The sequence below is a fragment of the Myotis yumanensis genome, unplaced genomic scaffold, assembly GCF_028538775.1.
Source record: "Myotis yumanensis isolate MYYU_CA2020_CCGP unplaced genomic scaffold, mMyoYum1.0.hap1 SCAF_7, whole genome shotgun sequence".
Lineage (NCBI taxonomy): Eukaryota > Metazoa > Chordata > Mammalia > Chiroptera > Vespertilionidae > Myotis > Myotis yumanensis.
The window spans coordinates 51,271,104-51,332,051 of record NW_027223758.1 but is presented as its reverse complement, the minus strand read 5'-3'; the positions used below and the strand labels follow the sequence as shown (position 1 = coordinate 51,332,051).

Below are 60,948 nucleotides of genomic sequence, written 5' to 3'. Positions count from 1 at the left end.
CCCTTCTCTCCCTCTGCCAGTGAATCTCCGATGGCCCGGGTCAGGAGTTGGAGTGGTGGGGTAGCCCCATTGAGCTCAGCCTGCTGAGAACAAGAAGTAGATGGCTGTCGGGCACCTGTTTTCCAAGTTGGACTCTATATCCAGTTGACTTGTGCCCTCAGTTTACAGCCCTGAAGCTAGTGGGAAGGGGCTGAACCAAGGCCTCCAGGAGTCCCTCGACTGCTCTCTGATGTAAGCTGCCCGAGCCTGAGCCAGAGGGAAGTGGGACAAAGGGTGGTGTTCAGAGCTTTGCACTGGCAGGCATTTCAGGGCTCATGCTCTGCCCTTGTTGGTTGGAGGACTGACTCCTTCAGCTCCTGTGTATAAAACAGAAGAGAGGACATATCTCACTTCACCGAGTGGGACAGCAGCAGCCACACCTGCTCACACTGCACTGGCTGCTCATCGTGAGGGGGAGGGCAGGGATAGTCCCTGACCAGGCTTCTAGAGAAAATGGATTTTGTTTTTACCTTTTCTAAAATTGAAAATACCTTTTAAAAGCTTATAAAAAGTTAAGTTTCTTGTTTAAAACATGATGGTGCTTAGTAAGTCACTTTAGGTTTACTGATGACATCTCACCAGCCCTACCTTTCCCTGTGCAGAGGTCTACTCTGACCCTCACCCTCCATTCCTATATAATAAAAGGGTAATATGCAAATAGACCGAATGGCAGAACTGAACTAATCAAAGCATAATATGCTAATGATATGCTAAGGCTGCTCAACCGCTTGCTATGATGTGCACTGACTACTAGGGGACAGGTGCAGAACATGGCAGGCCTCAGTAGCAGGCAGCAGAGCGCAGAACATGGTGGGCGTGGGCCGCTGCGGGATGGTTGAACAGGTGGGTAGAGGGGACACCAGACCAAGGTGGGGCGCTGGTGGCTGTCATTGGGGCCAGCCTCTAGTGGTTACTGAGAATTCTTTGCTCCCGCATGCCACGGTCCAACCCGGTGCTTACACCTGCTGCCGGCACCAGCCCCGATTGCCCCTCAGGGCTTTTCCACTTCCCCCTGCTCCTGAGGGGTGACCAGGGCAGCAGCCCCCACTTGTACCCACTGCTGGCGCCAGCCCCAATTGCTCCATACTGTCAGCAGGTGCAAGCAGGGCTGGTGCCATTGGCGTGTGGGAGTGGTGGCGATGGGAGCAGGGCTGCCAGCAGACAGAGGACCAGGGGCCAGTGGGAGGGGACGGGCTGGGGCACAGAGCACGGGTCAGGCGGCTAGGGACCCTACTCATGCACGAATTTCGTGCACTGGGCCTCTAATATTGTATTAATTATCCTACTAATTAGTCTATATTTGAGGATAAGGAGGGATTCTTTCTCCATTTTGGCTAGCACAGACTGTTACAGAACTGTAGGCTGCAGTATATAAATATTTGTTGAACACAGGCAGGCTATGTAAATAACTGTTTTAATTGCACTTACCAGGGATCTTGTAATTTAAAGGATAACATAATGTGGATACTAAAGAAACAGATATATTTAATAAAAGCTATCCTAAAGAAACAATTGTCTTAAAAGAATTCCTCTATAGAGCAATTAATTACCCATTTAGGAAATTCCATGAATCTGACATTCATTACAGTGGGTGTCAGTGGCCCCCTAGTGGCCCTAAGGGATTAAAGCATTAGTTTTAGGTTAGAAACACTAAAACTCTCTGAAGATGGCTCCTCTGCCTGAGAGCCTGAGAACCACCCTCCGCTGAGCAGAGCGAAGGGTTTGGAGACGGGACAGAAAAATGGCAAAAGACACTTGTTTCAGGCAGCGAAAACCAAGACCCCCAAACCTTCGGTGCTGCGAAAACAGAATCTAGAACTTGCTCTTTTGACTTATTACTCTGCACGTTTCAGAGAATTATAAACAGGTTTGGGGGCCATTTCTGAACTATGAACTCATTTTATTGCTTTAAGCAGCTTGTGAGTCTGGATCTGGGAGTGTGGTTTACGCCCCCAGATTCGAGTAAAGACAAGGTGCTCTTCTCTCTCAGCGCCCTGGTGAGGGTACCCGAAACGGTAATTGAGATAAACAGAAACGTTAAGAAATATTTTTAAAAAAATAAAAGTTAATACTATGATAAACAAAATACTAACATTTTAGGTAAAGATAGGATCACTAGTACTGATTTTTCTTTTCACCTCAGTCTCCAGTGCGGCTTGGCAAAGCAGTTTTCTCTTTTCCCCAAATGAGTTTTGTTAGGAAAGCAGTGTGTTAGAGCCCACCCAGCCTAGGTAGCTGAAATCCCTGGGTTTCAAGCCAGATACTGTGACTTTACCAGGTGCCAACACTTGGCAAAGTTCACCACGTACCTCATGTGACTCCTTATAGTGGAGACTCATCCCTGGCTGGGTCTGACCCAGGAAGGCGGAGATTGAAAGTGTGAGAGGGACTTGCCCACCCATTGTTGTTGGCTTTGAAGGTGGAGGAAGGGACCAAGAACCCAGGAATGGCAGTGGCCCCTAGAAGCTGAGAACGGCCCCACATGACAAACAGCAAGAAAACAGGGCCCTTGGTCCTACAACTGCAAAGAACTGAATTTGCCTACAATCCAATTGACGAAGAAAACAGATACTGCCTGAGAGCCTGGAGAAAGGATCAGAGCCCTGCTGAATCTGGATTTTAACCAAATGAGACCCATGTTGGACCAATGACCCACGGAATTGAGCAATAATACATTTGGGATGTTTTAAGCCATTAAGTGTGTGGCCATTTGTTATGGCAGCCATAGAAAATGAATAGTTTCCAGATGGCAGAAGCTGGGGAGGTGCTTGGAACCATACTGGTGGCTTGCCAACATTTACAGGTGCTAGTAGTTAATACGATAATGACAATAAATTGGTGAGAGAGGGCATATGCATGGGCACCAATGTTGTCTGCTACAAAATGCACACACAAATGCACACATGTAAAATGAGAGAGGCCTGACCACAGCAGATATATTCTTCATTTTGGAGACCAACTAAGTATGATTTCAAAATTCATCAGTGGATTACAATGAATGAATTTTCTATCCAAACCCCAGGACATGTCATGAGGGCTGTTTCAGTAGCAGATGGAAAATGGGTTGTTTTATGGACAGTCCTACATTTTGCTGACTGGATCAACTTTCAAATAGTCACCCATGAAGAACATATGTAGTGATGCTAAATAATTTCATGTTGATTTCATTTTTTCTGTCTTGAGCAGGGGAGTTAGATCTATTGTCTTGCCAATGATTTCTTTCTTTCTTTTTTTTTTAAAATATGGAACGCTTCATGAATTTGCGTGTCACCCTTGCGCAGGGGCCATGCTAATCTCTGTATCATTCCAATTTTAGTATATGTGCTGCTGAAGCGAGTACGCCAATGATTTCTTTATTAAGGAGGGATAGAGCCCACAACCAGACTTAATTCTGACAAAAGGGATCCCTGATTGCGGATGAAGTAACAAAAGCCTTGGAGGAAAATGACCGAATCACTTTCTATTATGACATAAGGAGATACTGCATATAGTCAATTTTAGAAAAGATTTCAAAGATGGGAGTAAGCCTGTGGACAGATGCCAGAATCAGAATCGGAGATGGCAGTTGATTAAAACAGCTCTTTTAAGATCAGAAATTTTAACATGATGTATTAAATTATATAGAGGGAAAGAAAACGGAGCTATCTAAAAAAATTGCATTATTACATTTTCTCATGGTTATACAGAACCTGAGTACAGATATTTTCTTTTGAAAAAATAGTTTTCATTATAAAAGTAACTTAATGATAAACTCGTATCTTAAAGGGGCATGGTATACCACAAAATGGGAGATACATAAAGATGAATACAGAAAAAAATGTCCTAAACCATAAAAATAGGGTTAGAAGGTAGGCTAAATGTCAGGCAGCTGAGGCCAGGTTTCTGGGAAGCTATGGTTTGAGCAGGTCCTATGAAAAGGTGGAGGACAGCAAGCAGACCTCTGTCTGTTAAATGTTGCCATGTCAGTCAGGGATAAGGGTACTGAAATGGGACATTCTATTGGAAAGGAGAGGAAAAAATGGTTGAGACAAAGCCCAAGTTAGGAGTTCACCCAGCCACTTCAAATGTGTTACATCAGGGAGAGAAGGTGTCTGCTGTGATACTTACTTTGTAAAGGTTTGAGATTTTTCATAATTAAAATTAGAAAGTATTTAAAACAAGCAGTTAAACTGAAGTATGAGCTAACCTAAGCAGGAAGATGGTCTAAATACTGGCGATTGATTGCCTGGGGGCCCATCTATCCCAAATATCCTACAAGTTCAAGTACTTATCAGACATTTCTGCAGATAGTTCCGAGGTTGAAGGAAAAAGCATTTTATGGGGATGTCCCAAAACTGAAGCTTCCATAGATAAGTACACTTTTAGACGTGTCCCGGCACATAGAGAACTTTATACAGATATGTGATTATGCTCTTGTAAGTTAAGGTCACTGTTTTCCAAATGCCCTGTAACTGCTTCAGATAAAACAGGTGTCGATATCCAAAAAGGCTTCCACACAGACTTAAGTGACTCTCACTTCCCTGCTCCTTCCAGCAGCGATGTCTCAGTGCAGGTTCCAAAGGGCTGGGGCACTTCATAGGGACTTTCTACAGTCCAGGCATTTGCACCTACCACCTTTCAGTCATCCTCACAAGCCAGCCAGTGAGGCTGAAGGAGGCTAAGGTACCTGCACAGGCCCACACACCTGGTGAGAACCTGGGCAAGTCCACTCGACTTTAGAGCAGTCACTTTTCCACTGTGTGCAATGGCCCCGATTCACGCAGGGGACATAGGAGATATACTAGATATACGCATACAATGTGCACAACCTTTCTATGACCACTTTGAAGAGAATGTACTTATCATTTGGTTCCTACAGCTTTCAAAAATTTTCAGATGTTTATCTCATCAGATACCAAAGTATATGGAAAGTAGCTGGTTATGACATGTTAATTTTATTCCACAGATTTTATATAGCTATATAACATAAAAAAGCACAAAATAATGAACTCTATTTTCTTATTTACACGATGCTCAGGATCACCTAAAATATGCACTATTTCAAGATTTTTTACTCTACAGGAAAATCTGATTCGGTTAGTCTAAATGCAACAACTACCCAGTTCTATTCACTTTGATGAACTGTACTCTTTCCCAACCTATTCAAAACTGACTCTGGGAGAGCCATGCAGATCAGAGCTGAAAGTCAGCACCATGCAACACCCATGAGGAAATGGCCTGGGTGCTGAGCCTTTCAATCTCAGGATCGGTTATCTTCAATGATAATAGTTCTTCTAGGATAAGTTTCAAGGTCTACAAATATATATCGGAATTCATATTCACCACTTTCTGGATTCTGAAAAAAAAAAAAAAGATTTCGAGGTGGCATTTTTTCTTCCAGTGCATTCTACAACTGAGCACTTAGACCATGTCTCCCCACCCCCTCCTCACCTCCTTCACCTCCGCATGCACTGTCCCCTGCTTCCCAGGCTCGGAACCTTGGATGTAGAACTTCACACGCACGTGTTTCAGCCCATCCTTTACATATTCAATAAAACTGTCAAGAAAAGGAAAGAACAAAGACCTAAATCCCTTTCATTTAAAAACAATCCCCGAGCCTTCCAAATGCAAGCCAGGTGCAGTACCTGACGTGCTGCCTTCGACCACGTCTTGTCATCTCCCCATATCCTTTAACAGGCTCACCAAAGACACTTATTACCTGCAGTATAAAGACAACGTTTTATTTAGTGGTTTCTTAGGGAAATATTTCCTGAAAAACCAAGTGGTTTATTTTAGGAAAAAAATAAATTAATAAGCCTAGGACCTTTTCAAAATGACAACTCCAATAATGAAAAAAAGAAAAGTTATTATGCAAAAATCACCCCATAACTAACTTAAATATTTCCTGTGCAGAGGCTGATCCAGGTAACTTTATGGTGCTGCTTGCAGTTTTAGAACTGCATTGGTGAAGTGAAGCTATTCCCACTCTTCACAAAAAGAAGCACAACCAGTGCTCATATATTTAAATGCCTGAACATTTGTAGTGAAATTCATCTAATGGGGTCTAATACTAAAAGCTATGAGACAAAATGTTTTTTTAAGTCATTAAGCCCAGTGGGAAAAAAACCTCATGTATTTAAATATTTAATAAACATTAAACATTTAATAATGACCTATTTAAAACAAACCAGATCTATAGGTGTGAATCAATTATTCCTAATGGCAATGAAATGGAAGTATAATTTTTATTGAATTTAAAATACACTTTGGAACCTTAAAAAATGGTATCAAACTAAAACAAATGTTGCCTCAAGTCTATAAAATTTGTCTTATTTTGTGTTGGGCATCTTCAGCATTACATTTTTCATGCAAAAGTAAAAAGAAATAAAGTGTAAGATGAGAAATAAATTTAAGAACTGTGCAGCTGAGATGAATGGCATAACTGTTCAAACAACTTAATACTAGTAAACCCATCAGTACCAAACATGAAAGTTTTCTAGTTCTCAACCAGGCACAGTGCCTGGCAAAGAACAGGACCTTTATAAATGCTGACAACATTGAGTGTTGAAATTTAATTATTTGTAGAGCTCTTGTAGGCAGCAAATTAAATTATGACTTTTATACTATCCTACTGTTTATTCTCTGTATTTTGTTTTGTTCAAAAGGCTGAAGATCTATGAAAGACTGAGTTTGTGAATAGCATCTCTTTAGAGATGCATCCTAACATTTAATTATGCTACTCCTATTTATTTTCATCTCTCTGTCAGTTTCCCCTTCTGCAAATGGGATAATAGCAGAACTCTACACAATGGTTTATGTGAGGTTTCATAAGGACAATGCACTGAAATGCTAAGCACAGTCCTTGGCTCATAATATGCTCTCAATAAGAATTACTATTGTGATCATGGAGTCATGAATCAAGTTTTTTTAAAAAGACGGGAGACATCATATAATAATAGTCTTATAAAAAGGAATGATGTGAGAGAGACTTAAGAACTGTATAGCTGTTTTAGACTCTGGTATATTCTAAGCATTTGATAACTAGTGAAATGACTTTGTTTTATATAATTAGGATGAAAACACTGTCCATGGATGTTTGGGTGCATGTATAGAATACTAGTAAAGAGCTAAAAGCATAAACAACTCAAACATTATTATGTAAATTTCACTAGTCTTAGAACCAGAATGCGAGTTCTGCCTACTCTCTCTCCCTATTATCAGAGTTTGTGTAACTCTACCTTGAGGACTCACCTCGGGATGTGCTCTGCACTTTTCTAAGGCTTTCCCATATATCTTATTAGGACTGGATGAAGAAAAAAGTTCTTTGAAAATCACATAAAACAGGCCACCTGAAAGTCACAGAAAAATAAGATCAAGCAAAGCCAGGGCGATACAATTAGTAAGTGAAACAGATATTTGGGGTTTTATACTTGCTGTGTTTTCAACCTGTAATGCTGATTCCAATAATCACCACTATTAAATAGGTAAAATCTCTTCCAGCTTCTTTAACTGTCAAGAGAAAAAAGCACTGAGTCACATGTGTGCCAGACACAAGCAGGAACCTTCAGTATTTCTAGGTGAGGTGTGGACTCAGGATCTAACCAATGGGTCTGTGCTCTGAAGCAGCTGTTCTCAAATATCCCTGTGAATCAGAACCAATCAAAAAACATGTAAACCAAATCACATCTGAGAGGGGGATGGTAGAGATAGTGCTATTCTTAGAGACTAAAATGTACAAGGGTACTGGTCCCCATCATATTCCCATGTCATTCACCAGTCTTCCTCTTGTAGAATCCACAGATACTAGAGGATGACCGTGGTCCAGTTATCCACAGTTGACAACTTACGGGAGTACATCAGTACTACCTCATGGTGTAGCCAGTGGTGTGGAGAATGCATTATTTTCCACCTCTATTGACAAGGAGCAACAAACAGTAACAGTGGATATGTATAGTCTTGCCCAGGATTTGTTAAGTTTCCCACCATGTGATAATATAGTTTATGTAACCTGGACATTCTGGGCCTGGGATGTGTAATACAGCAGCAACATGCCACACAGGGCTATTTAATTTAAAAATTAACCTAACTTTAACTTAAAATTAAATAAAAATTGAGTTCCTCACACTAGCAACATCTCAAGTGCTCAACAGCCACAGGTGGCTAGTGGCCACCATACTGGGACAGCCCACATTTCCATCACTGAACAAGTTTTAATTGAATAACCGTGCTCCAGACTGAGCATAGACAAAATGGAAGCTCATGAAATCCTTGTGAATGGTTGTCCTAAAGAGCATTGGCCTGGCTATTAGAAAACCGAGATTAGGGAAATCTGCGGTTAATATTCAGTTGTGTGAAACTGGGGAAGTGTGCCTCTTACATTACAATACTAATGTTGGAAAGACTGAATGTCAGAGTCAAATGGATGAAATAACATCTGGACAATCTACTTGTCTACTTTAAAGTACTAAACAATGGTTAAGTTTTAAATAGCACTCTCCACACCAAACTAATAAAAGTTGAGAAAATTTTTCTAGACATAATTCAACAAAGTTATATCAAAATCAACTTTCAAATTTGAGTTCAAATCTATGGAGATCATTATAGGCGTATACTCTCTGATGCTAAACTATGCTTAGCGGTTCTACCTTTTAATTTGTGTGAGTTGTCTTTCCAGCTTTTGCATTGAACTTCTACAAAAGGGTATGGGCAACTGTTGTCATGTTTGTTGCAAGTCTAGTCCTCACTGGAGATTTCCCTTTACCTTTCTGTGCTGTTGTGATGGCGGTTTCCCCTCTCTGACTGTGCACAGATACTTGCTTGCTGCTGTCCTCCTTTGCTCTCTGGGGGCCCTGTCCCTGCGTCCAGATGGCCCTCGGGGTGACTCCAAGGATACAACCAGGTCGCGCCGTTTTCTGCTCGTGCAGCCCCCATCTCAAACCGGGCTCAGTCTTCAAGCAAGCTTTGTTAAGTACCAAGTGTGGCAAATACAAGCGCTTCCCCGAGGACCTGTGCAGCTTCTCCGTATACTGTACAGCTCGTAGAAAAAAACAAATCATGTTCACAGAAACCCGCTCCGTTTAGGGAAGATGACAACTTCCACTAGCAAAGCTTCACTGGCCCCTCCACGCCCAGCCCGATGCGTGCTCAAGTGCACACATTCACGCCGGTAAGGCTGCACTGCGTGCTCGACAAAAACGTTAGCTCCAGCAGCGTTAAGACGAAAGGTCTCCCGGAAGAAGTTGCTGTCCACTTTCCCTTCTCTTTGGTCCTCTTTTTACTTGGATAAATGTGCTTGGCTTACCTTCCAGGTTGACATTCACACTCTGCCCGCCATGCCTTTGCAAAGTATCCTGGGGAACCACTAGGAATCCTGGGAATAGTAGTTTGAGAACTTCACTCCTCACTGAGTTGTTGCAGCGGGGAAGACACACAAGGACTACATCTCCCACAGTGCAAGGTGGCCAGAAGCAGCGGTCCTCTCGCCGTCTCCCAGACGACCTTGCGCGGATGGCCTACGCCTGCGCTGCACTCAATTGGTTTCGGCAGTTAGAGCAAAGTAGTTCTAGAACGCACGAAAGTCAAATTAGCGTTTGCAAACTGTGTGTTCCTCGACTCTCTATAGAGGACTGCGTAAACTAAAAAGTTCTCGGGTCTGACGGTGGCTTTGCCCTCCCTTATGGGCAAATTATGTAGCCTCTGAATTTCAGTTTCTCCCCCCGCCTCCCCCCCCCCCGCCCCGCCCCAAATGAGACAGACGTAGCGCGAACTACCCTAGAGCAAACAAGTGGGGAGGAACGAGGCCGCCACAATTGCAACACAGGTGCTAAAAACTCCGAGCTCTCAGAAGTTTCTCGAATCCTCTGGGAGCGGGTGGAAAGACGCTTCTGCGCGCGCGCCTCGGGAGCGCGCCAGAGTCGGGTGGGCGTGGCTGAGCGTGAGCGGCGCTGTACCTTCACGACTTCGCGCCGCCCACGCTTTACCACCGGGTCGCCATGGCGACCGGACGCGCCCGGCTCCTGCAGCAGCACTGGCTGGGAGTCCAGGCGCTGCGCCTGCCTCTTGGCGGCCTCCGCGCCATCCCAGGGAGCAGCGGGTTCAGGTGATGGTCCCCTCCCTCCCTTCCTGCCGCCCCTCCCCAGGTCTGTTCATTGGTCCCTCTCTGGCGCGTCGCTGGCGGCTCCTGTTAGGGAAAGGTCTGGAAGAACGGCGGGAGGAAGTGTCTTCAACTTGGAAGCGTGGGGTCACCTCCAGTCGTGGTATAAGTAGGGGAGCCCCGGGAAACCTTCCTTCCCTTTCCGTTAAGTCAGTTAGTGGGCACTGCGAGCGTAGTAAGCCCCTCAACTCCTGGGCGGCGCCTCGCGCATGAGCTACACCTGCCCGGACAGGTGCACGTCACGGGTGCCCACCTGCAGGTCCTGAAACGGCACCGCTCCGCAACGCGCCCCCAAAGTTCTTCCTTATTCGGAGACCGGGAGTCACCTTTCGTCTTTTCATGACTTTATAACTTAGGGAAGTAGGAACGTTATGATTTTTCGTACTGACCACGATTCCTGGGTACTCGAGGACGCAGGACCCCTAAGCAGATCCCTCCGGCAGGCAGGTTGGTCTCGGAGTGCGCCCTCCAGTGCAACACTTTCTTGCACTTCCAACACTTTCTGCTCGTCCGACTCTGGGCCAAGTCCGAGTCACTAAGCAGGGATGCCTTCTAGAGGTCACCCCGCAGGGTTCAGCTCCTAACCCTATCCTGTCGGTTTTCCTGCTAGGGCCTGTGGTGGTCTCCTTCTGGCGACTAGAGACTCGTCCCCTCCGTTTGTCTTGGGGAACCCTGGAACTGAAGCGGGGTCCTGTTCCACACTGAGAAAAAGCAGCTTTGAGGAGTGAGAGGGGGGAAGGGCAGGGGGCAAGAGGCTGCAGCTGCTTTACAGATCTTGACGCCCAGGGGTAATGGCTCTTTTCCCAGTGCGGATGAGCCAGCCAGTATGTCAGAAGTATCAATGTGCTATCATGGTACTTTATTAACTCCCTTTTATTTCATCCCAAGCATTCCTAGCTCTGTACCCATCATCCCAGTTAGTTTACCAGGTGTAGGGATAATGCTAAGGACAGTTTGCATTCTTGAGAATTACCTTTTTTCTTTTAAGTCTTCTTGATTTATAGATATAAAAAGTTGTGCATGTTATGCCTTCTAATACACCAGATGTCTACCCTTAAGCATTAAAAACGGGTTGTTACTTGCCTGTTTCACTACTTGTCAGTTTTGTTTTCCCGATTCTCCAGGACTATGTCCCATGTCTACCATAGGGTTCCCGGGGATCGGGCATAAACCAGCAGTTGGACATCCCTCTCACAATCCTGGATTGCTGGCTCCTAATTGCTTACCCGCCTGCTGGCCTGATCACCCCTAACTGCCCCCTGCTGCCAGTCAGGTCGCCCCCAACTGCCCCCTCCCTGCTGGCCTGGTCACCCCCAACTGCCCCCCCTGCTGGCCTAGTCGCCCCTCATTCTCCCCCCCCCCCCCCCCCCCCCCCAGCCCGGTTGCCCACTCAGCCTGCTTGTTCAGGCGTTTGGTCGTCCCTCACTAAGCCCCCTGCTGACCTAGTTGTAGGCAGCCATCTTGTGAGGGCATGAGGGTTAATTTGCACATTACCTCTTTATTATATAGGAGGAGAGTTGTTTTAATTGATGAGTTTCTTGACCAATTTAACTTATAGGACCTTGAATTTCCCTAGTTTGATTTAATGACATTATAATTTCTAGAGATTGTAAATAATCTGAAATTCACTTTAGGGAAAAAAGAGAAGATAGTCTTTATATATAGTGCCCTGGGCCTCGAGCTTGTATCTCAAACAAGTCACTGTGATTGCCTAGTTAACGCATTAGTTTTCTAATTTGTGAAATGAGGGACTTATGAGATCTGTTTTAATTGAGGAAAAACATCAAGAAATAGGCTGTACTTTCAAGTGGATAGCTGCCAGTGGGTAGGGAAGCACATGGAGTGTCTTCCCTACATGTAAAATAAATGCAGCAGCTTTGGGGCGGGGGAAGTGTTCAATAATTTAACTGGTAAATAGTATAATCCATTTTTTATAACAAGACACAGATATGTTATCTACTTGAATACAACATTTGTATTAATTTTTAAGATCAAATAAGAGACTTCAAAGAAGTTTTGAGCTGTCTGCAAGCTATGCCCCTAGATCTCAGGGACCGGGTACCCAGGATGCTGTGAAAGGTTTGAGAACCACTGTCCCAGCCTGAAGGATTGTGCTATGAGACTGATTCCATAACTTCTTGTGTGTGTCTCAATTTTGAAATCAAAACAACACCCCCCCCAATTTATTACACACTCAATTATATAAGAAATGTTAGAAAGTACATTGAGGTCTGTCCTTTCAATCCTCCAGCCCCCATTTAAAAGCAACCATCACTAAAAAGCTTTGTAACGTTGTAATCCTGTGAATCAGATATATTACTGGCTGACACCTGTTGTCTTTACTTCCAGACCTCTTTTCTTTGTGTGTTCACCTTTTCTCTTAAGAGAGAAATACAAAAATAAGATTATACATAATTTATACTTATAACATGCATTTTCAGTTTATATGTTCTTAATTAAGCACACAGTTATTGAATGCCTTCTGCATGCTGGTCATGTTGTGGGTGCTGAAGAATCAGCAGTGAATAAAACTCACACAGAACACCTTGCCAACATGGAGCTCACCTTCCAGGGATAGTAAACAAGGAGATAAATAAAATGTACAGTATAGTGTTGGATGGTGATAGGCGCCAAGGAGAAGAGTAGGGAAGGGGCATAAAGTGTGTGTGTGTGTGTGTATGTGTATATGTAAGTACATATAAGTGTGTGTGTATGTGTGTGAGTGTGTATGAGTATGAGTGTGTGTGTGTGTATGTGTATATGTAAGTACATATAAGTGTGTGTGTATGTGTGTAAGTGTGTATGAGTGTGTGTGTGTGTGGTGTGTAGGGCATGGATTGGAGTTTTAGAGTTAGAGCTTGGATGAAGTTCTCATTGAGATGCCTGAAGGAGGTGAGGGAGGGAGAGGACACTTGGAAGGACATCATGAACTTGTTTCTGTCTCACAGGCTTTCACCTGTGTTGGAAACATGCCCTTTCACTGACTGAACATTGTTCCCTGTACGGAGGCCACGCAGTTTAACCAACCCCTGTATTTTTCCCCAGCAAACAACTTTGAGATGGATGTTCCTGAGTGAAGTCATAGGGCACATTTTTCACCTTAGGCTATATTTCCAGAAATGAAATTTCTGTCTTAAAAAATGTGTGTGCCTTTAATGGTCTTAACAGACACTTCCAGATTTGGCTTTCCTTACTGTGTGCACCAGTTTTTTCTCCAGGCCCTGAGTGAGCAAGCCTACTTATCTGCCGTAGCCAGTCCTCATCATTTATTTGGTCTTCACTAATTTGCTAGGTTGAAATGGATCAATACATCATATTAATTTACTTTTGTCCAGTTACCTTGGAAAGGCGTAGGGCAGTGGTTCTCAACCTTCTGGCCCTTTAAATACAGTTCCTCATGTTGTGACCCAACCATAAAATTATTTTCGTTGCTACTTCATAACTGTAATGTTGCTACTATTATGAATCATAATGTAAATATCTGATATGCAGGATGGTCTTAGGTGACCCCTGTGAAAGGGTCGTTCGACTGCCAAAGGGGTCGCGACCCACAGGTTGAGAACCACTGGCCTAGGGGAATAGTTTTTATTTCTTTTGGCATCTTCTGAATGAAGAAATCCGTAATGACAAGAAGCTTTTCACTTGATCTTAGCCAAAAGGCCGAGAAGCGATAAGAAGCTTTTCAATTTATTAATTTATTAATGCTTTTAAATATATTTATTTTTATTAACCACAGAAGTATTCATTAAGTAAAAAATATTGTTAAAAAAATCTAGTGAGAGACACTCCTCAGTCTTCATACAGCGTGTGTGTACAGACTTTATGGTACACCTTCGCACTTGGTGGGGAACTCCGAGAGATGGTGTTATTTGATGGAGGAGCAACAGAGGTTCTTCTCACTTGAAACTTAGGTGTCAGAAACTTTTGCCGACTGAAAGTATTTTATCTTTGAATATGTGATACAGGTCAGCATAGAACTTTGAAGAATAGTAAATCACTTAAGAAATGCTTTCAATTATTTAAAAATGTACCATAATGTTTCACTTATATGTGGAATCTAAGAAAACAAATGAACAAAACAAAAAAAGACTCATGGAAAGAGAAACCAAAGTGGTGGTTACCAGAAGGGAGTGGGTGAGGGGATGAGTGAAGAAGGGGAAGGGTAATATTGTGATCAATTTGCATAGTGACAGGTGATTACTAGAGTTGGTGGACGATCACACTGTGAGGCATAAACATGTCAAATCACACCTGAAACTAATATTGTATGCCAACTATGCTTAAATTAAAAAATTTAAAAAAGTGTATAGTTTAAAAAATTGTATATTGTGTTGAATAATGTGCCTCACCCCCCAAATTTTGCCCACCCAGAGCCTCAAATGTGACTTTATTTGATATGAGGGGCTTTGCAGACGTAATTAGTTAAGATGAGGTCATGCTGGATTACAATAGGTCCTAAATCAAATATGTGTGATGTCCTTGTAAGAAGGTACGTGAGAAAACACACACACACACACACATACACACACACACACGGAAGATGGTCATGTACAGGTGGAGCAGAATTGGAGTAATGTTGCCACAGGCCAAAGGAACCACCAGAAGCTGGAAGAGGCCAGGAAGGGTTCTTCTCTAGGACTTTGGAGGGAGCATGCCCTCCCAATACCTTGACTTTGGACTTTTGGTCTCTAGGACTGTGAGACAATATATTTCTGTTGTTTTAAGCCACCTACTTTGAGGTTCTTTGTTAAGGTGGCCTTAGGAAACTAATACAATTAGAAAATCGTATTTTACCTCTAACTACTGGTTTAGAGCCAGGGTAGTGGAGTTGAAACTTTTCTGCTGTGGAAATCTTTGCTGAAACGAAATTTTCAGCAGAGGAACAAAAATTTATGGCACAGGTGGAATTCTCTGATTAAAGGTGGAGCGGCATGGCTAAACTTTCCAGATTAGCATCTCCCTGCCTTCTGTCCCTCTGTTTTCTGTTCTGCAGACCACAGATGCAGAACCACCGCATCAACCTAACTGCTTCCTGTTTCCCCTGCGTGCACTGGTTAGAGGCATAGGACTAAGGCACATGGAGCGCCTTTCGGTGGAGCTGGAATGGAGAGGCAGGGCAGTCAGCATTTTTTCCCCTTGGTGAATTTGTTACCCTCTGGGATCTGGAAAGGACTCTGGAGGGTAACCCACCTCTCTTGAATTGGGTGCCAGCATGCAGATGATAGCTGATGTTTACTGAGGACTTGCCAGGTGCTGCTCAGAAGCACACGGGCAAGGCCAGGTGATCTGTGTGCTTGCTGATGTGTACATCTCAAGTGTTGTCTCCATATTTAGCATCAGGCTATGCTGAGTCCCTGGGTGATGCCCTCCCCGTGCGTCCTAAGTGCTGCTTGTGCTGGGGGTTGAGGCCTTACTCTGTTCACGCCTGTCCATGTGGATTCCATCCTTCAGCTTCCACAGACATTGTCGACCTTCTTTCTGAGTTCTTGTGATCCCTCTTTTTGCCCCCAATTATTGCCCATGTCCTCTTTGAACGATAGTCCAAATATATCCAGGCAACCTGCTTGGTGGAAGGAACTGATGTTGGTTAAACTGTTGGTGAGCTGGTGAACAAAGCACAGACTCAGAGTGATGATGCGGATGAACTGAGCATACGGGTAAGTACGCTCCAGGCCTCTGTCCTTTCCTAACGAGCAGGCTGGGCTGGGGGTGGGTCAGAAGCTGGTGTGCATGTGGTAAAGCAGCCGCTTCTAAATCTTTCCAAGAGAAACAGCCTATTCGCAGGGAGCGGCCTCTGCCAGCTGCTGCCTAGAAACAGGAGGCCATGGGCTCGGGGACTTTCTGGGCTTTTCAGATCCCTGCCCAGCTGCCACTGAGTACCACTGCTTTTGAGGACTGATTTTAATAAAAAAAATATTTTTGGAACTTCTGAAAAGGACTAATTGCATAAAATATTATACCTTACTTCATCAAATCTTAAAAGCCATTGAGGGTAAAGTTCACTATTATTTTACATACCACTAAAATAATAAAAAAATGGCCAATGAAGGTATATTCCATTGCATGGGAGGGGTTAAAGTGTGAAAACATTTGTGGGTGAGTGTGTGGTGCTTCTGCAGCCGTGACTGCCAAAGCTGCAGAGGGAACCGGTCATCGCCCCTCACAGGCCAGTGGAGCTGTGGCTCCTGTTGGTGTTGGCAGGTTTGGTGCACAAATCTAATGCTCCTTTCCTTTATCAGGTTCTGTTGTTGTATTATTGAAATTGGACAGCTAGTACATTTTATCTCTTTCCTTTTTATTTCCACTGAGTACATTTTATAGAACCTCTTTGCCGCTGGCAGCCTGTAAGGAGAGTGAGTGTGAGATGTTAGTTTTAGGACCCGTCAGACTAAGTCCAGTTTTCAGGCTCCTGACTCAGGACTCAGGTTGTCTTTAAGGCCGTCCCCCCGCTTTCTTCGAAGAGATGAAGTTTCACAGCTCCAGTATTATTTGGAGCTTAGAAATCCGTTAAAATGCTGTTGTGGGGAATGGGCAGTTCACTTTGCATTGTGGTGATTTGAATTTTCCATGTTTACTTTCAGGAAGGGGCCAGGTGTCCAGTCCGCTGCAGCCGGTACCCCTCTGAGGAAGCATGCCCCATGCGAGAGGCACCGCCGGAGGGCCTCCTCTCACTGCCCTGTGCGTCTGGACAGGTGAGGAGGAGTCGTCTGCCACTTTTTGGGGAGGCTATCGGGGTGGAGTTATTAGAGCAAGTTATAAGCTGCATACACCAAACTGTTATTTTGAGCTCTCTAACAATAGAACTGTGTAGGAAGAATCTATAACCCAGAGAGTTTGATATGAGTCAGCAGCCTGTCTCCACCACCATTATTAGACTAGTTTTATGAAGCTAAACTTCTAAAAGTGATAAGTTGATTTAATTTTCCTTTTAAAAAACATTTTCGGAACTTCTGAAAAGAAAGCCTGTTCTTTAAAATTATTCACTTTCCAATTGATATAGACCCTTGAAAAAGAAGAAGATTAAAGTGTCTTCCTCTAACTCACAGGTGGGGAATGTTTGGCCTGAGGACTGTATAAGGCCCACGAAATCATTTGGTCTGGCCCTGCCAAGGCATTAGGAGCGAGTTAATTGAATGTTTGACCAAATATAGGAGAGTAATTTTTAAGTTGATAATTTTGTATGTCCTGCAAATGATGTTATAAATATCCAGCCCTGGCTAGTTTGGCTCAGCGGATAGAGTGTCAGCCTGTGGATGGAAGGGTCCCGGGTTCGATTCCTGTCAAGGGCACATGCCTGGGTCAAAGGCTCGATCCCCATTAGGGGGCGTGCAGGAGGCAGCCAATCCATGATTCTTTCTCATTGATGATGTTTCTATCTCCCTCCCTCCCTCTCCCTTCCTCTCTGAAATCAATAAAAATGTATTTAAAAAAATAAAAATAAATAAATATCCAAATGTGTCTTGGCAGAAAAAAGGTTCCGTACCCCTGCTCTAAATGTTCAGGAAGTCTCTGAATTTTTTAGCTTTTAGGATTTTGGGAACCCATTTTGCCACAGCAGGTTTCTATACTGTGGCCTCAGCAACGAGATCTGTGGACCTTTTTTTTTAAATTGCAGTTTGAAATTGATGCTGAGATGCCTGTGGATTCATGCTGTTCTGAGATTTATGGAGTGCTAGCTATATGCTAAGTGTAGTGTGGAGCCCTGAAGGCTTGGAATTGTCACAGACATTTTACAGTGGAGGGAGTGAAGCTCACATAGTCTACAAATGACAAAATTCAGATTAAAACATAAGTTGTCTGATTTCAAGTTTTTGGTTGTTAGTACTGTTATCATAACTAGCTCACTAACAGGGTTCATACTTTTAGTGTGTTTTTAAAAATAAATGAAAAGCCAAAAAGTAAAAAGCATTAAGGATATCAATTCCAGCTTCAAACCCTACACTCTGGGAATAGAATCTGTCATACTACATCTGATGTAGTAATAGAACAAAGATTCATTCAGTTACTCCTCTTTTCTCTGAGGATCTACCTCATTCTTTTCCAGTGTTATCAAAATTTTAGGAGGGATTGTTTCCCTATAAAATGTTTGGAAACCTGGCTTTCATCATAATTTAAGTGTTTAAAATAGTTAAAATCATAATTAGAGAGTATGGGCAAGCCTTTTTAAACTGGCCAGAGGGTTTTGCTCCCTCCAATCCTTTATCCCGAGACACCCCCTGCCCATCTTCCAGTCCAGTACAATCTCCTGTAGCTCCCTTTGCCAAAGGTCACGGCCAGTGCTTTCTAGGCACTTACAGGGGTTTGTAGAACCCTAAGGTCATAGAAACACAGGGGATATTGAGGATGCATCTCAGTGTCATATTTACATGTCATATAAATATCTCAGTGTCATATTTACAGGACATATAAATGAAAAAGAAAAGGACACTTGAGAAAACCATAGGGGGCTTGGTGTTTCCCTGAAGCCCAGAGCAAGCAGTTACAAGCTGAGGACCCGCGGAGAAGGGGGATGCTCTGTTCCAGCAGAGTTCAGTTGGAAATGCGTTGATGTTTCCTATTTCACTTACAGTTTTTGTTTTGTTTTATTTATTTACTAGAGGCCCAGTGCACGAAATTCATGTACTCGGGGGTGGGAGGGTGGGAGGGTGGGGGGAGGTGTCCCTCAGCCTGGCCTCTGCCTTCTCACAGTCTGGGAGCCCCACGATCAATCGCCCCGCAGAGGGAGGCCCCACCCACCTGCCACAGCCCACTGGTCGGTGGCCTGGACCTCCCTCTGTGGAGACAAATTGCATCGCACCCACCTTGGCTGGCCTGTGCCAGTGGGTGTCATGGTGTGGTCATCCAGACGGTTGTTCAACTGTTCAGCCATTTGGTCGATTTGCATATTATGCTTTTGTTATTATAGATTTTTTTTGAGGAGTAGGAATTCTGTATTTTTCTTATTGATAGCTGCGCATCCATTCTGTTTCTTCTTTTATTTCCATTTATCTCTCCATGTAGTAATACTTTCATTGGGGAGATAGTGAAATCCTGCTGTGTGACCCAGTGTGGGAATGTGATAAAAAGGCTGGGGAAATTAGCTCTTTGTACCTGGGGTCTTGGTGTTGGTGTCTGTCATAAGAATTGTACCAACCAGAGCATTTCCATGGAGAACATAACTGAAGGTGAGGAAGCGGGTGGCCTTGTGTGCAGGACGGGTCTGTTACCGCCTTCTCTGTGGAGGTGAACAGCCAGTAGTGTTCCAGATACCACATCCACCTCTGATCTCCCGCCCTCTCAGCTTACCTTCAGAAATCTTGCTGAAGATTCTGTCCTACCTGGATGCTACGACCCTGCTGTGCACAGGATGTGTGAACAGGCGCTTTTATCACCTGGCCAATGACAAGTAAGGAGAAAGGCAACTGTCTCTGTTGTGTTTTGATGGAGGTCCTGAGAACTAGTAAGGCCGTTTTAACCAGTTTTTTAAAACTTAAAAAAATTAATTTCAAGAGTATTTTTAGGCATACTATTTCAGATGCTTTACATACTTGTATGATACTTTCAATGATTTGCATTTCTGTGCTTAAGAAAGGATGATTCTTTGCACGAACTGAAAAAGCTCAACCCTGGTATTGGTGTGGCCATTGGAGCAGGTGGCGTTTGGTGTGCTGGCCAGGAGCACCTACTTGTCCCTAGAAGAACACAGACTTCCCACAGTTTCAGGCAGCATGGGCTGGGCCTGACTGGGTTTGCAGGATGGTGGTAGTGTGCTCTGCTGGCCAGCAAGCAGATCCTGAATAAGGAAGAGGGAGGGGCCCTTCCCACTCTCTTGGAAGTTGTCCTTTAAAAATATGAGCTTCTGATGAAATTACTCTCACATATTTTTCTGTTCCAAAGGATAATCTTAATTGCATAAGTTGACTTATATTTATAAGTGTCATGGTCAGTCTTCATTAAAAGGATATATTAAGAATTGAATGGGTAAACAATAAATGTTTTTGGAAAGTTAAGGGTATTTTCTAAGCATTGCTTCTGAAGAGAGAACAGGAGCACATACTGTAGCCAGTTACACTGGTGACTCCTGGGGGACACATTTGGAGGAGGTCTCCTTGGAGCCCGTAACATCCATGGGGCTGACTCCCTGCCTCATGTGTCGAGCCCACAGCATGAGCAACAGTCTCCCCATGGTTCCCTGAAACACGGATCAGCTGCCTCTGCTTCATTACTCGGGGTTTTGTTTTCCAGTACTCTGGGAAACACTGACATTCAATTGGCCCCCTTTTCTGAACAACTCATTTGAAGGTTTCTGTGTCTGACTGGGAGTGAGATTAGATAAACAAGCTTTGGCCTCAAATTCTCCATAGCATTTTAATAGGATGGAGTTTTGCAATCAAGAGGTGAATGTACTCAGTTTTGGAGACTGATAAAAACATCTTAAATGTGACCTTTGTATTTGATAAATAATCAGTCTACACAATACTTTAATTCTAGAAGATGCTTTTATTCTCTTTAGGCTCCTCTGATGATAAATTGAATAAGACAGCGTGGGACAGTGGTCTATCCTATGAGTGTTAGGCATAGACATTGTCACTGGAGGTGTAAGAGGTCCACCCTCTGCTTCCCCTACTTGTGCCGGTGTTTATTTTTGTAGGTGTGAGTGCCAGGACAGGTACAAAATAGAGTCAAACTTCTGAGTTGAAAACAAAAATACTTCAAGACAAAAAGTTTGGCATGAAATGATTTTGTGGGGTGAGAAGTTACTTGAAAAGCCCCATCTAGAAAGAAGTGTCAGGAGGAGTCTGACTGTGTGAGTGTGTTGAGATATCCATGCAATGACTGGATTCTGGAGGCGAGTTCCCAAGTCAGATGTCTGAGAAGTGCTTCTGTCTGCTGTGGTTGTCACTGAGTGCCCGAAGCAGTCATTCCCCTCTGGGCCCATGTGTCTCCCGCAGCCCTCCTGCCATCCAGGGTCTTCCGGTCTATAGGGGAATCGCCTTCTGCCCGCTGCCTCTTGGCCACTGGTCTTTTCATCCCTTTCTGCACTAAGTAGAATGTGGAGACATAAATCAGCAAATAATTAAATTTATTGATGTGCATGTCACCTTTTACATTAAGAAATGGATTTTAACCTCTGTCTCAGTCTCCCCTACGAGCAGTTTATTTCTCTTCTCTGAAGCAGAGCACTGGCTGGGAGAGAGGCGCCAGGCCTGGCTTTGGCCCCTGCTAACAGCACTGCTCCTGTGGCTTCTCGTGGCCTCCAGTGGAGTTGGAGGACCACAGACTCTGGGTCACAGATGAATTTAAATTCCAGAGTTGCAGCTAATCAGTCCTCTGTATTTGGATCAGTTATTCCATTTCTTTGAGCGCCTTTTTGGTGTTATTGAAGAGGCCATGAAGCGGGGGCTGAGGGTGTGAGCTCGGGTGGAAGCTCTGTGGATTCAGTCCTGGTTCCACACTGACTCCCATTCACAGACCCGGGCCAGATCCCTGCTTGTCTGGGCCTCAGTTTCACTGTCTGTTTGATGGGGACGGTGGTAGCAGCTCTCCCATGGAATTTTTGTAAGGATGAAATGAATTTATGTACAGAGTGCTGAAGCAGTGCTTACACATAGTGCTCTACAGTGGTAACTGTCATTGTTATCAGTACTCTTCACTTTCTCTGTGCAAGCAGCACATATTCACTGCTGAAAAATTAAAACTTAGAAAACAAAAAGAACATGCAGGACAGTTGGTGTTGATATTTCTGTGTCTGTATGTATATACACATCTCCTTTCTGTATACACTTCTTGCTATTTTTCCCTAGTCAATCTCCTCCTCAGTTATTGGTATAGGAAGGCTGTGGTGTGGATGATCCCATTGCCATGCACTCACTCATTAACCTGACCCCGGGAACAAGCTTTGCCTTCTATAAGTGTTTCTAGGGTTGGTGAACCTAGAATACTTATCTCAGACTTCAGTTCACCTCGACACGCAGAACTCTCAAGTGTTTAGCTGGACACGTTGCTGGAATTAGATAAGTTAAAAATTATTGTGCATCTTCAAATTAATATGTTACAAGAACAGGTAATGGCAGTGTTTTTTAGACTGTTTATTGCTTCCCTCTTTCCCCCCAGTTTTATTTGGATCAGAATCTATTCAACTGCCTTTTCACCTAAGAGATGTAACTGGAGAATTGATCCAGTAGAGAAGACAGTCGCATCTATGAAGGCACTGTCAGTTGAGGACAAAGAAGCTGGATATTGGAAGAAGGAATATATCGCAAAACGGATAGCCTCTGTGAAAGCAGCTCTAGCTCAGGTCCTCAAACTTGTCAACCCCTACACAGGCCTCCCGGCCAAAACCAAGGAGGCCCTCAGGTACGTACGCTTCTCTTGCAGCGGGCGCCGCGCTTTCACAAGTGCTGCTGACCTTGAAGAAGAACGATGGTGTAAGCTCAGACAATCGTGTGCCTGGGACATATGTGCACTTTATATTGTGAAGACCTGTCTCTTGATATTTGTGTGTGTTTCTGTGCATGTATAAAATATATAGTATTTTCCTACTCCGTGCAAGTGGTCTCGAGTTTTTACGAAGAGCAGAAATAACCCAGTTCTATGCTCTGGTAAAGCAAGGGTATCTGAGGTATTTCTCCTGGGCAGGACCTTTATTTACTTATTTTATTACTTACCTATGTATCGCCAGTACTGAGAACACAGCTGTTCCTTAGCTGAGGAGAAAATGTTTAAAGGGAGAACTGTTGGGGCATGGAAAACTCACGTCGGGCACATTCTGAGAACTTTGACATTAGTGTTAGGGAAGTGGATGCTTTAGAGATGATAAGTGAAATAGACTAGTATTTTTTTTTTCAATGAGGCCAACATTGTTAGCTTGCTTTTATTTCTCCAGAATATCTGGTCTCGGTTGGGTAATCATATTGAAAGAAAAAAGTGGGAAAGAACATGTCATGGAGCACGCTGACCTTTTCATAAACCACTCCTCTGTCATGGCCGTGTGGTATGGCAAAAATTGGCCCTGTCTGGCCACACTATCAACCTTAGACTTGTGCGGTGTGACGCCAGTCTTGATGGACTGGCACAAACCCCCTACCAAAAATGGGTAAGTACTAATTCAGCACAACTTTTGAGTGAGAACATCTTATATGGAAATACTAGTTGGCATCACTTTGTAATTTAAAAACACCACCAGTGTATTTTAATTTCTGTCCTAAAGACTTCTTTTATCCTGGGTCACTATAGGATAGGAAAAGAATAGGATTATCACAGTGTGATTAGGTTCCTCTTATCTTGGTTATCTAAAATGGTTAGGGAATGACATTGTAGTTAACAAAATTTCCTGGACGATGGAACACATACTGAGAATCCACTTGATTGTGGCCGTGTGCTGGGTGGGGAGGTGCTGGGTGAAGGGTTCTTCCTCTCCTCCCCTCCTTGATTCTTCAGCTTCTGCTGGGTCCAAGGAGCTGCCAGCAGGAGCCAGGGGGAGGGAAAGAGAAATATGGGTGGGGCAGAAATTTGGGTGTGGCCATTTTGCCTTTGATTTATAATGTTGTTTGTGTCCCTTGCTCCTCAACATGCCACTTATTAGCAATGTGCACATTATTAGCATGCTCTTCCAAAGCAGTTTTAGGTACTAATAACAGTCACAAACGGTGGACATGAGAGCTCACTTCTCTCTTTCCTTTCTTTGACATGCGTTGCAAAGCCCTCGATGGCCTTCTCTAATTGCAAAGTACAGTCTGAGTAACTTATCTGACTCCACCTTGGTTGGCTGTGACAGATTCGTTAGGATCTTCCATCTGAACCCAGGCCTCCTGGTGGGGCTGTGGAAGGTAAGACTTGGGCAGCCTCGTGGGCTGTGACATCCCTCCCTCTCAACCCCACGTTCACTCCCATGGGTGGGACATCATGTGTGCAGTCCTTTCAGACTTCTCATGAGCTGCATTCCATTTTATTATCTTACCAGCTAAATTTTGTAGCAAATGGTCCTCGATTCCGTGGAGGGTCCTTCCTGTTCTCACAGATGATAGGCTACCTTTACTATCATGGGATGTCCTGTCCTCTCCAGGCAATCCATGTTCCTTTCTCTTTTTCTGGGTCCTTTCTTGTCAGTCTCTGTCTGTGCCTTTGGCCCGGGAGTCACTCCCACATGTTCCTGACCCTGTAGATGTGGCAGTGAATGCGTCTGCCCTCCAGGGAAAGGTGAAGGCTCTTTCCTCCCACCAGGCGAGGTTTCTTCGTTCATCAGTCAGGCCAAAGGCCAGCTCCCTCCTCGGGGCTTGTTTTCGGAGCAGTCACTTCCATGAGAAGCCTCTGTGCAGTGTTCCCCTGTTCACCATGGGTTCCTCGGTGGCTTTGGCCCATGGATGTTTTAAGGTAGCAGTTCCTAAATTTTAATTCAGAGAACTTGGTGTGTGTTCGTGTAGGCAGACTCACTGGGACCGGACTTCAGTGTCTCTCTCTGCTACCTCTTTCTCTTCCCAACCTGCCTGGCTTCAGAGTCTCTCCCTCCCTGACTCTGGGCGAGGCGCTAGGGGGCAGGGCTGCAGTTTGCCCCTCTGGAATCCACCTATCTCTGTGGGCCTGTGGAGTTACGGGGACTCTGGCTGATCCAATTGGCCTCTGTCTGGCCACTGGGTCACCTGCACCAGGCAGTGTCACCTGTGAGTTTGGGGAGGAATGGGTATCAGTTCCTTGTACAGTCCCATTTTCTGGGTCCCTAACCTGATGGATGAGTGAAGAGCTGGAATCTAACTGTCCCCACTGGGTTTGTCCAGCCAAGCAGGTACTCGAGAGAGGAAGGCCATGCCAGGAATGTTAGGTATTTGTGGAATTGATCTCGTGTTTGTGCAGTTCTTCCCGGAATTGTCTTTATTTTTGCAAAGAGCTTGAGACAACCTGGAACTAACAAGACCTGTTTACACAATTACCATGTGTAGTACAGTATTTTGCTATTTCACAAATATAAGGATGAGCCTCCTTTTACTGCACACTCTGTGTGTCTGGGTGAGTCGTGGCCCTGCTGTCCATGTGACACATTCCTCTTACTAAGATGGTAGCACTAACAGTGCCTCAGTCCGAGGTCAGCTTACAGTTGAGGGTCTGCCTTTGTCTGCAAGGCGATGTGCTGTGAACTTCACCACGACCTTGGGAAAGATTAAAACATTTCAGCTGAAAAGTGCGTTCTTACTAATTAATGTTTCAGAGAGCGGAAGAACTGGCGTTCGTCATGGCCAATCTGCACTTCCATCACCTCGTGGAGAAGAGCACGTTGGGCTCGGCCGCCCTGTACGTAACCATCCATTGTGCATTTAGTTTTTGTAAATTTAACACAAACAATTATAAGTTGATACATCTTAATATTCTGAGAATAGCTACAAAGATATTCTGTTCTTAATCAGCAGACACAAGCCCACAGGCATAATTACTGAGCTGTTACTGAGATAATTGGATTATTCATGAGTGCACATTTGCTATATCTGTTCTGGGTTAAGGATTCTGTGCCTTGTAGAACATTATTTATAGGGCAGGTACCTACACTGCTGAAAGATGCAGTACGTCCTGGTGCCTCACACTGCACTAACGTGAGTTCTCATACCTTGGGAGGCTCGCAGACCCACAGTCGCTGGCTGAGTCCGGCCTGCAGGTGTTTGCTTGGTCTCTGCAATGCGGGCCTTTCAATGAATGTGAGGGTGTTCAGGTAGGGAACATGCTTTCCATTTCACTACAGATGTCTCACTTCTAAATATTCCCTGAGAAGCTTTGAGTGCTCTTGTTACCTGTGTGGCTTCTTGTATTGAAGAATACTTTGCTCATTGTGGCTCTGGGTCTTCTGCCCAGGTCCCTAACCCGTGGGGCTGTTGTAGGTGTAGTCATAGGTGCGCAGGTGCTTTAACGCGGGGCAGTGAGCACAGTGCTGAGCCACTGAGGAGCAGAGCTGCTGCCCTGGGTGGTCTGTGAATCCCGGCGGAGCTCACATCTCTGCCTGTCTTTTTGTGTGTGTTAATCCTCATCCAAGGATTATTTTCCCATTAATTTTTAGAGAGTGGACAGGAAGGGGAGAGACAGAGAGAGAAAAACATTGACATGAGAGAGAGAGACATCAGAGTGGCTGCCTCCTGCCCAGGACTTTCAGTTCGTGGGCCGATGCTCTATCCATTGACCCAAACTGGCTAGGGCTCTGCCTGCCTTTATAGAAGTTGGTAGGAGGAGCAGGGGGCATGGAGTTCCTGGTGTTGGAGGTTATTGGGGTTCCTGCAGGAGATTGGTAGGGCTGGTGCTTTGAATGTATGCTAGCTTTTTAAAGAGTATTTTCTTTCTGGTATTGACAAATTCGTGTGTGTTTTGTTTTTCTTTTTAGCCCCTATGAGCTGCCTCCTCACATCCCCCTTTTGGATGACAGCCCTGAGTACGGGCTGCATGGCTATCAGCTCCACGTGGACTTACACAGCAGCGGGACCTTCTACCTGTGCAGCACATTTCGCAATCTCTTTACCAAGCAAGGTGACACTGAGTTTCTGTTGCAGTTTGAAATGAAAAGGTTGGGGAGTACATGGGACCCAGTTTTGTATCTGAGTTAAGAAGTGCCCTCCTATCTGGCCGCTTCGCCCTTCCAGACCCCTGTGTCACCCGAGGACTTGTGAAGGGCCCAGGCAGATCTGATCCCTTTAGCTCCGGCTCTGTCTCCACCTTCCTTCTCCTCTTCCTCCTGAACATCCTCCACTCATCTTGTCTGCTGGTACTTTCCTTATCGTTTGTCTCACCGCATTCCCTCTTTTCACTTCATTGAGACTTATTTTATGGCTCAGAATACAGATTATGTTGGCACATGCTCCACTTATCCTGAGGGAGAATGTATGTTCTGGTTGGGTGGGGTGTCATCAGTGTCAGGGTCAGAAAAAGGTGGTCGAGAGTGCTGAAGTCTACTGCGTCCTTGCTGATTTTCTGCCTGCTGGTCTTGCAGTCATGGAGAAAGGAATATTGAAACCTCCAAGTATAATTGTGATTTGTGTATTTCTCATTGATGCTCTCTCCATTCTGGCTACTAGAACTTCTAGTCTGAAGCTTGTTATTTCATTCATAGGCATTGAAGACTGTTATGTCCTCTTTACTAATGGGCCCTTTTATCATTTATGAGGCAACCTTCTTTATTCCAGGTGGTAGTTTTGTTGTGAAATCTATTCCACCTGATAAATACAAGCATTCCAGCTTTATTTTGACTAGTGCTAGTGTGATGTGTTTTGCTTCCTTTAAACCCATTTATATCTATGCATTTGGTCACTGTGCTTCTTCAGTCCCTTATGATAGATGGCAATCCATCCCACTTTTCATGCTATTTATTTGTTGAAGAAATGGAATCTATTATTTGTCTATACAATTTCTGCATTTTGGATGGTTGCTTCTAGTATCAACATGTTTCTCTAGCTGATAAGATTTAGGTTTTTCCTTTTTCTTTGGCAAGAATCCTTCATAGATGATGCTCTGTACTTCCTATTGAATTTATCAGAAGGATGTAGTATCTGCTTTTCTAAATATCAATTACATTAAGAACAATCAGTGGGTTCAGGGAATTCTCAGACTAGTCTTTTTATTATGACTTTCTCCATGATATTTACCAAATGGTTTACCAAGTAATGGGAACCTGTGTTCATTTACTTTTATTAGTGATTGTAAAATGATGATTTCCTGGTTGTAGTGTTCTTTCTATATTTATTAGCTAGGATTCTTCTGTAAAGAAGAATTTTCTCTTATCAACCATTTAGTTAACATGAAATATGTTAGTACAGGAAAGGCAGGGGACATGCTTGATTCTTTCTCCTTATTAATTTACAGAATAGTGAGTTAATGTTTCAGCAGTCTTCAAAGATGACTTGTAAGTTTTTTTGGGAGGTATTGTTAAAAAATGTCATTTATCTATTTTAGTCTACTTGCGCTCTTTATTCTTTTAATTATTACTGTGCTCTGCTCCTGTTTTTTTGTTTTTTGTTTTTTGACATGGCTCCAGTCATCCTTGGCAGCTTGATTGCATTCTAATATGACAAGATTGCTCAGGCTTATCTCGTCTGTTTCCTGCCCAGACTGGAATGAGTAGGTACCCTGGTTCCCTTTAGTTCATGCTACACTGTGTATTTAGAGACCATAGTCTGGATCCTAGAGCTGCGTGATACTCTGGGGTTTTCATTTATTTTAGGGTTTTCAATAGACAGAGCTAAGAAGTTTATAGATTTATAATGTGAAGAAATAAGTCATGCACTTATTTAAATTAAATATCTTAGAAGTTTTTAATGAACTTCTTAGATTATATATTTGCATATTTTTTCTTAGGCTGAAAGTCTTTTATGAACAACATCACAATATATAATAACTTCAAAAGAACAAAACCGATATTGCTAATAATGAACCTATTGAATACTCTCTAAATTAAGGATTTCCTTGTGGTCCTTCATGTACTTAAGATATCTATATATATAAAAGCCTAAGTGACCATCCAACCCTTCAACCGTCTGACTGGTAGCTATGACAGGCAATGACCACTAGGAGGCAGATGCTCCAACCAGTAGCTATGACATGCACTGACCACCATGGGGCAGACGCTCAATGCAGGAGCTACCAAGCTGTGGTGACTTGGCAGCTATGGTTCTTGAGTGATGCACCCATAACTAGAGAGGAGGGAGCCCGATTTCAGGATGTGTCACCTGAGAACCGCCCTCTCACAATCTAGGACCCCTCAGGGGATGTCCACAGGCCAGGCCGAGGGACCCCACCAGTGCACGAATCTGTGCACCAGGACTCTAGTATTACACTAGAGATTTAAATTAAGTCACCTAAAGTAATCTTTCTCTGCGTTGGTGTGCTACAACTTTGATATGCAATTAGTGATTTGTTTCAGTTGATTTTTTATTTTTCAAGATTGCTTTGCTATTTTTCTACATGAAAAAAATTACCACATTTACATGGTTCCAAAGTTGAAAGTCTAAAATAAGGTGGTTCAGTGAGGTTTACAGGTACCTTTCCCCTTGACCTCTATTCTTTCCCTCCCTCCAGAGGTGACCCTTTATAGTCATTTTTGGCTCATTCTTTAAATGTTTCTCTTTGAATACATAACACTGTACACAAATATATTCATATTTCTCCCAGTTTTTAAAAAATGAAGCATGTTACTCCCTTTTAAGTTCCTTGCTTTCCCCCCAATTAATAATATATTCTGCAGATTATTCTTCAGCACGAGGGAGAGATCTTTCTTGTGCTCTTTTTAAACAGGTACATTGAGAATAAAATGAAATGGCTGTGTAGGGTTGTGTTGATTGTTTCTCTCCATGGTCCCCAGTCGTTGCTGTTACACATAGTGGTATAGGGACTGGCCTTATTCACACTTCACTTCATAGTCTGCCAGCTTGCCTTGGGGAGCCTTTCTTAGAAATAGGATGCTAGGTCAAAGGGTGAATGCACATATATTCTTGAGAGACACTTGCAAATCCCCCTTGATAAGGTTGCACCATTTTGTATTCCCAACTTAATAGGGATATTATGTTAATAAAATGTTTTATTCCTAAGTTTGTTCTAGGTTTTTAAAATATATTCTTACAAGTTAAGGTGTTTCTATTTCTAGATTAGTTGAAAAAAATTAAAAGAAATATTTCTGTTGATTTATAGAGAGAGAGGAAGGGAGAGGGAGAGAAAGAGAGAAATACAGACGTGAGAGTAGAACATCAATCACCCCACCAGGGTTCAAGCCCTCAATCTCGGGCATGTGCCCCGACTGGGTAACTGAACAGGCAATCTTTCTGTTAATGCTAATAAACCTCTGGGAGCATTAGATGTTGTTACGACACACAGGGTGCTAAGTGAAATGAAAGACAATGGAAACCGAGATGGGGATAATTCACCTTTGTCTGCTGTCTTCACAATAAAAACACATTTTCACCCTAAGAAGACTTTACAGGAGATTGAGGTGTGTTTCCTAGGCATGTGGTTCTATGGTCAGGAGTCAGCAGAGGGCGCTGTTGTCATCAGAGTCACTTCCAAGGTTAGAAAAGTACAACTGGAGTGTCTTTTGTGGTTTCATATGGCATATTTAGCAAACTCTGGCTCTGCCAGTGCAGTTGGGCATGACAGCACTTCGTCCCTGTTTTTAAAGAATACTTTCTCTCTATCAAGGAGAAACAGGTTAGCATCATGTTTCTGGAATTGAGGTGGCACTGTCTGTTGTTTGTCGCCAGTGAGCTGTGAGAAACCTGGCTGACTCCAAGGTGGCTGTCTGCAGAAAGTGGTGGGAAATCATTCATTAACAACCAGCTGTTGAATGCAGGGACTTCACAGTGCAGGGGGACAGATATGTGGCAGACACAGCCTGCCTGCCCTCCACAGGCCGGGGTAAGGGAGCCTGCTGAGCCAGGTGCCAGGCACCTGGGGAGGGGAAGTGACTCTCAGGATTCCTGGACGGTTCTGAGGAAAGGGGGGAATGGCGTCGATCTGACTCAGTGGGAGACACTCAGAGGCCAGCATCCCTGTGCCCGGTGCTGTCCTCGTCCACCTGAGCCTGTAGCTGAGGCTCTTGCCTTAGACTCCAGCATTGGTCTGGTGGGTTCAGTTCCCTGGCTGGGGACCACCTGCATGGCGTGTGTGTGTGTGTGTGTGTGTGTGTGTGTGTGTGTGTGTGTGTGTAGCTCAGGTCCTCATTTCCTAACAGATCTCCTGACCACCTGGCAGTGTGCCCCTCAGCCGGCCACTGTGTCCAGGAGCAGGCTTTTCCACCTCCGATGTTGAATAAAAAGGTTCCCTGTCCTTTCTTCTCTCCCCTAAGGTTCATTTGACTGTTTCTCCTTGCACCTTTGCTTAGTCCTCCCCCAAGACCTGGGGTGTTTTCTCTTTGTACTCCTATGTATTCTGCCACCTGACCAGTCATGGCTGCATGAAGAGTCTTTGTAGAAGGATCCCAATAATCTCTTTTCAAGGAGAATTTATGATCCCCAAACACGCGCATTTTGCTAACTGCACTTTGTGTGTTGCCACTAAAATGAGGCTGAAAGGAAGTTTAGGTGAAGAAATATTTGAATTGAATTAATGAGAGGCAAGAGGGTGGGGAGGAGAAGCAGACAGGAAATGTTGAAGGAGGAATTTGTAAATGAAAACTAAGGGAAGCTTGCAAACACACCTGGTGGGGTTGTCTGTTTACATTTTGTTTTCTGTGCTTTCAGAAATGTGGGTGGACTGTTGGCATTGGGTCCCTAAGACCAGCCCCCGACTCAGGATACAGTTGTGTCATTGGCTACAATTCACTACAGCAACAGGGTACTGGGCAAAATCAGTGAGGGAGAAGGTGCAGGGGTGATGGCAGAGGAAACTGGGTGAGCCCTCAGGAGCCCTCTTCCTAAGGACTCACACAGGATCTGCTTCTTTCCCTAGAATGAGATGTGAGATCACATGTGACATGTTAGCTACCTGAGATGCTCATTGGAGTCTCAGCCTGGCCCAGGGTTTTAAATTTTTTTTAAAAATTGATTTTAGAGAGGAAGGGAGAGGGAGAGAGAGATAGAAATATCAACGATGAGAAAGAACCATCAATTGGCTGCCTCCTGCATGCCTCCCACTGGGGATCAAGCCCATAACCGGGCATGTACCCTTACTGGGAATTGAACTGTGACCTCCTGGTTCATAAGTGAATGCTCAACCACTGAGCCACACAGGCCTGGCCTGGTCCAGTGTTTTTATGGGGGTTTGGTCATGTAGGCACCCTCTGCCTGGCACTACCAAACTTCCAGACTCCTGGAAGGAGAGACATTAAGCATAAACCACATTGTGTTACAAACTAGTCAGGTGCAGTGAGCCACACTTGCCACTTAGGAATGGATCCAAGTTCCCAGACACCAGCAAGGGCCACCCTGGCGAGCAGGCCTTTCTAAGGACAGGCAGCTTGGGCCTGCTGTGCGAACTCTTTTCTGCACAAGGCCCATGAACACACGGATGAGGGAATGGCACAGCCAGTGAAAGAGCAGGCAGGAAGCATTCCAGTGCCTTTGAAGTGCAAATAGAGCTTGAAAAAGGGTGTGATCAGCAGTGCCAAGTGCGAAGGAATGTGTATTTTTTGTCAAGCTAATGATTACCAATTCTCAGAAGCTGAAGGAAAAATGTGTTGCACAGTACAGTGTGCTTATTCTTGTCATCAAGACCAAGAGGAAGTGATGCCGAGAAGCCAAGGAAACAGAGTTTGAAGTAATAAAGTGAGCTAGTTCTGTCTTTTGACTTTTTATCTGCATTGCTATAAAAATGCATTTAACAGCTAATGTCTTACTATGTGGTTTGAATTTCTGAATATATAGGAGTTATAAAGAAGCAAATAAAAAATCACCCAAGGGCAACTGTTTATGTTTTTGTCCGTTTTCAGATATGTACTTGTGGACCACATTGTGTGAACAACCCACTTCTTCCCCTAGCAATTGCCTTGTGAGCAGTTTCCCATGTCACCTAATAGTCCTTGAAAATTTGATTTTGAAAAGTTGTATGACATTCCATTGTTTTGTTTTATCATGATTGATTGACCCGTTATCCTAATGTTGGGCGTTTAGGTCTCCATTTTTCATAATTATAGTGCTATTATCATGAGCATTACTTTGAAAAATCTTTGATGATTTGAGAGGTGAAAGGGACATCTGATTTAAATTTGCATGTCTTGAATATTAGGTTGACTATTTAAAAAATTATTGACTTCAGCAGAGGTTTATGGGCTGCCATCAGCCGGCTGTTTAGTGGGCATCTTTGTAGGATCCAGCTTCAGTACTGCCTCTCATGGGTGTGTGTCCCTGGCCCTCAGTGTCCTTGCCTGCAGAAGGTGGTAACATCAGGACATTGCTTAACAAGATTCTTGGTGGATGAGGGTGATGTAGTAAGGGATGCCTCCAGGATGCTTCACATGTGTTGCTGCTGTTGTCTTGATTTTTTACATTTCTTTAAAAAAAACTAGAGACCCAGTACGTTCGCTTCTGCTTGCCTCAGCTGGCTGCCCTGCCCATCCCTGCTCTTAGCTTGCACCCTGCCTTCCGCCATTCGTAGCTCTCCACAGCTAGTAGCTCTCTGCCACAAGTAGCTCGCACCCTGCCCTGCCCGCCGCGAGAGCTGCTGCTTGTTTGGGCATCATGACCACAGGTCTTTTATGATATAGATATTTTTATTGATTTTAGAGAGGAAGGGAGAGGGTGAGAGACATAGAAACACTTATCATAATAAAAGTGTGATATGCTAATTAGACTGGACAACCGAACGACCTTCAGGACATCATTCCAGACGTCCTTCCTGATGAAGCCGTGGTGGCAGGGGCCAAGGCAGAGGTGGTTAGGGCAAGCAAGTGGGCAGGAGAGCAGTTAGGGGCGATCAGGCAGGCATACAGAGTGGTTAGGGGCGATCAGGCAGGCAGAAAAGTGTTTAGGGGTGATCAGACAGGCAGGCAGAGTGATTAGGGGTGATCAAGCAGGCAGGCAAGTGGTTAGGGGCGATCAGGCAGGCAGGCAGGCAGGCAAGCAGTTAGGGGCGATCAGGCAGGCAGACAGAGTGGTTAGAGGCAATCAGGCAGAGGCAGTTAGGGGCAATCAGGCTGGCAGGCAGAGGGGTTAGGGGTGATCAGGCAGGCAGGCAGAGAGGTTAGGAGCCAGTGGTCCCGGATTTTGAGAGGGTGCAGATTGGGCTGAGGGACCACCACCCATGCATGAATTTCATGCACCAGGCCTCTAGTCAATGATAAGAGAGAATCATTGATTGGCTGCCTCCTGCATGCCCCCTACTGGGGATTGAGCCTAAAACCTGGGCATGTGCCCTGACTGGGAATAGAACCTTGACCTCCTGGTTCATAGGTTGACGCTCAACCACTGAGCCATGTCGGTTGGGCTATATTTCTTTTCTTTTTTTTTCCCTCCATGTTTCTTCTGTTTTGTTGAATTTATTGGGGTGACATTGGTTAATAAAATTATATAGGTTTCAGGTGTACAATTCTGTAATACATTATCTGTATATTGTATTATATGTTTACCACCCCAATTCAAGTCTCATTCCATCATCATTTATCCCCTCCTATACTCTCTTCTACCTTCTCCTACCCCCCTTCCTCTCTAGTAATCCCCATACTGCTGTGTCATGAGTTGTTTTTTTTCATAATACCTTCACCTTCTTAACCCAGCCCTGAAATCTCCTCCCCTCTGACAGTTGTCATTCTGTTCTCTGTATCTATGAGTCTGTTTCTATGTTGTTTGTTAGTTTATTTTGTTCATTAAATTCCACATATAAGTGAAATCTTATGGTATTTATCTTTCTCTGATTGGGTTATTTCACTTAATACTCTCCAGGTCTATCCATGCAGTTGCAAAGGGTGATATTTCTTTCTTTTTTATAGCTGAGTAATATTCCATTGTGTAAATGTACTACAGCTTTTTTTATATACTCATCTCCTGATGGGCACTTCGCCTGTTTCCAGATCTTGGCTATCTATACTAATAAAATCCTAGGTGGCCCTCGTGCCCTCACATCATCACAAGATGGCTGTCCCCATGTCATCACAAGATGGCCGCCTCATGTCATCATAAGATGGATGCTCCATGTCATCACAAGATGGCCGCCCCCGTCGGCATAAGGTGGCATAAGATGGCCACCACAAGATGGCCAGCGGGGGGCGGGGGGCAGTTGGGGGTGACCAGGTCAGCAGGGGAGGGCAGTTGGGGCAATCGGGCAGGCAGGGGAGGGCAGTTGGGGGAGATTCGGCCAGCAGGGGAGGGCAGTTGCGAGTGATTAGGTGTCAATCAAGCTGGCAGGGGAGCGGTTAGGGGGTGATCAGGCTGGCAGGCAGAAGCAGTTAGGGGCAATCAATAAGGCAGGCAGGCTAGCAGTTAGGAGCCAGCAGTCCCGGATTGTGAGAGGGATGTCCAACATCCCCTGAGGGGTCCCAGATTGGAGAAGGTACAGGCTGGGCTGAGGGACACCCCCCACCCCCCAAGTGCACGGATTTCGTGCACCGGGACTCTAGTTGTAAATAATGCTGTGATGAATATGGAGGTGCATATATTCTTTCAAATTAGTGATACCTCCAACTTGTTGATCTTTCTCAAGATTGCTTTGGCTATTTGGAGTTGTTTATGGTTCCATATAAATTTTTGGAATATTTGTTCTAGTTCTGTGAAATACACCATTGGTATCTTGCTGGGAATTCCATTGAATCTATAGATTGCTTTGGGTAGTGTGGACATTTTAATGATGTTAATTTTTCCTATCCATGAACATGGTCTATGTTTTCACTTATTTGTTTCTTCTTAAATTTCTTTCTTCAGTATCTTATAATTTTCTGAGTATAGGTCTTTACCTCCTTGGTTTATTCCTGGGTATTTTCTTTTTTACATTTCTTTTCTACCTGAATTTTTGTTTGATAAATCCCATTGTTTTAAGTGTTTACAGGACTTATATGAGTTATGTTCTTTGCAGATATTTTCTTCATTTATTTCTATTGCCTTTTGATTTGGTCTATATTGTTTTGGATCTCTCAAAGGTATTTTGAATTGTATGTAAACCTATGCTTCCTTTGATTAACATAAAAATTGTGTCCAGCCTAGAGGTTCACATGCCTGCCCCTCTTAGGGCTCTCTCTCTCTGTGGTGGAGAACCAGGGCCTCTTCTGCATGTGTGCCCCCTGCTCCCTGGCAAGATGTTTCAAGTTTTACTTGTGTATTTCGTTATGAAAATACTAGAGGCCTGGTGCATGAAATTCGTGCGGGGGGGGGGGGGGGGGTTCCCCTCAGTGCAGCCTGCACCCTCTACAATCCGGGGCCCCTTAGGGGATGTCCGACTGCCGGGGGATGTCCTAAGGATTGGGCCTAAACCGGCAGTCGGATATCCCTCTCACAATCTGGGACCGCTGGCTCCTAACTGCTCTCCTCCCTGTCTGCCTGATTGCCCCTACTGGCCCCCCTGCCAGCCTGATCACCCCTAACTGCCTCTTCCTGCTGGCCTGGTCACCCCCAACTGCCCCCTTGCAAGCCTGGTCGTCCCTCACTGCCCCCCTCTGCCGGACTGGTCACCCCCAACTGCCCTCCCTGCTGGTCTGGTCACCCCCTCACTGTCCCCCCTGCTGGCCTGATTGCTGCCAACTGCACCCCCTGCTGGCCTGGTCGCCCCCTAACTGCCCCCCCCCCCCCCCCCCCCCCCAGCTGGCATGGTCGCCCCACACAGGCTGCTGTTCAGTCGTTTGGTCATCCCTCACTATCCCCCTGCTGGCCTGGTCACCCTACGCAGCCTGGTGCTAAATCATTCTGTCGTTTCTGACTGCCCCCCCTGCTGACCTGGTCGCCCCACGCAGCCTGCAGCTCAGTTGTTTGGTCGTCCCTCACTAACCCCCCTGCCGGCCTGGTCGCCCCATGCAGACTGCTGCTCAGTCGTTTGGTTGTCCCTCACTAACACCCCTGCCAGCCTTGTCGCCCCACTCAGCCTGTTTGGTCGTTTGTTTGGTTGTGATGGCCCCTGGCTCTTTATATATATAGATATGATCCTCCCCTAACATAAGATTTCTTACTAATGAGCTTTTATCAAAGACTTCTTAGTTATTTCCATCCACTTATTCTTTTAGATGTATTTAATAATTACTTGGGCAGATTAAAAAAGATCTCATTTGCATTTTGATCAGATTTGTATTAAATGTGTACATTAATTTGGAAGGAATTGATCTATTTTTATTTAGGGTTTTGGACTATCCATTTATGTAAGTTGAGAGAAACGTTCCTTATGTAGGTCCTGCACCTTTCTCTGCACATTGATACTTCCTTTTTGTGTTGCCCCTGTGAGTAAATTCTTTTAGATTATGATTCTATTAGTTGTTTGTTAAATTTGTTCTATATCCTGTAGAGTTTTTGCAATATGTTTCTCATTAAAATACTGATTAAATATTCAATGCTTACTCTTTAAGGCATAACAGGAAATGTTGAGAGGATAAAAGAAGTTATGGGTCCTAGAAACTTCTTTTTTCCTACCCAAAACATGGAGTTATTTAACTCTTCAGTATCAGAATCTGATAAGCTCATAAAATCTCTCTTTAAGGTTTGTTTCAGATATATTTTTTGCATATATTGTGCTATCTTATTTTTATTGGTTCCCAAAATAGATAACTACTTTTCGTCCCCTTTATTCCTTGATACTAATTACTTTCTAAGTTTCTAGGTCAGCTTATGTTCTCTAAGCACTTATCATAACAGGAAGGCATTAGAAGTAGTACAGTCCTGTCTGGGTGGTGATTACCTAGAAAAATTAGAACGGATAATTCCTTAGAGCCTTGGTCGGCAAACTGCGGCTCTTTGGCCCCTTGAGTGTGACTCTTCCTAAGCCTTAGGAGTACCCTAATTAAGTTAATAACAATGTACCTACCTATATAGTTTAAGTTTAAAAAATTTGGCTCTCAAAAGAAATTTCAATCATTGTACTGTTGATATTTGGCTCTGTTGACTAATGAGTTTGCCGACCACTGCCTTAGAGTATCTTCATCAATGGTTGTTAGTACATTTCCCCTGCTTTGTTAATCCAGTGACCTATTATAAAAAATCAGCATTACAAATCACCACTCACAGAATGGAGAGCCCAGCTATCCATGCATTCTGTCACAGCTCCTCAGAGAGGGCATGATTTGCGAGGCCCTGTGTGACATGCAGCTGTGGACTCCTTGTTGGGATGTCCAACATTAGGAATCCAACATGGCAACAGCAGAGCATTAGGCTGGAGGCTTTTGCAGCTCACAGGCTGGGCCCTGAGCTGTCTCTGCTGTGACCCAGGATGTTTGTGGAGGAGCCTCATGCCTCTGGAAACCATCAGGGGAGCCCTTTTCATCTCCCTGCATTTCTAGACTCTGACTTCTGCTTCAGATTTGGCCTCAGAGTTTGATTTGCTCTTTCTCTTTGGTGATTTGACTCCTTTTAATCCTTTAAAAGGAAGGATATGAGTGTTGTTTTTTTTTAAATTTTGTTTTCAAAGAGATTGAAATAAGATTTTGTTGCTTTTTCAAAGGTATTTATTAAGGTGATTGTGGAAATAGAATCTATTACTTAAACCAAGAAGTTTGAGGATGTTAAGTCTAATAAGGAACATAGGTAATGGGTCTTCTCATCTTTGCCCTAGTGTGAATCATTTGGTGTTAGGACTCTAGCTCCCCAGCACGTTGAGCTGAGACCCACTTCTCAGATCACAAATGTCTTATCCTCCATGATTCCTGTGCCTCACTTCTACTGAACTGTTCAGGTTTCTTCTCATTGTTTCAGGTCTTTGATCTCTTCCTGGCTTCACTTTCCTGAGTACACAGTCTGGGCTATCCTGTCAGCATCTCATCCTTTGTAGCCTCACAGAATCCCTTTCCTGATGTCCTGGACTTCCCTCCATGGATAACTTCCACACTGCTCACCTTGACATTGCTTTTCTAACTTCTTGAATGAGCAGCAGTTCCTTAGGGAAAATTACAAATGCGTGTCCATTGAGGCTGCCTTTACCAAGAGTAGCTCTCCCACCATCCCCAGCCTCACTGCATCTCCTTGGCTTTATTTAGTCAGGTCACGAACTCAGCCCTGACTCAGCCCTGCGGCCAGATGAGCGGATGCTTTATTCTGAGCCCAGTTTCTATCTGCCCTCGGAAGCATGAGGCTGATCTGGATGTGTTTCTCAGGAACATTGGAAGAGAAGCAGAAACAACTAACCATATACGTTCTCTTTAAATGTCTTTGGAAGGCTAGTCTAGAAAAAAAATAATTTATACTCAAATGGACTAGACTGATAGAAAATTGGTCCAAAGGCATGCCAGGGAAATAAAACTGTGAAAATACCAGTCTGAACCTTTAAATACATCAATAGAAAAAGCTATTCTCAAACACTATTGAATTAATGAACAGTGAATTTTTAAAGAGTCTCAGTACATAATTTGTTCTGTGTAAAATCCAGTTAATTGTCACCAATATCAGGAACAATATGACTGGCAAATGTAGCCTGTTAGGACCCTAGTTAATATGAAAGAAGTAGAGACCTATGGCTCAAAAGCTTATAGGAGATTTATTGATGCCATCACATCCACCAGGCCTGAGCTGGGGAGGGAAATTTCCTAAATAATTAGGAGTTTTTACTTTTCAATCTCTCTAATTCATTTAACTCTTGTAACTTATATAGCAACCAAAAATGGGAGGGAGAGTTCTGATACTTCTCATGTTTAGAGACCTTCTCTCTTTTGATATTCTACTATCTATGTTTATATATAGCTACTTAAATTTCATGTGGATCAGGGGTTTGGAAAATAACAAGTATCTGAAAACAACTAGCTGAGAAAGAGAGAGAAGACGTGGACATGCCTTGAGGAGATTTATGCTAGAGACCTAACAGGGAACAGGGACACTAAAGATTTCCTGTCCTTGAGAGTTAGTGCCAACTCTGTGTGATCATTAGACTCTAATGATTATACTGTCTTGTTATTCATTGTTCCTCTGTAGCATCAGGTCTCTGCAGCTTTAAATTGTTAATGCTCTGTGGCAAATATTTTTGAGTTTATAGCGTCTCCTGATAAATCTTTACCCAAGATTTACACATATACCTGACAGTTGCTATGGATGTCTGTTTCATTTCTTTGTGTGTGCTGACCTGAGGTGGTGGGCTGGGGTCCCATCTCATTCAGTTTTTGCCTCATCAGGTTTCTCTGCTTAGTTAACCCATGTTCTGATTTTCCTTCTTCAGGGGGTTCTGATCTGACTTAACTCCCTTGTCTCTTTTTTCTATTTGCCTTAGGAAAATCACTCCATATGCCAGTTTCTCTTCCCAAAATTCTTTACTTTCCACCTTTTAAGAGGCAAGATGAACTCTAATTATAGTTGAGAAATGATGTTAGAAGTGCTATGAATGCCCATAGAAGACAGGACTTTTATTCCCAAAGACAGTGGGTTATTTGAGGAATCAGATCTAAGATACAGCAACAATTGAGGACAGTTCAGTGTCAAAGTGTGCAAGAGGGGTTTAGAACAGGACCAGATCAGCATAGGTGGAAGGGTGCTACCAGCCACGGAGGTGACTGAGATGTGAGGACCCAGATCTGAGGCTTGGCCAGGGTCACAGGTTGGATGCAGAAGTGGCAGCCAGTGCAGGGAGCAGAGGGGCCCTCCCAGGAAGGCCAGCACAGCTAGCAGCTCACCTGTATTGAGTGCTGTTTGTTTTGTAACTTTTTATTTTGCTCTAATTTCCAATTTAGGAAAAATTAAAAGAAGAGTACAAGAACTTGCACAGACATCTTTCTGGTTTTTCAACCTGGATTATTCTGCTTGTTCTAGAACTTCATTTAAATGCATCACACAGGGTGTGCTCTTATTTCTGGGTTCTTTCACCACATTCCTTTGTATCTAGATTCTTCCTTTCAGCAAAATGCCTTTGAGTTTTATCTGTACTGTTGCAAGTATTGTTAGCCATTCCTAGCTACTGATGAATAGTAGTCCACTAATTGTGCCACAATTTGCATACCTGTTTTCCTGTTTTTTGTTTTTTTAAAATATATTTTTATTGATTTTTCAGAGAGGAAGGGAGAGGGAAAGAGAGAGAGAGAAACATCAATGATGTGAGAGAATCATTGATCGGCTACCTGCTGCATGCCCCCTACCAGGGATCGAGCCCACAACCCGGGCATGTGCCCTTGACTGTAATTGAACCCAGAACTTTTCAGTCCATAGGTCAGCGCTCTATCCACTAAGCCAAACCGGCTAGGGCCTGTTTTCCTGTTGATGGACATGAAATTTGGGTTGTTTTCTGCTTTGGGCTATTATGGACAAAGCTGCTATAGGATTCTGGTGAAGACTTTTTTTGACATATGTTTTTATTTCTTGGTTAAGTACTTAGGGCTTGGAATTGTTGGGTCTTAGAGTAGATTTATGTATTACAAATTGCCAAGCTTTTTTATGTATAAGAATACCAGACTTTTTTGGAATGTGTAAGAAAATTTTATGTATAGGAATGCCACTTTTTTAATGTGTAAGAAAATTTTATGTATAAAAAATGGCCAAACTTTTTTTTTTTTTTTTTTTTAAAGAATGATTGCACTATCTTATACTCCTCTCATCAAATGTTCGGGTTGCTCTATATCCTGACCAACATTTGATGTCATTAGTCTTTTGAATTGTAGCTGTTCTCCTGTGTGGTGGTAATGGTAGCTCATGGTGGTTTTGATTTGCATTTTCTGATGGCCAGTAATGTTAAGTACTTTTTAATGTGCTTATTAGTCATTTGCATATCTTCTTTTTGAAGTATCACTTAAGTCTTTTGCCTTTTAAAAAATAATGAGTTGTTTTTTTCATTATTCCTGAATTGTAGGAGTTCTTTATGTATTCTGGATACCAGTACTTTTTCTGATACATGTTTTGCAAATACTTTCTCCCAGTCAGTGGCTTGCTTTTTCATTTTGTTAATATCTTTTAGTGACCAGAAATTTCTTAATTTAATGAAATATAATTGATCCATTTTTTATTTTGTAGTTGTTGTTTTCTTTTTTTTATTTCTTAAAACTTTTCATACTTCAGGTTATGGAGCTATTCTTTCTTTCCTTCTGGCTGTATTTTGGTTTTAGCTTTTACATTCAGGTCTATGATCCATCCTAATTAATTTTTGAGTAACAGATGAGATATGGGTTGAGGTTCATTTTATTTTCCCATAGGGATAGCAAGTTGTTTTTTGTGAAAAGACTTTCTTTTCTCATTGGATTATTTTGATGTTTTTGTCAGAAATCAATTGCTTATAAAGTGTTAGGTGTATTTCTGGACCCATCTCTTTTGTTGATCTATTTGTGTGTCTTTATAGCAATACCATACTATCTTGATTGCTGTAGCTCTATAGTCAATTTGAAGTCATTTTTTTCTTCTTTTCAAGGTTGTGTGGCTATTTTAGGTCCTTAATATTTCCATATAAATTTTAGAATCAGCTTGTCAAATTTTATTTATTTATATATACTGATTATTTACAAATTAATTATTAAAATGCCTGATGGGATTATGATTGGGATTGCATTAAGTCTATAGATCAATTTGGATAACTGGATATCTTTTTTAAAATTGATTTTAGAGAGAAAGAAAAAGAGAGAAACATTGATTTGTTGTTTCACTTATTTATATATTCATTGGTTGCTTGTATGTACCCTGACTGAGGATCAAACCTGCAACCTTGGCACATTGAGGCAACATTCTAACCAACTGAGCTACCCTGGGCTGTTAGGTAGATATTTTAGCAATAGTGAAACTTGCAATCCCTGAACATGGTACATCTCTACTTTCTGCTTGGCAGTAGACTGGCCTTTAAATGGAATATTATTGTTGAGATAATCATGTCAGGTGCTTAGCACACTTAACCTATATAACAATCTACACTGTAATGTCAGCATTTATTATTAATTCCATTGATCTGACCAAAGCTTTATAAAGTACTTTCCATTTGTATCTTTATTTAATTCAGCTTGAAGTTTGACCGTGGCTGAACAGTCAGTGAATGGCTGGGTAGGGTTTGGAATGAGGTCATTGCGACTCCCAAGGCCATGTTGGGGCATGCATGTCACTGAAGGCCACTTTGGTGAATGCTGGAATGGCATTCCGCTACATTTGGCATGGTCTTATTGATCGGTTAAGGTTAGGATTTATTATGAATGGTTTCAGGAACACAGGAATTCAATGAGGGCATGTTAGTTCCCAGTGAAGGGACCAAGGTCACTCATTACCTAGAGATAAGGTAGCTTGGGAAGGGGCCAGAGTGAGTGTGGGACTCACAGATGGAGAAATTACCAGACATTTTGGGGAGTCATAAAATATTTTCCCTGCATATTTTAATGTTAATTTGTAGATTTTCTCTCCTGGCAATAATACAAGAGCACAACTTCATGAGAATTTAATCCACTTTGTAAACACTCAGCTAGTATGAAACTAATCAGTGATTGTTCCCCCTTTTTGTATGTATTTTAATCTATTATAACATGGACTCTAGGCACAGAGCAAGTTTGCACTGTGTCTTTGCCACTTACCAGCAGTATGACCTTAGGTAAGGTACTGTTAACCTCTCTCCGCAATGTTTTCTCACCTGTGGATTCAGAAAACTATAATTCCTATTTAATAGTGTTATTTTAAGGTGTTCTTTTAAAGTAATCTTTTATGCTACTACAGGTGAAGTGCTTAACACATGGTGTACAAATACTCAAAATTATTACCTGCTATATGCACACACGTTCATACACACCTTCATTGCAAAGAGAGAGATGCCAGAGAAGTGAGGGGGTGGGGAGCAGGGGAATATAGATGCACACATAAAGTGAACACCTCTGCTCATGTTCTAAAGAAGTCAGAATCCTTACACATGCTGCCGACAGCATGAGTGAGACCAGAGGCCCTGCCCCTCCGCTGACCAGCTCAAAGCAGATTGTTTAAATGTAGGATGAGCTTTACCACTTTTCTCTAATGGACACAGCGGTCACAGAGGGTTGCAGAAAAGCGTGCTGACCTTTAAGATACTGCGGATATTACAGTTGTGGCTGGGAAGGGGAGGGTGTCTGGTGATGATAAAGTAACAGCAGTCCTTGCCTCCTGCACAGACTTCGAGTTTATTAGCTCCGACATTGCCATTGAGATGTTATTGGCTGTTGTACGTTGGGGTCCATTTTCGGCAGTGTCCTGAGGACGAGCCACATGGAAAATGAAGTCCCGTTTCTGTCCGGCACGTCCGGCTGCGCCAGCTGGAGGCCTCTCGCTTCTGCGCACGGCCGCGCAGGAACACAGAGCAGGGCAGAGCCACATCTGGTCCTTTCGGATTGTCATTACTGCGCCTCCGCTGAGGCCACTCTTCGCAGAGTTCCTGCCTGCTGCATCGAACCCTGTGGTGACAGCAGACTTGCCTGGGAAGACAGTGTCATTTGGCTCTCACTCCACACCTCGGGCAGGGGGAGCGAGGCTGCACAGTTCCTGCTAATTACTCGCAGCCTCTGTCCTTGGAACAAAAGCAAGGTTGGGCCACAGCAGCCTGCTGCCCTGGCTAACAGCGCCCTCCCACAGGGCCCCCAACACCTGCCTCAAGCGGGTCTGTCTCTCAGAGCACCTTGTGTCACAGAAGAGGCAGCGGGCAGAGCATGGTCTGCATCTTCGGGCTACACCTGCATGAGAACACTGTATAGAATTGTTAGAATAGGGCTTTGGCTCCCAAGGCAAGCAAGCTTTGGTTTTATTTTATCGTGTGACATCACCAGCTGAGGGTCAAAGAACACGTGCTCTTCCCCATTCCTCTTCCATCTGCTCTGCCCCGTGATTCACATGTTAACCTCTGTCCAGGTGTCTGTCTCTGCAGAAGTCATTCATCCAGGGAAGGTGCTGATATGCGTGACGGTCGTGTTTCAGACTGTGAGGAAATGGGTGGGTACCTGGAGCTCAGCTGTGCTGCAGGCTCTCTGACCACAAGTGTCTTGGAAATCAGAACATGCCCGTGCCTGGCTTGTGATGGGCCCTTGGTGGCCAGGTTCCTCTTAGGTGACTTTGAGCTGGTCAGCGGAGGGACAGGGCCTCTGGTCTCATTCACGCTATTGATAGCGCATGTAAGGATTTTGACTTATTTAGAGCATGATTAGAAATGTTCACTCTATGTGTGCATCCATATTCACCTGCTCCCCAACCCCTCACTTCATCAGCTCTCTCTGCTCCCCACACTCATCGTCCTGTCTGGGCCATTTCTGGGCTCTCCTTTCTTAGACCGCACCCATCCTCATTTTCCATTTCCCTTGCTGTTAGCTTCATCTGCCTCCTTAGCAGTCTCTCCATCAGCGATGGGGTGGGTATCCAGGCTCACCCCAGTCCTCTCCCGCTTTTTCAGAGCACCCGCACGTTTTTCTGTCTCTGGGATGCAGGTGCACTGCCCTGGCTTTCAGCCAGACGTCTGGGTTAGCAATGCCAGTGCTTCCTCCACCAGGGGCTCCGGTTCTTAGCTGCGAGGAGACCTTCATGCAGCAGCAACCCTGCAGAGTCCCGACGTCTTGTCCTGTATCAGTATAGAGTAACTTAAAACCCATTAAATTTTTTCAGGATATATTGAAAATGGATATGTGAAGCTCATTGTGATACATTTTCAAAATAGCACAGAGCATCTGCCACTGATTGGCAAAGTGGGCCTTTCCTGGAGAACTGATGTCTTTGATGGCTGCATAAAGGTAAGGGCTGCTTTCTTTCCTTAAAGTGCCCTGGTCTCTGTATAGTAAAAATGTCTGTTGATGTGTATGTACGATATTGCTTTTAAAGTCCTAAGATTTATTGTTCTGCTAGCCGAAGATGTGTGCATGTCCTTTAGCCACTGCCTTTATCAGCGTTCCCCGAGCGAGGTGGAGGAGGCCCTGCTGCGAGGTGCTGGTTGCACCCTGTGCCCCTCCAACCTCTTTGGTCTGTTTGTTCTGTGGAGAAAGAGTGGAGCTGCAGGTTGGACCAGGCAAATAACATTGACTCAAAGCATCTTAACTACTCACCCACCAACTCAAAATTTATTACAGTTATGACTTCCAGGACACAGCTATTTCTTTGAGCAGTTAAATCAACTTAAATCTCTATCAAAACTTAGCCACATGGATGGGAGAGTTGATTTAGTGGTTGGGAGTTAGCAGGGAAGAGGGGAGGAGGGGGAGGAGGGAGAGGCGAAGCAGGAGCGGGATGCTCTAGCATATGTTCATTTCCTTCTGTGGTCCTTGTGACCATGGCTGCCCCTGTGACCATGGCTGCCCCTGTGACCATGGCTGCCCCTGGTTTGTGCTACTCTTCATCTTTATTTTGTGGGAGTGAATAGGATGTTTATAAACAGTGGGATGGATCTCCTGTGAATGCGGAGGTCCTCCAGTAACAAAGCTTTATTCTGCCGTACGTGTGTGGACACCTTGTTGGAACTATCAGTGATGATGACTGAGACCAAGAGCAGTATTATCATCAATGAGCATTAAAAGAACTTAATTATCATTAAATACAGTTGACCCTTGAACAATGCAGAAGTTGGGGTGCTAAGTCCCCAGTGCAGTTGAAAATCTACATATAACTTTTGACTTCTAAAACTTACTACTCATAGCCTACTGTTGTCTGGCAGTCTTACTGAAAACATATACAGTGGATTAACACATTTTGTGTATAATATATATATTATGTACTGAATTTTTGCAATAATGTAAGCTGGAGAGTGTTATAAAGAAAATCATAAGGGCAAGAAATACATTTACAGTATTTATTGAAGAAAATCACATGTAAGTGGACCCGTGCAGTGTAGACCTATGTTGTTCAAGGTCAACTGCATTATCTCTTGAGCCACTTGCAGTTTGGTATAATGGAGTGTTTTAAAGATCGTTTATTACATACAAAGGAATATTAAAGACCACAGACATGTCTTGTAAAAAAATGGATTTAGCTGAGTCCATTGTACTTCTGGCACCAGTGCCAGGGTGTCATGTCCCTGTCCTGGGTGAGACAAGGCTCCCTGCTGTGTGCAGAACGAGCTGGCACAGAGCAGGGGGCATTGGGCCGGCTGGCAGCTCCTACAGGGATAACACCGTGGTAAAGAGCTTGGTTTTGGTTCATGTGTCTGTGGGAAGTTACTGAAGGTTTCATGTGCCCCCTGTGTGCTAGGCCAGCGTGTAGCCCATGGAGGGATTGGAGAATGCTCGGCTTGAGAAGGGCAGGGCTTCGCAGATAGCCAGCTCACAGGTCTTTAGCTGGCAGCTGTGGGGCAAAAGCAGAAAGTAAGTCACCTGCTGAAGGGCATGGGCTTTTGGGCCCTTGACCTTTCCTTCCCAGTTTCCTTCTCTCTGCCTTGCCCGGGATATCTCCCCCCGGCTCACGGCTCTAACTACATTTCTGTTCTGTGGGTTCAGCTGAGGCTTTAAGTAATAGAACCAAGAGACCACCAGACCAGCAGTGAAGGGTGAAGGTAAAGACAGGTTCGGTGGCTTCCAGAACCACCCATCACCTGTATTACTTGGGAACTGCCGTGGCCACACATGGTCCCCTCCTCAATCAGCCGTGCTGATGGCTGCTTATTCCTGCTCCGGCCACGAGATCAGACAGAGACATTTTCCAGCTCTCACTACCAGCTCTGGTTCCAGGTCTCAGCTCAGTGAGGCTGCAGTGTGGACGGCCCTTATCCTTGTCTGTGAGCTGTGGTCCCTGTCATGCCAGAAGCAGAGAGGGCGATGATGTGGGTTGTCAGGCTGATGGGGGCTGCTCTGGGACCTGGACAGGCATCAGGACCAAGGTCCAGGCTCCAAAGGGGCTCCTGGAGCCAATCGATGGACACCCTCTGCCATGGGTAGGGCTCTTGGTTCTGGTCTGCGTCTTTGCAGTCAGGGGTCAGGGCTATTTCACGGGGCCCATTCTTCACTCAGGTCTCCTCCACAGTGGGAACCAGTTCACATATCATTTTCCCTAAGTTTTGGAATGTTTGCATTATTTACATTTCTCTAAGATACACATTTTTTGAGTCAAGATCCTTTGACCTGCTCATCCTCAGATCCAAGTGGTCAGCACTGTCAACCATTTAGCTGTGTACAGACTTCTGACAGCAAGTCTATGCCGATGTCTGTGATAACTCTGTAATTATGCTGTTATCTACGCTCAGTCCATGCTGATCTCTAATAATAGTGTCTAAGTTGCAATTATTAACACACTAATACAGGGCATGAATTGTGAAAAATAATGAGCCATGTCTGAAAAGGTTAGTGTTAGAAGAGTTTACCCTTGATATCAGTTCATTGTGTCTTGAGAATTGAATTATTGATCATTGCGAATGAATTTAAATATATATGCAAACTGCTGGGATCAGTCTCTGATACATAGAACATGTTAAAAAATACAGCTCACAGTGTACACACATGTTCTTAGTGGCATTATACACAATAGCTAGGAGTTGGAAGAAACCTAGGTGTCTGTTGGCAGGTGAGTGGATAAACATGCAAGGGAATAGTACTCTTCCTTAAAAAGGAAGGAAATTCTGTCACCTACTATAGCATGGATGAGCCTTGAGGACATGATGTTAACTGAAATAAGCCAGACACAGAGGGGAGATACATTTGGATTCCACTTATATGAGTGACCTAGTGTAGTCAATATCCACAAAGACAGGAAGTAGAAGGTTGGGTGTCAGGGGTTGGGGGAAGGGATTGGGAGTTGTTTAATGAATTTGGTCAAGAATTTCAGTTTTGCAAGATGAAAAGAGTTCTGGACGTGGGTGGTGGTGATGGCTGCAAAAAAAAAAGTTAATGTACTTAATGCCAATGAACTGTTCATTTAAAAAGGGTTATGTTATATGTATTTTAACACAATTAAAAATAAATTTAAAATGTAGCTCATTAATAACATTAGTAGATAGAGAATAGACTGACAGCTGTCAGAGGGGAGGGGAGTTGGGGAACTGGGTGAAAAAGGTGAAGGAATTAAGCAAAAAATTCTCCTAAACTGATAGACACAGACAACAGTGTGGTGATTATCAGAGGGGAAGTGGGGGGAGGTAGAAGAAGGTAAAGGAGGGGGATAAGTAATGACGGAAGGTGACTTGACTTGGGGTAGTGAACATCCTATCTAATAATAGACAAACATGGTAATTGACCATACCTTCGCTACGCCTCCGATTGGCTAATCAGCGAGATATGCAAATTAAACCGCCAACAAAGATGGCGGTTAATTTGCATACATAGGCGCGAAGCGGCGGAGCGAAGACTGAAGGCGGCTCTGGCCAGAGCGAAGGCCTGGGTCCTGGGTGCTGGAGGAAAACCGGTGCCGGCAGCCAGGGGAAGGGAAGGCCTATTGCACGAATCTTTTCATGCAACAGGCCTCTAGTACAATATAATATACAGATGATGTATTATAGAATTGTATCCCTGAAGACTGTAAAATTTTATTAACCAATGTCACCCCAATAAATTCAATAAAGAGACAACAAAATAACATTAATAATTATCAGTATCTCCAGTTCTGTCTCCTGCCCCTGAGTTGAGTCCCCATCCAGCAATGCCCTTTAGATCCAGCATGTCTGAACCTGGCACTTTTCTTCTCCTCAAATCCTCCTCACGTCCAGATACCAACTTCTGCTCAGTTTGTCTCATATTTCTCCCATCTCTTCTTTCCTGTGAGTTACTAGACTGCTCACTGAGGGCTGTTACCAACTCTCCACCAGTGTCCCACCACCACCAGTGTCCACTTACTGGTTTTCCTGCTCCTTACTTACTGCTCTCATTCCTTTACCAGACCTGCCTTGATTGTACCAGTGATGTGAACAGGTGCAGTGGTGGACAGACCCGCCCTGCCCTCGTGACTCCATCTGTGAGCCCAGCTGTGCCCCGTAGCTTCCAGTCCTGCACACGTGTCCCATTCCATCACACTCTTTGTGTGTGCTGTGCCCTCTTCCTGTCGTTTTGTTCTTTTCCATTCTTCCTCTTCTTTCACTTGACTCTTGTATGCTTCACTTACACGTTCATACATTTATCAATTAGACCTGACAGCCAGGTGGAATCAGCCGTTTTGTCCTCACACGTATAAATATTTGTGCTTATTTTGTAGAGTTGTTCTGTAATGGATGTAACTCTCTTGGATGAATATGGGAAACCCTTTTGGTGTTTCAGCTCCCCGGTGTGCATGCGATCTTCTCCCAACCCTTCTGACGGTCCTTATTTCGTGGGACCGACGTACTGTGTTGACTACGAAGACTCGACAGGAACGGTGCACGTGGAGCTGGTATGGATCGAGGAAACAGAAGAATACTTCATTGTCAGCCTGGTCCTCTACCTCAGCATAGCAAAAATAAACCACTGGTTCGGGACACAATACTAAATATTAGCAGTAGGTGGGAAATTGTTGCTATAGTTTATTTTGGACTAACCAGATTTATTCTTGGTATTAAAAGTAAAAATAAAACAGTAGCCCATTTGATGCCTTCTTATTTCACATTTGAAATTATGATTCATAGGTCATTTTAAAGTTAATGTTTAGAGGATTTAAGTTAAAATTTGACAGACTGAAAATAGCACATTTTGATGAAAAAGTCATCTAAAATAAAGAGAAAAGATATTTAGTTCTCTTCTGCCCTTATAATTTAATAAAAACAAGTAATTCTACTTAAGCATGTGATGTGTGTGTGTGCGTGCGTGCGCGTGTGCACGTGCTGTATGGATACATTTTTTTCTTTATTGGTTATACCCCAGATGAGAAAACATATTTAAGTGGGAATTCCATGGTACTACAATTAGAAAGTGCTGTACTTATGGCATTCCGCAGCCACAATAGCATTTTAGTAAAACAAAGTAAACCAGACAGATAGCCTACTTCACAGGGAAAGAAATCTCTGAAATGCTATCACTTGAAAGAGTCAAGTGGTACAAATGCAGTCTGACATCAGTGGGGACAGAGTTGGATGCATGGGCCTGTGAACACTTCTTCTGCAGAGATGTTTTAAGAGAGTTGCTGGATGCTGAGGTAACATATATGTAAGCAGATGGTTTTTAGGTATTTGGTTTCAAATTTTGTTTTAGATTATACTGATTTTTTTAAATCATATTTTTATCTCCAACTTAAAGTTTTTCACAGAAGTGAGTTTTGAAATGCTGTGTTGCTCCTGCTGGGCCAGGCATGCTTACATTCCCCTCCTGTCTACTTCTCATTCTTCTCATCCTGAATGATCAGTTTTCCTTTTGGAGGTATGTAGGGTAGGGTAGTAGAATAAAGAGCTTGAAGACAGCACTAGGAGATTCCTGCTGCAGACACTGTCCCTGCCCCCCCCCCCCCCCCCGCCACCTCCTTGACCTCCCATGGTGTCACCAAAGAGCAGGCATAGAGCACCTGCCCCATCCAGTGAGAGTGGGGAGATGGAGAGGCAGTGTGGCTAGAGAGAGATAGTGTGGCTGGAGTGGTAAGCCGAGACAAGATCCAGGAGGCAGTTGGCAGAAGCCATGTTTCATTCACATGCAGGACTGAAGTGAAAGACAACCATGAAACAATGTGGTGACACCTTGACCTCACTGGGTTACCTGGTGGTAGGGCCAGGTGTCCTGGCAGTACTGGAAGCAAGGAGGAGCGCCCTTCTCTCCACCCCCACTCTGGTAGTATTTGGAGAGAATGAGAAGCCTAGTGCCTCTGTGATGGCGATATGGGGAAACGTGAGCTGGGCTTACTGATAACATGTCCACATGGAATGGAGCATGTGCTTAGCATCTGTCCTCCCACCAGCCTGTGAGACCTCTGAGCAGGACTGCGAGTGTTATCTCCAGGACCTAACAGGACACCAGGCTCATAACCCACACACAATAGCTATTTGTTAAGTTGGTGGAAACTACTATATGGAATATAGCAGCTGGAGTGGGAAGATGAAGGAAGGTTCTGAATGAACCTTGAAGGAAGGGTATTGGGCAGAGTGGGGAGGAGGAGTGAGGCAGAGGAAGGGCATTCGAAGTCCTGGCGTTTGTCTCTCAGCAGAGCACTGTGCACTCCAAATATCACCAAATGATTCAGGTCTGAGACTGTGTTAATCTTTTTAATGCTGTGTCTTCTCAATTTTCCTCCATATTTCCAAATAATATCCTTCTGTGGCTGTTTCTTGACTCACCAAGTCTAGACATGTATTGACTTGAGGTAGAGAAACTCTTTGTACCGGCCAGGCAGTAAGGAGAGCTTGTGTGTGTGTGTGTTTGTGTGTGTGTGTGTGTGTGTGTGTGTATGTCTGTGTATGTGTGTATGTGTTTCATAGAAAATGCACCGGGGAGAAGGGAAAGAAATACATAAATGTTTTGAGAGAAGAGAAAATATGATAAAATTGGCAATATTGTCTAATGTCCTCACCAAATATTTTATTTACCTACATGGTGTTGATTTATAAATCTCACTCTTATTCTTACTTTTTTTTGGTCATCTATTCACACTGCTGAATATATCCCTAGTTTGTTGCTTTTAACTAGAATGTCATGGTCCACAGTACGCATTTCCCCCTATATTTCTTATTCATTCCACTAGTTATAGACAGCACATTAATGATCTCTGGCTACATAAATACCCACCCCCCCAAAAGATTGTGCCTTCAAACAGCTATTTTACTGCTCCTGATTCTGTGGCACAGCTGTTGGGGAACCAAACAGTGGCCTCACATTCTTGGTGTGACCAAGGTTATTGGTTGGATGACTTCAGACAGTCTTACCACCATCCTGGATCACCTCCAGGCTGCAAGTCCCAGAATCTAGCAGGACTCCAAACCCTGATGCTACTTAGGGCCTTGGGGATCCTATTGTCAGGAAGTATTGTCATTGTGTAGCAGAACCACGAGAGCCAAAAACTTAGACTTTTCTGTAAAAAAGAACTTCAAAATTAACTTATCTTTGTTGTTGAAATGGCTCATAATTACACCCAGCACCCACTTTTCTGAATTGTCACCAAAATGGTCACTCTTGGTAAAAAGAAATTTTCCTCACTTTCAGAACTTCTGTGGTGACTGCTTATCACCAAATTTCACAAGGAGTGATGCATGTATCTGCATAAGACTTACTATAAACACAGTATCTGCAGTTGAAGTAGAAAAAATATGAGAAAGTTTGGGCTGCTTCATTTTTACTTGCTGGGCCAGTTGTTTATTCACCAGACTCATCCATTCAGCAAACATTTATTGAACACTGTTTTGTACTGGAATACAGGAAAAACACAGTTGAATAAAACAATTTGTTCTCCTGAGGAAATAATAATCCAGATGGAAGATGGACATGTTCCTAAAAAATGATCATGCAAGGCAGAGCCAGAGAAAAGCCGTAAGGGAGTTTTGGACCAAGCACTTATAAGACTTAGAGGAGTAGACATTTTCTTCTAGATGGGAAGGATGGAACTCATGCTTATTAAGCAGATAACATGTACCAAAGACCCACTATCCATGTCATCTGGGTCTTAAAAGGTGGACTCTGCTGATGGGTGGGTACAAAGGTCAGAGGAAGTAAGAAGGAACTGCTTGGGCAGTGGAGTGAGCAAAATCATGGGTTGAGGGGAGATGTAGCATGTCCGTGAACCAGAAAGTGGGCAGGCATATCCAGAGAGTAACAGGAAGGGAAGGTGTAGATAGATTCAGACCACACTCCAGAGGGCCTTGAATGCCAATACATTGTTTGCACATACTTTGTAGGAAAAGTGAACACAGATTTTTAAGCACAAGAATGATGTCATCATAATTCTGTTTTAGGAGAGTTAACTTGAATGAATGCAGTGTTTGCTTAAAGCTCCTTCCTGAAGTGGGAAAAATGGAAAATGAACTAAGAAGATACTGGATAAACACAAAAATGGAGGGATCGCCTATTGGGGAGGTTGGTACAATTTCACGTAGCCCCTGTCCCCGGGATGACCTCAGGCTGCTTTCTCCCTGTTCACATCAGTAGTGACCATCTTGTTTATGTGTTTACTTGTTTAAAGTCCCCCCTCCCATTGGAATAGGGGATCAGGGACCTCGGCTTCATCATTTGTCCTCAGTGCCAAGAACAAGGCTGCACACACATGCAACCGTTAATTATATTTTGAATGAATCAAGATTAATGGAAACAGAAGTTAGAAATACTTGAGTCCTAGTTTGATTTTTTCCAGTAGAAATGGATTTTGGGACTGATATAGAGAACTACCTAATCTCTGTATAGATTTACACGGTTTTCAAAGTGCTTACACATTTTTTATTTATACCCCCTGACAGCCACAAAAGCCAGTCTGAAAGGTGGTTGTGCATTTATCTGATGTTTATTGAGCACTTACTCTGGCCAGATGTGCTTACAAAGACACGTTTGAAACAATTCCTGCAACTCTAGGTCTCATAGTCTGTTGTAGACAACCCATATCCACAGAGAATCATAATACAATGTCTGTAATAGGGTTTCCTGGAGAAACAGAACCAATAGCATGTGCATTTATATATATATAGAAAGAGATTTATGATAAGGAATTGGCTCACATGATTATGGAGGCTGAGATGTCCCAAAATCTGTGATTGGCAAGTGCGAGCTGATGATGTGGTGCTGGTCCAGATCCAATAGGCTCAAGACCAAGGAAAGGCTCATGTTTCAGTTTGAGTTTGAAGGCATGAAAGACATGTCCAACTCGAAGGCAGCCAGGTTGGTGTGTGTGTGTGTGTGTGTGTGTGTGGTTTTTGTTCTTTTCAAGCCTTTAACTGATTGGACAAGGCCCACCCCCTTGGGCAGGGCAATCTGCTTTACTGAATGCACTGATTCAAATGTCCATCTCACCCAGAAACACCCTCCCAGACACCCAGAATCTTGTTGGACCAATTGCCTTTGCACTCTGTGGCCCAGACGAGTTGACACATGAAAGTAGGTGTCAAAATGTCTGTTGTTACTGTAGAGCTGTAACCAAGTTCTATTCAGCCAACTCCATCTTGGGCAACTAGAGAAGGCTTTGTGAAGGAGGTCCCATAGAAACAGTTGATCCATACTACTATCATCTCTATTACTTTAAAGGAGAAAATAGACACTTGGAGATTAAGTAATTTCCCATCACACACAGACAGGAAGTGATAAAGCCAGGAGCTGAGCCCACATCTTCTGGTTTCAAATTTTGTACTTCTGCGTTATCCAGAATAAGCAATTCTAAGAAAGAATTTTATTTTAAGATCTTGAAAGAACATCCAATTTTTAAAAAAGAATGTGATTCAGGCCTTAGTTCAGTTTCACCCTAAGCTGCCAAGGGCCTTGTGAGGTCACATAGAGTCAGGAGAGGGGAGGCCTCCCTCTGCTGCCCCTGGGCCTGTCAGCACTATATCCGTGGTAGAAGGAGCAATGGTGGTGGCCTTTGGCTTTGCTCTCTGGGTTTCACAGTTCTGTTGGCTTTGAGGTAAATGAGAACCTATGGTAATGACATAACCCTCTCACATAGCTCATGGTAGAAGGAAGTGCACCTTGGGGATGTTGGGCCATGTCCTGTGCACTCTGTCGCTAAGAAGCTCATTTCTTGTGTGCATCTGCTTTATGTCAGTTTTGTAGGCTGGTTTCCCCACAGGCTGTTTAGCTCTTGCCCCCTCATAACATGGGCAAGCAACTGGGCTCTGGGCATGAGGTGTGTCCTCATCTCTATAATGCGCTCATGTAGTCAATACCGAGCATAAGTTAATCTAGGTGGATTTTTATTTTATTTATTTATTTTTTTACTTTTAATTGAAACTTAACGGTAAAAACAATCCTGTAGGCCCACTGTAGGTCTAGTGCCTTCTCTGGCACAATGCTGGCTGTCTCCTAGAGCCACCCCCCAACACAGAATGGGGGTCGTATTCTGAAGAAGCTGTGGGCAAAGCAGACATCTTAGCTGTGTTTTCTAGAAAAGTCCTACTTCTGACTTTCACCTGGGCTTCCAGTTCGCTTATCTGGCTGGTGACTGTCCGGGCATTGATGTGCTTCACCCGGGGACTCAACAATTGTGACTCTTCTCCCGAGCTACTTGCAGAGTCCCCGAGAAACCACACACCTGCAGGATATGAAATGCATCCTGCTCAAGTGTTGCTGAATCATAGAAGGAAAAGTACAGAATTCCACTCCGTCTGCAGTCAAACCACTTTCAAGGCTGTTCTTGCTGTGGATTTTCAATGGCCATCTGAAAGGAGTGTTCATCATCTTAATAACGTGAATTAATCATAAGCCCAGCCTGGTGGACAATATTGCAATCAAAGCAACAGACTGAAATGTTCCAGCCGGAATGAGAACAGAGGAACGTAGCTTAACTCAGACATATTGCAGCTGCATCCAACAAACCTCCAATCAAAAGAGACTTACAAGCCATATCTAAAACTCTCTGGCTGTTGAAAGTGCTTTTTGTCGCTTAAAGGGATGTCAGCAGTGTAATTTCAGACTCAAACAAGGCAGAGAATTACAGTAATTATGGACATTTTGTTACCAGAACATTTCCATCCAAATGATACCGTTGAAGTTGTATCTTTTTGAACCAATTGAATTCTGTCTCCCACATCAGTTTCTGAAGAATGTAATTGTTATTAATAAGCCTTTAACAGGATGTCATTTCCTTCGCCGATATCGACAACGATAACTTGACTTCTCCATAAAAGTGAGTCATTAGAACACTTAGAAATTGCATCAGAGGCTAGATCTCAAGATGATTCAGTGTTTTTCCCCCATTTCTGACATATTTGATGCTTTTGAAAATGTGCCTACTCCTTTTTCCAACAATCTGTTTTAAATTATACAGGAGTCAGAAACTGCCCCTTTGTTCTGTGAAGACTTTACAGCTTGCTGCTTGGAATGACTGTGCAGCGTTAGAAACCTGTGTTCTCTTTATTATTAACACAGCACAGAGCTTAATGAAGAGTGGGAACCATCATCGATTGTGTGTAGGTGCCTTCAAACCATTGATCGTCTCTCTTTGTCTTCATAACATCCCTGGAGAGTAGGTACTGCCCACGTTTTCAGAGGGGGCACTGATAGCAACAGAGGTCTGTGACACTCAGGTTACCTGCCCCAAAGGCCAGCATCTGTCTTCTGGGACATTCCTCTCTCTCAGGAGCAATTAAAGTCTCACTTAGGTTAATATTCACTCCCAAGCCGGTGGCACAGAGCACGCTCCGCTAGGACGTGGCCGGAGGAGAGCGCTCTGCTCTGTCCTTAGGGTCCACTCCTAGGAAGACATACCTGCAAGGTCCTCTCCAAGCATCAAGAGAGCCTCTACACATTCGGGGCTCATGGAGCTCTCTGGGGACATTTCCCAGCAATATGAGGATCAGCACATGAGTTACGATATAACCACACAGGGAGAGTATGTGGCCATGAAAATCACATGACGCCTCAGCAAAGCAGTAGGATGCCTTGACACAGAGACAAAACCTGTGCCCAGGAGTCAAGGTGATGCTCTTGCATCACCAGGAGTCTTGGCCTTTCTGTGCCCGAGGGGGATGCTCTGTCCCTGAGAGGTAACTAATGAAGTGTCTGAAAAAATAGTTCATGGGTGAAAAGCCAGGAAAAGAAGCAGCCACAAAGATCTGCAGCCGGCGCTCAGAGAGTGAGCAGCAGGTTGATGAGAAAAGACTATGGCTGCCTTTCTGATGTGTCATTTTGGTGGTGGTGCTGTGGGAACCTCCGGGGGCAATATCTGTTAGGTGGTTTGATGTATGGGTCAGGAGCAGAGAGAATTTGGGACTAAAGATACATTTAGCATTAGCTGATGTCACTAGTTTATAGTGCTACTCAGGGAGACAGCATTTTTGTGACTTGGGCAAGTTTCTTAACCTCTTTAACTTTCAGTTTACTCATTTGTCAACTGAGGCAAATGGTACCCACAGGCTATTGTGATTATTAAACATCTGTAAAGACTGATGTCTGCAAGGAGCTTAGCCTGATAACCAGCACATAGCACACACATAACAAATAGTAGCCAAGAGGAGAGGGCAGAAATGGAACCCAGGGGAAATAGTTAATGGGCTACAAGAAAAGAAATAGAAAGGTAGGAGGAAAGTGAAAGAAAACTTAGTTGCTTTTCTTAATAATAATAATGTGAAAATGCAACTTAATTCTAAAGTTATATTAGTGATTTTTCCTAAATAATAAATGTGAGCTGAATTTAAGCACTTAAATCTTTTAAAACATTTTCTTATGCTCTGTTTATTATATTTCAGATGAGGTAAAATGAAAGAAATAGTTTTGGTGGAGTTGTAATTTAAAAAAAAAATCTGTATCTCATGTCACATGAATGAGGTATGCTCAAATCTGCTCTTGATTTGATAGTATTGCTTATCTTTAGACCCAAGAGTAACTTTTCACTTATAACATCTGTTAAGGGCTAGACATATTTTATTTAATTAAAAATTAACTTGTGTAGAAGAGGAATTTGAGAATTAGTTCTTATTCTAAAAGTTTATAGTACAAAATAGTTGTTTTAGGAGTTTGATCAGGTTGAAATGTATTTTCCCAATTAATAGTTTGCTCAGGAAATGACTTATAGTTTCCTATAAACATAGGTCACAAGTATAAGTGGCAGGTACAAATGTTCTGGACATGTCATCATCCATCCCTGTGATTTTAAATCAATGGCTTGTGTGGTTCTTCTGTCGGGAAAATTGATTGCGACTCTTGAGGCCTCACTATAATATTATTCCTGTCATCCATGCATTAAAAATATTCTTTCCATGCAGTTTTCCCAGTAGCATTGTCTGTTTAACCTTGACAGTCAGATGACATTGTGTATGACATTATCACATGGTAGAGGCAGCAGAGCCTGGTGACCGTGGGCCTCTCAAACTCCAGAGCAAGGTCTAACCCTGTAATAATGGAAGGCAAATTAAAACAACAATGAGAAACTATTTTCATCTACCAAAATGGAAGAGAATAATAAACAAAAAATACCTGGTGTTAGATCACGGCACAGGGTTAAGCATCCTCTTTCACAGCTGGCATGGAATTGGGACAATTTTTGATCAAGGCAATTTGACCAGAACCATAAAAAAAATATTTAACCCTTGGGTATTCTAATTACATGTTCAGAATTCATGCAAAGAACATAGAGAAATATTCTCAGACAGATTTGTGTACAAGAATGTTCACTAAGGATATAGTAGTGATGATGTGGAAGTCATCTAACTTCCCAGCAATACGAGGATCAGTACATGAATTATGATATAACCACACAGGGAGAGTGTGTGGCCATGAAAAATCACATGATGCCTCTGGTGGTGTTGCTTACTGGTTAGAGCATTGGGACCGCAGGGTCACGGGTTCAATTCAAGGTCAGGAGCACATACCTGAGTTGCAGGTTTGATCTCCTGCCCCAGTCAAGGCACACACGGGAAGCAACCAATCTTTCTTGCATCTTTCTCCCCTCCTTCCTTCCCTTCCACTCTCTCTAAAATAAAATCAATGGAAAAATTATCCTTGGGTGAGAATTACCAAAAATTTACATGACAGGAGTGTGACTAGCTGATAAAATTGAAAAGTGCTTCTCCGTGGCCGAAGCAGAGTACAAAGTAGTTATGAATATGGATACAAACATGCATACAGGAAATGTGTGAGAATGAAGCCTTAGTTACCTATCTCTTGAAAACAACAACTATTCATTATTTCTCATGATTCTGTTGCTTGACTGGGCTTATCAGGTGGTCAGCCGTGGATTCTTGGCTCTCAGGTTTCTTTGCTCAAACAGAAAACATTTCTTTGGTAATGTAATATTTCTTGCCTAGAGCGAAATTCTTCAATCTGCATCATTAAGTGCTATTTATTGAGGTCTGTGTAGACCTGTCTAGGGAACCAAGGTTTTCTCTCACAGATGTTAACTGTGTAGTGTTGGGTTGCTCAGTAGACAGTGTGAATTGGACAGGTGGTCCCATGGGAGGGTTCTTGTCAGGGTTCTACTGCTACATAGCTGTGTGGTTTTCTTCTCTATTCTTTTTTGTTAATCCTCACCTGAGGATATTTTTTTCCTTTTTTTCCTTTTCTTTCTTTCTTTTCTTTCTTTTTTTTTTTTAGAAAGAGAGAGTGGAACAGAGGTAAGCAGAGAGGGAGGGAGAGAGAGAAAGAGAGAGAGAGAGAGAGAGAGAGAGAGAGAGAGAGAGAGAGAAACATCAATGTGAGAGAGATACATCGATTGGTGGTTTCCCGCACGTGCCCTGACCAGAGCCAGAAATCCAATCTGCAACCCAGGTACCTGCCCTTGACCAGGAATCAAACGTGCAACCCTTTGGTGTTCCAACTGATGCTCTAACCACTGATTCACACTGGCCATGGCACCATTTTATTTGTTTTTGAAATATTTAAGAGGAGAGAGAGGTCTAGTGTGATTTCTAAAATATTGATTCTACAAGTTTAAGTTTATATCAAGAAGACTAGATGAAGAGTGTAAAGCTGTTTCTTCTGAGCGAGAATTGGAATCTAATGCTGACCAATGGAACTGGCCTCATCTATTGGATGGGGGAGCAAAGGGACCTGGATGCTTGGTTCTGTGTTAAATATCACCACTGACCTGCAGATTGACATCTGGGAAATTAAGTCCTATCTGTGTGCTTCAGTTCCCTTCCCTCAAGAGGTTGCTATGAGATGACTATCTCCAAAGAATGACATTCTCCAAAACACGATGAGATTTCTAATGGCCATATGATGTTTTACCATTAATGAAGAATCTCTAGGAAAATAACCAAAACTTACAGCCATAGACATGAATGGACACTCATTACACTGACCTAGAAATATACCAGAGAGTACTTGTTGTCCACAAAATCTCCAACTCAGGCCTGTGTCATGTAATTGTGATTACTACTCCAAACATAATTTTGCATGAACATAAACATTTTGGAGAGTCATTGGGAGTGAACAATATTGGAAAGGCTGCTAACAAGTTCTCTTATTTGGAACTCTGCTCATTTCATAAACTGACAACTTTTGAGATCAAGATATTAGCATCAAATCATATTGCATAACTTTTACAAGTTGGAAAATCAATAATTAAAAGATAAATAATGTTGATGATAATATTAAATGTAAGTAAATAAATGAAGCCATCCATCCATCAATCCATCCATCCATCCATCCATCCACCCACCCACCCACCCAACCATCTAATGTGATACAATTTGATAGTCGGAAGATTGGTAAAAATGAAAAAAATGTTGATGATATTAAGTTTTGGCAAGTTTGAGGAGCAGAGGGAACCCTTTATATACTGGCAGTTGCTATATAGATTGGTACATCCACTTCCCAAACAGTCTGCATAATAGGCACACTTATTTTTTGATCCAGCAATTCTAGACCTGGGCATTCTAGAGAAACTCTTGGGCCTATACGCTGAGAG

The 60,948-nt window shown here is 43.5% G+C and overlaps 2 protein-coding genes and 1 non-coding gene across 5 annotated transcripts; 1 reads left to right on the top strand and 2 right to left on the bottom strand.

Moving 5' to 3' along the window:
• Positions 1-3,275: 3,275 nt before the first annotated feature.
• On the bottom strand, positions 3,276-3,379 carry LOC139014708 (U6 spliceosomal RNA). Its single transcript, XR_011472274.1, has one exon. It is a non-coding gene; the product is annotated as a U6 spliceosomal RNA (small nuclear RNA).
• Positions 3,380-4,337: 958 nt separating this feature from the next.
• On the bottom strand, positions 4,338-9,397 carry TIMM21 (translocase of inner mitochondrial membrane 21). 2 transcript variants are annotated; one of them, XM_070420465.1, is made up of 7 exons: positions 9,320-9,397; positions 8,780-9,044; positions 7,465-7,527; positions 7,270-7,367; positions 5,664-5,737; positions 5,470-5,575; positions 4,338-5,374 (listed from the first exon to the last, which is right to left on the bottom strand). In XM_070420465.1, exons 1-7 carry the CDS (start codon positions 9,332-9,334, stop codon positions 5,279-5,281), a joined length of 717 nt encoding a protein of 238 aa, XP_070276566.1. In that variant the 5' UTR covers positions 9,335-9,397; the 3' UTR covers positions 4,338-5,278. The 2 variants fall into 2 exon arrangements, with proteins under 2 accessions (XP_070276566.1, XP_070276565.1); XM_070420464.1 differs by having other exon boundaries at positions 8,780-9,382.
• Positions 9,398-10,010: 613 nt separating this feature from the next.
• FBXO15 (F-box protein 15) lies at positions 10,011-50,075 on the top strand. Of its 2 annotated transcripts, none has more exons than XM_070420462.1 (10): positions 10,011-10,117; positions 16,753-16,863; positions 19,452-19,556; positions 22,265-22,507; positions 23,037-23,246; positions 23,853-23,979; positions 25,353-25,435; positions 26,508-26,650; positions 45,214-45,338; positions 49,711-50,075. In XM_070420462.1, the coding sequence occupies exons 1-10, from the start codon at positions 10,011-10,013 to the stop codon at positions 49,978-49,980; spliced, it is 1,524 nt and encodes a 507-aa protein (XP_070276563.1). In that variant the 3' UTR covers positions 49,981-50,075. The 2 variants fall into 2 exon arrangements, with proteins under 2 accessions (XP_070276563.1, XP_070276564.1); XM_070420463.1 differs by having other exon boundaries at positions 49,773-49,892.
• The last annotated feature ends 10,873 nt before the right edge of the window (positions 50,076-60,948 follow it).

What these genes read in the sequence shown, in the direction of transcription:
- FBXO15 (XM_070420462.1), top strand. Translation starts at nt 10,011, where the DNA reads ATGGCGACCGGACGCGCCCGGCTCCTGCAGCAGCACTGGCTGGGAGTC. An exon ending in AAACCCCCTACCAAAAATGG is followed by an intron (nt 23,247 to 23,852) that starts GTAAGTACTAAT and finishes TGCGTTGCAAAG; the next exon opens with CCCTCGATGGCCTTCTCTAA. An exon ending in TCCTGGTGGGGCTGTGGAAG is followed by an intron (nt 23,980 to 25,352) that starts GTAAGACTTGGG and finishes TTAATGTTTCAG; the next exon opens with AGAGCGGAAGAACTGGCGTT.
- TIMM21 (XM_070420464.1), bottom strand. Translation starts at nt 9,074, where the DNA reads ATGATTTGTTTTTTTCTACGAGCTGTACAGTATACGGAGAAGCTGCAC. An exon ending in TATTGGAATCAGCATTACAG is followed by an intron (nt 7,368 to 7,464) that starts GTTGAAAACACA and finishes TGTGACTTTCAG; the next exon opens with GTGGCCTGTTTTATGTGATT. An exon ending in GGTCGAAGGCAGCACGTCAG is followed by an intron (nt 5,576 to 5,663) that starts GTACTGCACCTG and finishes TTTTCTTGACAG; the next exon opens with TTTTATTGAATATGTAAAGG.